Source organism: Lutjanus erythropterus, chromosome 11, assembly GCF_056507025.1.
Source record: "Lutjanus erythropterus isolate fLutEry1 chromosome 11, fLutEry1.hap2, whole genome shotgun sequence".
Classification (NCBI taxonomy): Eukaryota; Metazoa; Chordata; class Actinopteri; order Lutjaniformes; family Lutjanidae; genus Lutjanus; species Lutjanus erythropterus.
In genome coordinates, this window is record NC_139327.1 from 23,883,240 (window position 1) to 23,940,546 (window position 57,307).

The 57,307-nt window shown below is 39.5% G+C and overlaps 2 protein-coding genes across 5 annotated transcripts; one reads left to right on the plus strand and one right to left on the minus strand.

Moving 5' to 3' along the window:
* Nucleotides 1-1,357: 1,357 nt before the first annotated feature.
* Nucleotides 1,358-18,680, plus strand: afap1l1b (actin filament associated protein 1-like 1b). Of its 2 annotated transcripts, XM_084729733.1 has the most exons (19): nt 1,358-1,412; nt 1,850-1,978; nt 4,983-5,063; nt 5,846-5,931; nt 6,010-6,127; nt 6,241-6,330; nt 6,452-6,663; nt 7,694-7,873; nt 8,007-8,099; nt 8,711-8,822; nt 10,680-10,835; nt 12,606-12,820; nt 13,008-13,153; nt 13,281-13,362; nt 15,813-15,921; nt 16,102-16,269; nt 16,366-16,532; nt 17,531-17,656; nt 17,755-18,680. In XM_084729733.1, exons 1-19 carry the CDS (start codon nt 1,373-1,375, stop codon nt 17,779-17,781), a joined length of 2,337 nt encoding a protein of 778 aa, XP_084585859.1. In that variant the 5' UTR covers nt 1,358-1,372; the 3' UTR covers nt 17,782-18,680. The 2 variants fall into 2 exon arrangements, with proteins under 2 accessions (XP_084585859.1, XP_084585858.1); XM_084729732.1 differs by having other exon boundaries at nt 5,846-6,127.
* Nucleotides 18,681-20,016: 1,336 nt separating this feature from the next.
* LOC146319133 (fibroblast growth factor 13-like) lies at nt 20,017-51,430 on the minus strand. Of its 3 annotated transcripts, none has more exons than XM_084729735.1 (5): nt 51,123-51,430; nt 33,006-33,116; nt 27,763-27,866; nt 26,243-26,441; nt 20,017-21,337 (listed from the first exon to the last, which is right to left on the minus strand). In XM_084729735.1, the coding sequence occupies exons 1-5, from the start codon at nt 51,169-51,171 to the stop codon at nt 21,198-21,200; spliced, it is 603 nt and encodes a 200-aa protein (XP_084585861.1). In that variant the 5' UTR covers nt 51,172-51,430; the 3' UTR covers nt 20,017-21,197. The 3 variants fall into 3 exon arrangements, with proteins under 3 accessions (XP_084585861.1, XP_084585862.1, XP_084585860.1); XM_084729736.1 differs by lacking the exon at nt 51,123-51,430 and adding an exon at nt 40,658-40,800; XM_084729734.1 differs by lacking the exon at nt 51,123-51,430 and adding an exon at nt 33,675-34,559.
* Nucleotides 51,431-57,307: the final 5,877 nt, after the last annotated feature.

Below are 57,307 nucleotides of genomic sequence, written 5' to 3' on the forward strand. Positions count from 1 at the left end.
GTTCTTTCTTCTCCTTTTTAATTTAATAAATAAACAAAACAAACTTACAACATGTCAGCAAAGAAAATATTCTTACACCGTTTGTTCTTAATAAACTGTACACTGCATCTTAGTCTCTTTTACCAAACAAAGATGAGCTTGTTCCTAAATAGAGCTGGGATGTGGATATTTTTCTGTCCGTCATGATAAAGTAGCATACTCCCGCAGGATGACTGCCTTAATAATTACGTTTTATTGGACTGTCATAAGCCTAGCACAGCTCCTTTAAGGAATGGGGCTGTGCATAATGTGTGTACAGCAGACTGAGAGGGACGGTGATGTCTGTAGCTGAGCAGGAAGTTGTCAAACTGGCAGTGAATGTACAGTGTGTCAGTTGATAAACACTGCAGCTTCTCAAACACCAAGGACAGTCTGGCATGTCCCCCTTTGGAGCCTAATCTATATCAATCATTAGCTAATTAACTGGATAGACTTAAGATGCAACCCTGTAGGTTGCTTCAACAGAAAAAAGAGAAAGTTGACGTACCATGTTGGCTCAACTGTTCTTGCAGCAGTTAGCGGTTACTCTGGTGATTTGTTTGAAGTGGTCATATTTTACACATCAGCCCTTAAATTTGACAAGTCAAGTCAGGTAAAGTTTTTCTACTTTTGTCACATTAAAATAATTATTCCTAATGAAAATGATATGGTATAGTATGCTCAGTTTTTAGAGAAAGGCAAGGGGTCAAAATGGTCTTTTTGTTATTTTTTTTTCCTAGGAAAGGTTCATGAATGAGGCAGATTACCTCCTCAGCGTGCAGCACTGTGGCTCTGTTTTGTGTTTTGTGCAAAAAGACATTGTAAATTTGGCAATTCTGATGCCAAAAAATGACAGAGATTAAATGTGTCCCCAAACTATTTTTCTTGGCAGAGAGGAAAAAGAACATTTGTGGGCCATCATGGAGCAATAAAACTTTCCACTTAAACCCAAACTGAAATTAAAATTATTTTAAGGTCAGCAGTTTAAAGTCACAGTGATCCACTCCATCTGTTTAATGGCAGGAATAATACTTCATCATATCAATAGTGCCCTATATCCAGTATTTAATTAAAGGTCAGTCGATTACACTACAGAAGAGGAGATTTTCCTGTCAAATCTCTCAGACACCTCTTATGAATGAATGATCAACTGAATGAATTAACTCAGCGCTGCAGGCAGTTTGGTTACCGTATCCTATTACATCTCTAGTGGAACTACACATTTTCTTCTTTACTTTGGCTCCATTTCCTTTAGGGAAGGAAGCTTCCTGTCCCCTCCTCCTCACCTCCTTTTCTCTCTGACTCTCTCCCCCCTCCTCCTCCTCCCCGTTGTCGTCCTCTGTTTGACGGCAGGATGTGTGAGAGTGTGGCAGAGCTTTTGGAACAATGTCAAGGTCAACAAAGCACACACACACACACACACACACACATAGACACACAGGATGTCAGTGAACACAATTATTTTTTAAAGAAAGCTTGAAATGTCCAAACTGAAAGTAGGGAACAGACAAAAAAGATGGACAAAATGAACAGAGTGATATGTTGGATGGATGTTAAATATCTCCTCTCTGTCAGCTGTTGCAACAGGCGGTGAGCTGAGTTCCAAACTGACTTCATGCCCCTCGTGTACTTGCCAGTTTAGCTCACACTTGCCTGTATGGCCTTGCATGCGTGTGACATTTGATGCACTTGGTGTAATAGCATAAGCATTTTAGCCATGTTAAGAGTCTGCAGCGCGGGATTTCCCATAATGACATGATGCCATCAAATATTTTACTGTCATTCTGCAAACCCAAATAACATGTTCTTGTGTATTATTTGTGGTTTTCAGTGGTGATGGAGCGACTTGTGAACGAGCTAGGCTCTCTGTTGAAGATGCTGGACCATGAGACGGTTAGTCCTGCCACCGCTGACAAGATGGCCTCCATACGCAACATCCTGGACTCGCTGCAGCTGTCAGGTACAGAATTAAGTTGCAGATGCATGAGGCTGTTTATATAACACCTCTCTGCTCTATATTTCTCATCTTAATGGTGTCATTAGCTGCCGTGATGTGACTAAGCCCTTTAAACTTTTATTTACTTTTTTACTTTTTATTAATTGCACATTGCTAATATTTATTTTTGGTGCGTAATAGTGATATTCTTGTACAAGGTAGGTAAGAACAAAACAAACTAATGTTAGAAGTCTATCACAGACCTCAATGCAAAATTTTAAAATTGGTTCCCAAGCTGGCAACCAGGCATCAATTTTAGGTTGCCGAAAACAAAAATGTGGTTGCCATTTTTGGTCATCTTAAATTTTGAGTAAATAAAATAATATACATCGGCTTAATAATGAAAATGTGACCTAAAAGAATAAAAAAAAAAAAAAAAGTTTATTACAATAAACAAATAAAAATGTGAAGTGTCATAACCGTGTCATGACACCTGTTATGAATGTGAGGGTGTCTTTATGAAGTGTGATTTGGTTAATTGTCTAATTTTTATGCAATTTTGACATAGTTTGAGACGTCTTTGTTATGACAACTTGACATTAACCAAGACAACACAACCCACCAAAGTCTTTACTATGGCAACTTCACATTGTCTAATTTAAAGAAACTGTTTAGTTTTATGTTTTAACATTTAATGTCATCTTTATGACAAGTCCAAATGGTAAAGTTCAGGAAATTATTCAAGACACTGTTACAAAAGTATTTGATAATGTAATAAAATTTAATGACAGTTTAAGACAAGTCCAAAATGTACCAATTTACTTGTGGTCAAGGAAAATATTCATGACACACTTGAACCACATATGACAGTATACGCTATGTTAAAACTTAATGCTAAACAGTTTCATGACAAAGACATCGACTTAATTAAAGTCAAGGTATAATAATGAAGACGTTTCAAACGATGTCAACGTTTGAACTAAAAATGACATAAATGACTAACTGGCACTTAATGACAACAATCAAACATTCATAGAAACTCCTCATGTTCATGACACGTCACGTCGTTATGGTAGTGTAATGACAGTCTTATGCACACCCCTTCAAATAAATAAAGCGTTAACCGAAATTATCAGTTAACCATCTATTCTTGGAAAACAAAATACCAGTCGGGCAGCTGGTGTCACGTTCTTCACAGATCCCCCAAAAATAAATCCAGTAAGTCACTGGTTGCTTGTTCATCTGTTCTCTCCCTTTCAAATGTGATCAATTTGCACATTTGTGCAAGTTAGTTGAACATTTCGCCTCCTAGTCAAACAGCTTGATTTACTTTGTCAGTCTTTCCTCACCAGATGCTTGTGAGTACAGGAGTAAACACACCAATGCACACACAGCGTTGTCTGGTTCTGACTATAACAGGAATATTTAAATACCACTGATGCAACAAATATTTAAAAAAATATTTATTTTGGGGGTTATGTGTTGTTGTTTGCCCCATTGCCCAAAAGCCAAGGATTAGTTGCCAGTATCTCAAAATGATTGTCACTGGCCCAAATATGTTCCATACAAAATTTTACAAATAAAAGTGGTGCATAGAGTTTATATCATGCCATGCAGATTACAGAAAATTGATCAGTCAGTGATTTCCTCTTAGTGTCCATTAGTCTGCCTCTTAGGTGCAAGGATAGAAAATACCCAGTCAAAGCATACACACCACATTATTGCTATAGCTTTTATATCAGTTAATTATTACAATGAATTGGAAATAACACAAACCAGACTGTTTTGATATAGATAAAAGATTTAATGGATTTATTATCAGTGGAATGAGCAGCTTCATGACCACAGAGATGATGGACCCTGGATCTCTGCGAAAAATGGTTCATGACTGAACTTTACTTCCCCTTTTATCTGTTATGTCCTGTTTGATTTTGTATTTCTGTGATGTGTCAATGCTGTGTCACTGTCTAACAGTATGTGCTCTATATGTAGTTAGTCAGCGTCTTGTCCTCTGTCATATGTCAGTTCAAAAAAAGATTGGCAACCTGGCAACTGTTACTGTTGAGGCCTGTAACAGAGAAATGTAAGTTATAGTGTCAACTGTGGTACCAGTATAACTGAGACTGGGGACTTTGATTTGTCTAATGGAATTTGACTGAGCGTGTTTGCGGTTGTTCAGCTGCAGCCTGCTCCACATTAATTCAGTTTGACGCTTGAAGCAGTTCAACCGAAGCATTTCCGAGTTGAGCAATTTGGTCAAGGTCACTACAACAGTGTTTATAGAGGACAGAGCGTTTCTTTCGTACTCGTCTTTATGCAGCGGGGCAGCCTTCCTGTCATGAGCCGGCCACACTGCAACTGCACAGCGCTGCACAGGATGCGGTGCAGTGATTGTAGTTAGAAACATGCAACACAATGCTGAGGTGTTTACAGTAGATCCCTGTTTGTCTGGCAGAATACAGGATGTCGGAGAGGTTAAAAGGATTGAGCTAAGAGGATCATGAAATCTGAAGTTTAAAGAGGATGATGAGAGGAGGTCAAAGAAAGGAGAAAAGCAAAACATCCTGATACTAACACATCCTCACATTTGTTTGAATGGACTCAGGCTGCCCTGCCTCACTCTTCAGGGTTTTACACTTATTCCAGGGTTTTAGCATATTCCACATCAATTTGGCTTTTTTACAGCCAAATATTTGGAGATTTATTTCTCACACTGATTCTAAAACACTTCCAGAAAGTCTGGGAGGTTTGGCAAACTTTAACACGCTTTTTATGACTTCACTTATCTTTGTTCTTCTGGTACAAAGATTTACAAGCTTCAAACTGCATTCCCTTTCTGTCTCCCGTGCAATTTATTTGTCTAAAAAGACAGATTGTTTTAGTATTAATACTCACTGAGCCCTCACTTGCCTCTTTGCTGTGTCTCAGTACAGTCTGGTAATCCTGACTCTCCTGACCTTAGCAGAGACCACAGTCCTAACCCCCGACTTTGATCCTGTTTCTAACCTTTAATTTATCTTTTCCACAGTCAATGGATCAGACGTCTACATGAACAGCTGTCTCTATGGCAACGGCACAAGTTTTGTAGAGTCTCTATTTGAGGATTTTGGTCAGTATATCTTCAAAGCACCTTCAAACCAGATCATTTTTATAAAGTCTTATGTAGAAATGATCATTATTGTTTTTTTCCAATCACCGTATCATGTGTACCATCATGTACAGAACAATAACACTGTGTTGCACCAACAAAGAAATTTAATCTAAGGTTATAGCTCGTAAAAGTTTAGCAAAACAAAGTTTAAAATGGCTACATCCAGATTTAAGATTAAGCAGCGCTCTGTTTAAAAAAGAAAAAAACTTTAAAAACTAATCTCAGTTTAGTAAATCCAAGTGTGATAATGTAAAGAAGTTAAGTAGTTTAATCAGTGTGGAGAGACTTGTTTACCCAAATTAAAATGAATTTGAGTGCTGTCGGGTCTAGCAAGTATAAAAGAGGGAAAACTATTACAGCTACCTAAAAAGTTAGAAAGTTATGTTGTTTGTTAGCTGGATAAAAAGTTAACTAAATGTTTCCTTGTTTTTGAGCTATTTAGAAAGTTAACAAAACATGGCATTGCTTGTTAGCTAGCTAAAAAGTTAAAGCAAACAGCATTGTTTGCTAGATAGCTAAAAAGACAGTTAGTATTTTTCTTGTTAGAAAAACTTGCTGGCCAAATTATCAAGATTGAGTGAAAGATTGAAGACCTGCTTAAACTACAAAAAAACAAACTGAGGTTTAAATCTAATCTTCCTTAATTTTAATTTAAATTAATCCTTGTTGGTGCATCCCGTCCTAAAATTCAATTATAGCTATATATTATCTTTCATATTAATCCTTTGTTGTTCCATCAGACTGTGATTTGCACATGCTCAGTGCATCTCCAGTGGAGCAGAAAGAGCACAAAGAGGAAGAGGAGAAGACTCATCCTAATAAATCTGTAAGTCGTCTATGGTATCTACACATCAGTCCATTTCTCGTCCTTGTAGCTAAAACTTTGGTTCAACTTTCACCTCAGACGCCGACCGACACGCCCCCTCCCCTGCCCACCACCCCCCTGCCTGATGACTACTACGAAGAGGCTGTTCCTCTGGATCCTGGATCCACCCCGCAGTACTTCACCACCAATATGAACAGTTCAGTACACACACAAACTCAGAAACGACATGCGTGAATAGTTATAAGCAACTGATTTTTCTCTCTCGTGTGTGTTTTATCTCATCTCAACTCTTCTGCTCCTCCTCTGTAGCGTCCAGGAACTCTGTGGAGGATGCCTACTACGAAGATGCAGACAATAACTACCCCACCACCAGGATGAACGGACCTCCCAAAAACTCCTGTGAGTTTGCCCTCTCTTCTTAGCGGTTAAATTCTACAAATATAAAAAGAGGCATTTTCTGATTCTAAAATATTGTAATTCATGACAAAAAAAAAATCACTATGTTATTTTTGATGCTCAGACAACGACTCCGATGCTCTGAGCAGCTCCTACGAGTCTTACGAAGAAGAGGAAGAGGAAGCCAAAGGGCGGGACCAGCCACAGAGGTGGACAGCTGAGGAGAGCCCAGACGGACCTGTTAGAGACTGTCGCATCTGTGCATTCCTGCTGCGAAAGAAACGTTTCGGCCAGTGGGCAAAACAGCTCGTCGTCGTTCGAGACAATAAACTGCAGGTAAATAGAGTTGGAGAAAAAAGTATGCACATCCAAAAAAAAAAAAAACTTCAACAGGTGCTGGAAAAACAAGAGACATCATGGCAAAGAATTCTCAAATTGTATTTTTTTTAAATATATTGTTGTTGTTTAACATTTCATTAAATCTTAGACATCACATTATCTGTATACATGATGCAAAGTGATGACAATCTACAACAGGTGACTGAACTGGAAAGAGAATCACCTGCAACATCAGTGTTATGAGCCGCCTCAAAGTTCAGTTCACAGAGATTAAAATCAACTAGTTCATTTGCATAGTTCACAATTTTGCATTCTAAGTAAGTTCACAGTCCTAAAAATGAACTACTACTGAAATCTCACACCTAATGAGGGAGAGCTTTTTGAGAGTTTTCCTTTCTAAATTTGAGTGATCACTGACTTAATCTACTAATCTACTAATCTACTACTAATCTACTACTACTACAACGTACACAATGAGAGTCTTCTGCTGGAGACGCAGCAGACATTCCTGGACGCTATGGACTCTGTCTCAGCTTAGTAGAATAACTGACTTGTTGAAATGAATTTTATTTGTTCATCATATGAAGAATTGTAAAATATTTCTTCTATAAGGCTGTTCAGTCAGACAGTAACAGATCAAAGGAAGTCAACTTGACATTTCATCCTCATAGCTGTAGCAAAGGTGAAGCTGCATGCGACATACGCACTTTATATTATGTTCATTATAATGCTGACATACATCGGGTATTGCCTTCTGTTCTTAGGATAGAAAATGACTCGTTTTTCTGGAAAAATATTAATCTGTACTCCTCACCACATCGTATCATCTAACATTACTCAGGCTCACATTTTGTGTTCCCCAAATGTTCAACCCAAGTCTGCGCCCATGGCTATAACGCTACAGCTTTAATTTAATAAGACAAATGGTTTTCTTCTGGGATGGTAACCTTACAACATTCCTAGAAAATTTTCAAATGGAACATTTTTATATCAAAGTGAAATAACTTCAAATGTCTCTCTTTTGCAGTGCTTTAAGAGCATCAAAGAGAGCACTCCGCACACAGAGCTCCCTCTGAATCTGTGCAATGTCATCTACGTCCCGAAGGAAGGTCGGAAAAAGAGACACGAGCTGCGCTTCTCGTTGCCTGGAGGCGAAGCTCTTGTCCTCGCCGTTCAGAGTAAAGAGCAGGCCCAGCGATGGCTCAAGGTACCTTTCTGCATTGTATCAGAGGGCTGGTGCTGAGAGAGTCAAAACTGAGGGAAGACACTGTGGGGGGGGCATGGCTGAGGGGAGAACATAAGGGATTTTTGAAGTGAAAGTGTTGTGTTTCTGGATCCAGGTGGTGCAAGATGTTGGCAGTCAATGTAGCAACACTGAAGGACTAGACGGATCCACTTCACCTATTATACAGAGGAAGCTGGAGCTCGACAAGGTGTGTGTCAGCCTATTTATCTACAGTATTTTCTTTATGTTTTCGCATGTGCATGTCATAAAATTTGCTCAGAAATCAGCCACAAGTTTCTTGATTTTTGTGTCCAAATGAGGGCTCTCTGTGCCTTTCACTGTCTCTGAGCTTTACTTTAATTTGGTGCATTTCGTTCTGAATCTATACTCTAGTTTTTACATTTAAGTGTCTGTTGCTGACATCACCTCTCTCAGCCCACGCATGACACAACTGTTCCTTTGGCTTCTAGCTACAAGCAGTGAGTGAGGTGACATTATTGTGGTTGCTGAGCTGGCCAGTTTTTCAAAGAGCTTCATACCCTCAGAGGAGTTTTGGCACACAGCTGCAGAGGCCGACTAGCTGAATGCATGGTGACATGGCAGTTGCAGCCCATGTTGCCAGAATAGTTTTAAAAATACATAAAGTCAATAAACTATATTTAAAGAAACATCTGTGTCACTTTTGTGGACATGATTTTCTTCAGTTACAAGATGGAAAGGTTTGTTAAAACAGGACAGATATATGTGTTAATATGTAAAATGTTCTTTCCTTTAATGAGGAAATAGAAGTAATAAAGGTTTTTATTTTTTCACTGCCAGGTGCTGCAGTGTGACCGACAGGCGTCAGACTCGGACAGCGGGCCAACAGCGGACAGAGCAGACAGTCAGTCCGTTTCACAGGGACCAGGACGAGACACCACTGACACGCTGAGTAGGTTTACCTACATGAGCTGGCAATTGTTGGTTAAGTTGAAATTACTGAGTGTTTTTTTGTTTTTTTGTTTCAACAAAACAAGGTGGAGGATACAGCAGACGATTATTACATACGGTATCAGTGATTATAGCACACAACATTAGGTCTCAGATTAAATTGTACAAAAGTAACCTCCTACATTATCTTCATACATGACAACATTAGCTTTTCAGTTGCTTCACTCTTTTATTTATCAAGTAGTGTGGTTGCGTTCACACAAGCTACATTTTCCCAAGCATTTCTGAAGCAGCCTTAAATAAAACTGCTAAGGATCAGTAAGTGACACCTCCGTCTGTCACTGGAGCTGTCTCGTACTACTTAAATTACTTTTGCCATGTTGCTGTAGCTTAGCTTGCTACATTTCTCTGAGGGGTATCTTCAGTGTAGTGAAGCTTCATTTAATGTATAGTAATTGGTGGCTTAGCTCACTAAACTTTCCAAGTAGCTTATCCAACACTGGTCTCTTGTGCACTTGCTTTAATGGGCCGTACTTTGCTGACTGTCGGGCACAGAAGTTGACTACATGCACCATTTAGCAGTTAATCTGTTGGTTTGTGAGGAAGTGTTTTGAAGGGATGCTGTAAATTCTTTGACAATCTTTGAAACTGTTGAAAAGTTTATCATTGTCATTTTACATATCCATGACAGTTATTGCTTTAAGCGTAATACAGATGTTGAAGTCTGTCCACAATGTTTCTATAGATGGCATAGAGACATTGTGGAGCGCTGTGGGATTTTTCCCCTCCACCTCCACCTCTCTCATCCACATTGTTAGATCAGGAGGAGGAGGATAAAATGAATAAATTAAATTAAATCTGAGCTGCGTTCATTGGAAATGCAAACATTTTCCAGCTGGAACCTAAACACACACCACCCACTATGACACTAGCTACCCACCAGCTAACAGTCAAGTCCAGGAAATGATGGGCGGGGTTACCTAGCACTCAAAATCACATGTGATTGGATATATTTATGTATCCTCACCAAGTTCAAAATGATAAGAATTTAATGTTTTTGATGTTTTACACAAAGTGACAGAGAGTGAGCGCTGATTAAATTTCATGGTCATTTTTGAAGTTTATATCAATGAGGAAAGACTAAATAATGCAAACATTTTGTGTTTTTAATAAAATCTTACAATGTTAAAGATACATTTTTTTCACTCACACACAAACACGCACACGCACACGCACACGCACACGCACACACACACGCGCCCTTTCAAGAGTCTGATCAAAAGGACGTACGCTATTTTTGTTTATCTATCCACAAAATCAGGAAGGATAAAGCAGGGGATCCATGATGTCGGGTCAGAATGTGGGTCAAACGCAGTCGTGTTGTTTCAGTGCTGTTACAGCCTGTTTACTGACCGAGCGGCTCTGAACCTAAAGAGACATGAGAGAGAGGGAAAGACAGGAAGTGAGGCGCGGACAGATATGACATCCTTCCTGTCCTCTTCCTGCGATTGTCTCCCACTGACATCATAGGAAGTAGGCTGGACGGAGCGCTGCAGCACCTGGTACAGGCAGTATGAACACATGAACACGCCCCAGGGATATGCTGAATAAATAAATGAAATACAACATACTATTATATTATTCTAACAGTACAATCAGTCCAGGTGGTTTTTTCACAAAAAAGTGTTTGTTTTTTTCACAAGAATGTTCGTCACGTAAAACCTTTATTCTCTTCCACTTTTCAAAACATTTTTCTGTTTTAAAATAAGCGATTAAAAATGTATTTTTTGAATTAGACAGTTCTATTGACACTGTTATGTAACATGGCCCAGTCTGAGCAGGGTATGTTTGATTTCAGACAGGGGGAAACGGGGAGCGTTCTCTGAGCTGACGGGGTCGATGAGCCGAGCAGCAGGGAAGAAGATCAATCGGATCATCACTTTCTCCAAACGGAAACCTCCTTTACCTGGAGAGCCTCCCTCGTCTTCCGGTCACCATGACAACCCACGCTGTGGTGAGGACACACATTGATCAAAGGAGCTACTGTATTTGGTTGATCGACTGGCTGGTTGGCTACTGTAGTTTGTGGACTGGTTATTTAAGTGATTGATTTATGATTATTTGCCAAAGTATTTGGAGTTTTGCATTTATGTGAGAAAGTGAAGGAGAAGTTTGGTTAGAAATAAGATGATGCCTGTGATATATATAACTCAAAATCATAAGAAAAGAGGCAGTAAGGGTGCTGTAAAATTATTGTACATATTTCATAATTCAAAATTGAATTCTGCTGAATTGCCTTAGTATTTATAATTTTTATTTACACTTGGAAAAAACAGCCTCTTTGACGTGCGCCAAGTTTGTATCATGTAAAAGAAAACTAAACATCATCTATTGCATGTAGGTAGTGTTGAAATATGAAAAGTAGTGCAGTTTTTGTAACGCCATCAACTGTTAGTATTTTGAAAGTCGCTATGCTGTGATTGACTGTCTGTTCCTATTGGACAGAAAACACGGGCCAAGGTTTTGGAAGAATGATTCAATACTGTGTCGTGTTTTAAGCATTTAGAAATTCAGAGCAGGTATTTAATGAACGAAATGTGGTTTTGAGCAGACTTTAGAAAAATTATCATAAGTATAGATAAATATTGTTAGCAATCATTAAAAAAAACTATAAAACAACAAAAAAATATATATAAACAACACTTAAGTAACAACTAATCACTTGATTAAAGCAGATACATTTGTACTGTTGCTGTAATTAACCAAAGAAAATCTCGGTCAACTGAAATTCTACCTAGTCCTCAACAAATCAATTCAATATGCATGTTATCTTTAAATCAGCCACATTGCACTGAGTGAACTCAGCCTAAATAGGTGCTAATCCAAGTTGCACATTTTTGCCGAGCAGATGAATTCCTGCAGTTTGACCATTTCTTTGTCACACGTAGCTGCTACATCTTTACCTTCAGGACATGTTTATTGAGTAAATTTATATACGCAGCAAATCACACACACACAGGATCACAGAGCAGAAATCCTGCCTCCTTTGAACAACAAAGCTAAGGCTAGCTGAGCTAATGTAGCCCTGCAGGATAAACAATATACAACTCTTGTCATTTAGTTTGTTTCAAATGAGGCTAAATGTTCACACAGTTTCTCTTGACCGTCCCTCAGTATTACAACATTTGTGCAAAATTGTCACCGTCTGTGAGAACAGCCACATTAGCAGCATGCTAACACCAAAATCAACAGGATAACCTACAACATAAACAGTAAAACAACATTAAACATGGCAAAAGTTACAACTTTTAAGTTGCTTATAACGCTACAGATCCATCACTGAGCTTGAACCGTTACAGGCCTTCATTGAAAAAGCAGTCCGGCAGAGTAAAATCGACACGCATGCTGTTGTCAAAAATAGACATTTTATCCACTCAGCTCTTCTGTCTTCTGAGGCTGGGGGCCGATGAAGCAATTTGTGCTGCTAATTTGATGTGGAATCAATTAGTCAAGAGCTGAGTAAATGTTCAGTAAATAGACTGTAACTCAAAGATAAAATACATCAGGTATGTGTATGTCCCACTGTGCAAAAATATTTTTTTATTAAAGTAAAACCAGTGACCGTCCAGCCAATGACAGTTTGGTTGGAAAAGAGCAAAACAACCAACCAAAATCTTTTCCTATAACTTAACTTACTTTAAAGTAAAAACACAGGGTTCATTTTTGACTGAGTGACTTGACTCCAGTCACGTCGCCATCACATTCCTCTTCTTTATCTTCACAGGGTACCTCAGTGTGTGTCTGAGCGGCTCGTGGAAGGAGCGCTGGTGCGTCGTGCGAGGTGGAAGTTTGTACCTACAGAAGGAACCCGGCGACCAGCGGCCGCCGGTCATCGTGGTGCCGCTCAAAGGTGCAGAGGTGGTGACGGGTGGCCTCGGCCCCAAACATCCCTTCTCCTTCTGCATCCTGCAGGCAGGCACCGAACTAGCGTCTTTAGAGGTACTATAACTATACTTTGGTATAAAAACATTTCTAACTGTCAGAGGAGATTTATTGCAGGCAGACTGGTTTGTTCTCATGACTGTTTTCATATGCGTGGACACAGATGAGACAGCTAACATGTGCACAGAGATGACACACCTACATTTTTCTGGTTTCTGTGTGTTTGTGTGTCTGCGTGCATCAGGCCAGCTGCTCAGAGGACCTGGGCCGCTGGCTGGGTGTGTTGTTTGCAGAGACCGGCAGCGCCACTCTCCCCGAGGAGCTGCACTACGACTACATCGACGTGGATACGCTCACTGACATACGGCACGCGGCCAGGCACTCCTTCCTGTGAGTCACTTCCTACAGTATATGTTTGTGTGTTTCTGCTTGTATTCATCTGGAGTTTTTCTGTCTCATATTATGGCTTTTATCCTGAAATACATCTGTCTGTGTCTCTCTGTTTTTTCCCTCTCAGATGGGCCACTACCACTGCTGCTTCCTCCAGCAGTGCCTCGACAGACTCCAGAACATATGACGAGGTCTATGAGAGTGTTTCGGTGAGCAAACGTCATGTGAACCAGTGATACAATACAATGTCATTAAACTTGAAGACTCTTTAAACTTTCTGAGCTTTAAAGGGATAGTTCAGATTATTTTAAGTAGGGTGGTATGAGGTACTTATCGAGTCAGTAGTCAGTGTATTACCTACGGTAGATGGAGGTCGACACGCCCCGTAGTTTGGAGAAGCAGCAGGAGAACCAGCATGGAAGCCACGCAATGCACTGCTTTGGAAAAAAAGATTCATCCAAAATTAGACCAGTTTAAGTGTACACTATATTTAGAATATTTTCACTGCTTCACCTTGCTGTCAGACGGCCTTTTCTGATGGGAAACTGTTGTTATATAAGCCATATGTTGCTCTCTTCAAAGCAACCAGACTCCTTAAACAAAAAATAGTAGTTTTACCTCACAGAACAGGGAGTTGCTGGATTATGGTCACCTCAGACAGTAAATTTGTCTTATAATTTTGGTAAATCCAGACTAAACCTTTGAAACACTAAAGTCACACAATAACACAAACAAACTAACAGATCAAGGCGGTGTTCAGCACAGTCGACCACATCATATTACTAGACCGACTGGAAAACTGGGTGGGACTTTCTGGCACAGAACTAAACTGTTTGAATCCTACTTAAATGACAGGGACTACGTTGTATCTATAGATAAATTACACATTACACATCAGGCCATGGGAAGAGTTAAACCGTGTACTGAGGCACTGATCATGTTGACGGTGATGATGCTGATGATGATGTTTAGAACGATGTTGGTAATGTTAATGATCATGATGTATTTCGAGGTCTACGTTGTTTGATGTTGGAGATTGTGTCTTGATGGTGAGAGGCTGATCATGTAATGAACTTGTTGGGTCACAATGCACATTTTGTGTATTTTATATTGCCGCTACTCATTCAGTTTACAGTCTTTTTTTTTTTAAGATGTGGCTTTGTTTACATTGCAAAAGCTCCGCTCCCTAAATGATTTTTCTGCATCTATAAATGCTCTTTTATGTCTTTATCTTTTTCCAGTTGCCCTTAATAACCTAATAAAAACAACCTGAGAGTTCCCCAAGGGTCCACTCTGGGACCTCTTCTGTTCAATATTGACATGGTTCCACAAGCAAAACAACATAAAATGTTACCATAATTATGCACATTACACACACAAATTTATATAACCATATCGCCAGGAGACTATAATCCAAAACAAGCACTCAGCAGTTGCGGTGAGCAAATCAACAATCATATGTGCCAGAATTTTCTTCAATAAACAAAGAGAAAATTGAAGTGTTTTTGGATCCGAGGAAGAATGATGTTGGTAATGTGAAAAACCACAAACCAAACCAGAAATCTTGGTATGGTCAAGGACTCACAACTGAATTACTGAATATGAAGAACTAAAGAACTTAATGTCTCAGCATGATTTGAAAAAACTTGTCCATCCATTTGTCTTCAGTCGACTTGGCTACTGTAACACTGTCTTTGAATGTTTGTCTGAAAAACAATCAGACAGCTGCAGCCGATTCAGAAGGCTGCCGCTCGTGTCCTCACTAGACCGAAAAACACATCACTCCAGTTCTGAGGTCTTTACTCCGGCTTCCTGTCTGCCAAAGAACTGATTTGAAAATATTGCTGTTGGTGTTTAAAGCACTGATTTCTGCTACATTACGAACCATCCAGACCTCTCAGGTCATCTGGGTTTGCTCTCTGTCCCCAAAGTCAAAACTAAATTTAATGCACCACGTATCTGGAACAAAGACAGAAAACTGCAGGAGTGCTGCAGCTCCCAGTTCAAAAGTCCCATCAGAAAAGTCCGTCTGACAGCAGGATAAAGCTGTGAAAATATTCTAAATATAGTGTACACTTACTTACTCATATTGATTTTTTTGGTTGGATGCTGAAAGTACATTTTGCTGTTGACCCTGTCCTCAGCAGTACCTTGCTCAGCTTCCTACACCAGCACTCCCTCCTGCTACATCTCCAGACTGGGAGCATGCCGACCTCCATCTACTGTAGTTAATACACTGACTATCGATAAGTACCTCATATAACCCCGCTTCAAATCACCCAAACTATCCCTTTAATCTGCCTCTACTTCCTGTTATGTTCAGTTGCAATTTATATAAAATGACCTAAAATTATTATGAGAGTCTGCCTCTATTCTTCTGCTGTAGCACATGTTTGAATTTGTGGATGGATGTTAAACATCAGCTAAGTGATGAAATTACATATAATTCCCAACTCATTTAGATTTGTCTTGATTCTATATAGAACAGAGACATTTGTGCTCTGAGGATGATTTTGGTTTATTTATTCTCAATCATTTTGTATTTTATTTCACTTTAGTCACCATTACTATTATTTTATCTTACCGTTATTTTCTCTGCACTCTGCTTTTTGATTATGTTAGTTAAATGATGAAAATAAAAAAAATGTACTTCCTACAGGAGGTGGATGTGGAGAGCAGGGCTGGACAGGTGAGACGTCATGCCTCCTTCTCCAGCAGGGACTCTGAAAAAACGGAGCAACAGGCCGCCGTTAAGAGACACGCCTCCAGTAAGTGTCCTTTCATACATAAAAATGAGATGATTCATATGAAGATTTTTCTGTTGCTCCCTTCTTGACATGAAAAAGCTGTTACATCAGGCTTCTTCTGGTCACCACTGTGGCGAAAACTAGAAGTTTCTCACCATAAATCTGCACCGTCTACTTATATTGCTCCCCGTGTTCTGTTAGATGTAAATCAGTATGGACGGTATGGGAAGACGCGTGCAGAAGAGGACGCCAGGCGGTACCTGACCCAGAAAGAAGAGCTGGAGAAGCAAAAGGAAGAGCTCAGAAATGAGCTGATTTCCCTCCGCAGGGAGAAGAGGGAGGTGAAGGAGGAGATGAAGAGCGTCACAGGTCAGAGACAAATCACACATGCAGCACTGTTTAGACTTCAGCTTAGTAGCAGCGCTGACTATGAGTGTGTGTCTGTGTGTGTCTGTGTGTGTGCAGGTCATGGTGTGGAACAGCGGTTAGCCAAGCTGGAGACGCTGTGTAAACAGAAAGAGGAGGAGAGGGTGGAGCTGGAGCTCAGACTGACAGAGGTCAAAGAAAACCTGAAGAAATCACTGGCTAGAGGAGCACTGGGTCCGCCCACTGACACCAAGATCAGCGTCAAGGTAGAGACGCTCTCCTGCATAATTCCTCTTCATTAAGAAATGTATCCTGTCATTTGTAGCCGGCCATATAGCATAGACATACAATGGCTTTGCATCTTAATGAATTCATGAATTGAACTTAAGACCCTAAATTGGCCCTGTTCTCTGGTAGAACCAGCAGTGTTGTTATGTGTCAGATCTGTGTCCCATCACTGGAGTTTTTGCTTATTATTGTATTATTTCAGAGTTTCCTTGCTTTGAAATAGTTTGACATTCTGGGATATATGCTTATTCACCTTCTAGCTGACAGTTAGATGAGAAGATTTGTGTCTGTGTGCTAAATACGAAGCTACAGCCTGCAACCAATTAGCATAGCATAATGATTGGAAACCGCTAGTTTGGCTCTGTCCAAAGATAAAACAAAATCTGCCTACCAGCATTTCCAAAGCCTCCCTAATTAACTCGTTTCATCTTGTCTGTTTAAAACCAAAGCCTGAAAACATCAAGTTGCTGATTTACAGGGAGTTATGTGCTGGACTGTTTCTTACCTGTGGGCAGTGACCTCTCCTCTGGTTGCCAGGCAACCTTACAATAATGACAAGGCTCCAAGGAAACGAAAAAAAAAAGGAAGGACCATTACATCCCAGTGCTCTGCTTGGTGCCAGACTTTGGTGCCAGCTCTACTGAAGCCTATGGGAGCAGCACTGAGAAGAACACTAAAACACAACATATCTGTGTTGTTTAACCTTTGATGAGGAAATGCCTCTAAAAACTGAAACACAAAGAATTCTGACTGATTTTTCCAAATATGTGCATTCATTTATTTCCTTTTGGTATCCAAAACTGATTACAGGCATCCTTTGCAGGACTCATATCGAGTACAATTAAAATGTTGACCGTGGCAAATTTTAAAACAATGCAACTGAAGTGCTCCTCGATATTTCCCAAAATGTTAAACTTTAGCTTTAAATGAACAAAATCTGACCTTTGTGTTTTTGTCTGTGTATGTGTGCATGCAGGCACAGGGCAGTAAGGTTGAAAAAGTTTACAATGAGACCGTGCCGGTGAACTCTGCATCTGAGCTTCGTAAACGCCCTCCGTCTCTTTATGCCTCCTCCAAGGGGAACGTCATGCAGAAAGCAAAGGTAAGGTTGTGTGTGTGTGTGTGTGTGTGTGTGTTTGTGTGTGTGACAAGGACAGACAGAAATATTTTCCTCACCTTGTGCTGTGTCCTGGTTTTCAGGAGTGGGAGTCAAAGAAGGCGACCTAGACTGAACGCTGACAAATCGACCGATGGATTCACGGAGAGAAAAACCTGAGCTGTGACAGAAAAGAGGTGTAAAAGAAGAAACAGATGAAGAGCAAGATATCTGGCACTGAGAAGAAGATGAAGAGGAAGAAGAGGAGGAGAGGGAGGGGGAAGAGGACAGACTGTGACATAATCTTCCCTCCTCTTATCTGTAAAGAAAAAGAGGAAAGTTTGCAAGTACAGGCAGCGTGTCGCTGTCTCAGCCGCTGTAAATATGTCAGACTTGACTGATGTACCAGCACAGTATTAATGTGGATCACTATGAACATGAAATATATATTGTTTGTGTGGGTTTGCATGTGTGTTTACATTTGCACAGGGCTGCAGAAAGTGAAAATGTGATTTTTTTTTTTTCATAGAGATGCATAGCAAAGGGAGAGTGTGGTTCATCGACACTGTGAGTTCAGAGTTACATGCAAGACGTCCTACCTACAGAACACCCACTGATTTTATTCCTTTTATACAGGATACTTGTCAATGTAAAATGAAAAACTAAAGTAAAGAAAGTATTATTATTACATTAAGTTATCTTTATTAGTTAGAGAAGTATCCCACATCTTGCGAGGTTATTAGGAAAACATATTGAGTATGACACTGTTCCTGAAACCAATGAGTAAATGTTTATTATTGCAATGTGAAACTATTGGTTTTTAATCATTATATGTGTATTTTTCATATTTGTCTTATGCACTTTATCTTGTTGTATTTTGTGATACACAAATGTCTCGGATATTAGCTTTAGCGCCCCATTTATTAGCAGAATTATTTGAGGATAAATGCCTGTGTCTGCTTTCCCTGTTCATCACAGAGATATGAACAAACACACACATGTTGGAGTAAAAGATGACTTTATCAAGAAACTTTGTCTACTGGACTGTTTAATTTTGCTTCTCTTTTAAAGACTTTATGTTTCATACATTCTCCATGCTTCATTAAATTTCCTGGAGCATTTTTCAAAGTCATTTCAAGTTTGCTGTAAGAAACCGACGTCAGAATCATAACTCTGAACTACAAGCGCCATCTAGTGGTTGATGGGGTGTGGCCTGAGTCAGTGTTTCTCAACCCTGGTCCTCAAGTACCCTGGAGCAGGGAAACATCTAAAACATGCAGGGCAGGGGTACTTGAGGGTACTTAATTTTTTTAATTATTATTATTATTTTATTTTATTTTTTTTTTCAGGTACGAGCAGCTCACCCACCTCTTTTTTTATGTGCAGCACTGTGGGAGAGAATACATGAAAAAATCAAGTGTTTTTCAGCATGTATACTGACTACTTTTTAGTAAACTTTAATATGGTCTGCCAGTGTGGACACATTATATTTTCCAAACCTGCTCAGAAGCTCTAAAATAACATGAGGGAGAAAAGTTCTGCTCCATTGCCGGTATGAATTTAAATACAAGCATACTTGAGAAATTAAAGGGTCAATTCACCCAGAGAGAAAAAAAATTAAAAACAATTAAAATTTGAAACAGATAAAAAGCCATTTTTTAAAATAACTAAACAAACAGTTACATTGATACTCCTTTTACTGCACAATAATAATTATTGAAACAGCCCAGCACCAGTTTGATATTCCCTGGTGTGCAAAATTAAAAAAAACACCAAAAAAAACACCAATAAAGAAACATATCAAATTTCAGTTTTTCTGTTTTTGCAAATTAACCACTCATTTATTCCTAGTGGAACATACTTTTGAAATACATGCAAACAGTGTGTATTGGTCAATGGGTCAAATCAACTTACCTTTACAAAAACAGCAAGAGAAAATGTTTATCTCCTATTTTCAATGTAAGTCATCAATAAAAATCAAAAAATGTATCAGTTAAACCACGATTATCTAAACTGGCAACCTGGTGAGAAGAGTAACTTAGTTTGGTACACAGTAGAACAGTTTCGTCATGTTATGGCTGCTATTGGGTTCCAGTGGTATAAAGTCTCGCTATTTATAATAAAAAAAATATCTATCAAAATATTCAGTATATATTTAATAATTCTAATTAAGAATGTCATTTTTTCAAATGTAATCTGGGTCCATTATAGTTACTTGTTTTTGTAATCTGATTACATAATCCTGATTACATGTAATCTGTTATTACCCAGTGATGTCTCTAATATTGTACGCTAAACTTAAAACATTTCAACATTACATCAACCGAGGTGAAAAACTCAACAAAATAAGACGAGAGTCTAGTAACTTCTTTAGAAAGAGTTTATTTAGTGCATTTCTAGTTTGTCCACAGCAGGAACCAAAATAGTAAGTTAATCTGTGCTCCCATTGGTTAAACTGGTTCTGGTCCAACACCATTGGTCCACTCATGTTCTGGTGCAATACTATTGGTCCAGTAGTGTTCCGACACCCTCACATTGGTTCACTAGTGTTCTGGTAATGACACTATTGGCTCACTAGTGTTCTCTTTTTGGTCAGGAACACGTAAGACCAGAAAAAAAGGACCTTCAGCATGCTGCTACTGAGCAGAGGTCCACAAGCTTCCATGCAACAACAAACAAACAAACAAACAAACAGCAAGGGACGACAACAACGAACGGAAAGATAAACAACAGCATTGCTTGTAAGAAGTAAGCATGGAAGCATATACAGTAAACCTTATTTTAACCTGCTAAAGCCCTCAGGAGGTTTGTCTGATATACAACAGATCTTAAAAAGGTAAAATCCCCCCCCAGACACATGCGTGCGCACACACACTCGCTCTCACTTGCCCACACACGCAACACTCCTACTGCAAGCACAGCGTGTACTTGACCACTCACACACGCACACACACACAGGCGCACCTGCATGCAAACAAGTGATCAGTCCAAGTGTACAAGGAATACGTTCATCGGTTTAAAAATATGACTTAACCCCATGAGCTCTGTGTAAACATAGCGTACGGTAGGATAGATAAGGACTTTCTTCCTTCCTTTGTCACTCTTTAACTTTCTTGTCTTTTCACTGCAGTAACTTAGTTAATACTTGGACTCTTTGGTTCTCTGTAACAGTCTGTTTATCTGACTATGTGACTGACTGACTCTTTTCTTCCTCTCCCTCCCTCCCTGGTTCTCTCTGGTTATGATACAGCGGGAAGAGTGGTCACGGGAAGAGATTCACAGGTCCTGTCTCTCTGCAGACCAGAGCCAGACGGGTTGATTGTCCTTGATTTATTTACATCACAGTCAGTCACAGTGGGCTCCGTTAAGTGGAAGAACACATTCCTGTCCTCCTTCATCTTCTCCTCCTCCTCCTCCTCCCCCTCACCAGCCTGATGTGTGGGCATGTCGGCCTGAGATCTGTGTATGTGTGTGTGTGTATGTGTTTGTGCGGGTGTGTGTCTGTGAGTGTATGTGTGTGTGTGTGTGAGGTGTGAGGGGTGGTGGGCTAGGATAAGTCATTGTTGCTGGGCGACTTCCCTCCACCGTTAAGTAGAGCCGAAGCGCTGCGACTCTTGGTCGGTGTGCCGCTGCCTGACCGGGAGAGTTCTGTCAGGTCGTGGAGGGACGGCTCCCTATACATGGCCACTGCAAACACACGCGCGCACACACATACACACATACACACACAAACAAGACAAGGTAGGAATTATTTATTAGTCCACATGAAACAGAAAGCAGAGTGCTATTTGCCTCCACATATTGATGTGCTTCCTGTAGAAATGTGCAGCGAGGGAGGGACTTGTTGCGGAGGGCTGAATGAGCTTCAACACAACATCTCCCAAGACACACAGCTACAGGGCTCTCTGTGAACACGGGGAGACTGCAATCTAACACTGCTTCAAAGAACAAATACACTACAAAGATGATTTCTCTGCTGGGTTTGGCTTGCCTCGAGACTGAGTTTGCCAACTGAGCTGTGCAGCTAACCAAGCTAACAGCAATTAGCTGCTAGCCACTTTTGCAGCAAGTAAAGCACTCAGGATGCTGAGCACAGCTCTGCTGCCCGCCAGCGGCGGCTAAGTTAGCAGAAACTCTGAGCCAGAGTTGAAGCTAAGCAGCTGGAGGACATAAGAGGGACAACCAAAAAGAATTTTTTCCATAAAATACGATCCAGCTTCACCCAAGTCAGTGAACTGAGTCATTAAGTTGTGTTATTGCACAAGTTATAACATTGTGTTTTTTGTGCAGTAACGTTAATCAGTGAGGCCCGGCTCCCAGCCCATTGTACGCTGCATGTAGCAAATGTTGGTTGTTAAAGCCATCCACTGTAAAATGACCTGGCTTTTGTGCTCTGGGCCCCTAAAAGTTGAAGAAAAATGGACAGATGATATCACGATATTATGAGCTGAAATTGGTTGGTTCTAGCTCATGTAAGCATGTGTCATATTTTATTTTACAGCGGAAAAACAATGAACCAATTTTCCATGATTCTGATATAAAAATACAAAGAATTTTTTTTCCTGGCATATACTGTGAGTTATCTGCACAATATGACTGAGGATGTGATCTAAAAGGGTTAAAAGGGCATTTTTCATTTAATCTAGACTTTAAGTGAGATAACTCAAATATTTTTTGTCACATTAGTTGAAATTATATCACTATATCCTGACAGTAGTATATGAGACAGATACTATGTGAAAAACTCAGGTTCCTAATAGCATTTGCAAGTATCCACAATGCCTGAACGAAAAACAACCAATCAGAGCCAGGAGTATCTAACATAGGACCGAGTCGACCTGCAAATGAGACTCAACAGCTATCTTTCTCCAGAATCTCCACCCGAGCTTTAAGGTTCCCCTCCAGACGTTCTACTCTGCTATGATTAATATTTTGTTTGATATGGTCTTCCTACATGAAAAGTAGAGATTCTGGACCAGAAGAGGAGTTTGTTGTTCACCAAAATCAGCGACTAACAGACGTATCAGTGGCTGATACATCTAATGCTAACTCTGCTCTGCGCTGGATGTTTCAGGTGTCACTGCCTGCAATTGATCTACATTGATTCGATCGATTTGTTACGTACCAAATCTAGCTTGCTCAGGTACATCTGAATCTCAGATTTTCAGGACGTGTACAGCTATGTCTTCCTTCAGAACATGAATGTGAAAATACCTATCTAGTGACAAATGTGCACAGACACAAGTCAGTATAGTCAAGGTCAGACATTTTGGGCAACATAAACATAAGAAAAAAATATTTGTGAGTGGATTAAACTATTAAGTTGGTGGTCTTACTGATATCGTGTTAGGGAATTCCTGCAATGCTAAGCTAAGTTTTAGGCTGTACTGTAATGATTTATAAAAACATGAGTGCCCTTATGGAAAAGATACAGATGCATTTGACCAATTATTTGTGTTTTATCTGGAATTTATGTCAGTTAAATCAGATATAAGATCTTCAGTAAAAATGTGTACATTTGTACATTAATGACAGTCAGTCCACATGCAGTATCCTAACTTATGTGAGTTGGGCAACTATTAGTGAAACTAAAATCTTGCAAGTATTGTTTAAAAACTTTAAAAGATTTAGCCTACAAGATGTCCCACACATGAGACATACAAATTAAAAAAAATATATGTTTATATAACTGAGACATGCTTGAATATTGAATGAAAACCACAGACATGGAGAGTCCCAGTGGCTCACCTATTAAAGTGGGAAAAATCATTCATCATTGCCATTGAATTTACTTATAAATGAGACATGAAATATTCACTTAATTCTTAGATTTATGTATGTGAGAAAAATGCAAAAGTGGCTATTATCATGGGTAAATCATAGTCTCATAAGATATCAAATGCATGTAAAACATAAATATTTACTAAATTTAAATTCTTTTTTTTCTATTTGTTTCCCATATGGGTAATGATGGTCTCTAAAAATAAACAATGATAAACAAACAAATTATGCTTTCAGTAAAGTATTGATTTGTTTTTCTTTAAACCTGCAATAGCTGGGTTTTTTTGTTGGTTTTTTGAGGCAGCGGGAACAAGGTGTAATGCAACATTAACATAAATCACCTTTAAACTTGCAAGTCTGTAAGCAAATAGCCTATTTACACACACAGCAGGTGTGAAACAACATTAGCATTCATTTGGAGTCGTGTCGGTGTCCATCTGATGAATGTAAGTCCGATATTCGCTCTGCTTTCAGCTTCTTTCTTTTCTCTTTCTAACTTCTTACGGAAACATCTGATGTTCTACCTTGTTCACCAGCTCGTCACTAACTGTGTGTGTCTGCTGGGCAGGTGGTGTACAGTGGGGCTGTTAGAGCCCGTTCACTGAAAACAGCTGCTACTTGACAGGGTCCTACATGAACAGACTAAGTTAGAATTTTAGTTATTTGACATTAGAGACAGCAGCATTTGATTTTTGTCTGGCTGGTTTGTCTGGTTTGAAATGGGGTTGTATGAGCTTCTAATGCATAGTCAGTGTATTAGCTACAGTAGATACCAGTCAGTATGCCGCGTGAGTACTGGTGTTGAAAGCTAAACAATGCGCTGCTGTGGACAGGGTCAGGCAGCAATAAAAGGTATTTAAGCCTCTTAAAATGTCCACTTAAAAAAAAAAAATCAATATCAGTTTAAGTTGGAGTTGCTGGTCTACCGCTGCCTCGATCTGTCAGTTTGTTTCTATTATTGTGTGACTTTGGCGAATCCAAACTAACCTTTTATAACTCCAGAGCCACGCAACAACACAAACAAACTAACAGATTGAGGCAGTGCTAGACCAACAACTCATATGTTCTGTGAGGTAAAATTACTGTTTTTGGCAGTGAAGTGTGGTTGGTTTGAGGAGAGCAATATATGGCTTATATAACGGCAGTTTCCCATTAGAAAAATTACGTTTAAAAGTTTAAAATAGTCTTAATATAGCAGACCTTTTGTGTACATTGCTTAACTTCCTACACCGAGACCCCTTCTTCAACCCGTGTGCCTGCTGACTGCCATTTACTGTAGATACAACACCGACTATAGACCTCACACAACCCCGCTTCCAATAATCTGAACCGTCCCTTAGAGGAAATTAACACTCTGAGTCAATGTCTGATGACAGTGGTTGATTGTTTGCTGCTGTTGCCAAGGCGATGCCAGTGTCAGTCAAATCTGATCAAAGCACGCCCGCAGAGTCCTGATGAAGCAGATTAGTTTTTGAATGTTGAACTTATTAAACAATAATTAAGGATGTTTTTTCCAAACATTAACTTCGACTGTTGCTTATTTAATCATGAATATTTAAGGAACCCCTCCAGTCACATTATAAAAGGCTGGAAAACCTATTTTCTTCATCAGCCTCCTGCTATGAAAGGTGGGTTCCTTCATTAACCCACTATTTTCTGCCAAAGTTGGCGAAACGGGACATCACGGATTTCCTTTAACCAATCAGTCTCGAAATACCTGAATCAAAATGTGCTGACAGTTTTGGTGGCATTTGTTTATGCTGTCAATCAAAGATGATCAAATCTCACCTACTGCACACAGTCCTGATGAGTCATATTAGCTGTGTTTATGGATGTTAAAGGGGGACTCCACTGAATTTGCACGTCAAAGTCTACAGGTCTTGGCTGAGCACTACTACTCGGACGATTTCGATACAATCACAATAACTGCGATTCAGTATTATGATTTATTGAAATTTTTGCTTGCCACAGGAAAAAGTTGAATCAGACACTTCTAGAGATTATACATCATAAGTCATAGCATCATTGCTATACTGCATATAAAAGTGGTAATTAAAATACTTTTTAAAACAAATCTAGCTAGTGCCAACAAGAACATTATAAATAAAATAAGATGTTAGGCAAAATTAATCAAGCCCCTGAAAACCACACAGAGTCTATACATTAACAGTCTTCACATATGAAGTAGACTTTGAAACCTGTCCTTTCAAAAACCAGTCTCAAGCAGGACTCGACTGTCAATCATGACACAAACACAGTTTTTATGGCATCAAATAACTGATTAAAACCAAACTCACGAGAAAAATAAACACTTGAACGATAAGAACTACCCAAAATGACAGAAATCTTTGAAAAACAATTATTTGACATGTACTTTGATGTTTTAATTTGGCCCATGTCCTGTTGATTGACAATGGGGAGGCAGGATTTGTGACCTGTACTGCAGCCAGCCACTAGGAGGCGATCAAGATGCTTTGGCTTCACTTTTTTGAGGAGCCCTCATATTGTCTGTTGCTATCAAACTAATGGACACATCACTAATTATTTAGCATTATATTAATTTTAATCTGGAAAAAATAATTGTAATACCTGGGAGAATCAATTTTTTCCCACCGCTACTATTAACTGTCTTGTGAAATACTGTCAGGATATTGTGCCACTTTCAGCAAATATGACAAAAAGCTGTTTTTTGTATAAAGTTACCAGCTACTTTAAAGTTGTTTAAGTTAAGAAATATCTATACATTTGCAGAACAAAAGTCCACTTCAGTTTGATTTAAACTTTAGTCTGTTGCTGTACTGCTGGTCTTACCTTTCAGTGGTTTCGGTATGAAGTGTGCGGCGGCCTTGTTCTTCTTGACGTGGTTCCCCTTCATGATTCCACCCTCCTTGTTGAGTCCCAGGTACCAGGCCCGACCTGAGGCCTGCTGCCGGTACAGCATGGAGGAATAGGTGACGTAGTAGTTCTCAAACACAGACTCCTTGAACTTACACTCCGGGGTAAAATGTTCCTGGGGGGGGGGAGTGTGACAGATATTAGAACAAATCATGACAGAGAGAAAACAAGACGGTGATTAAGTAGACATGGAGAGGTGGCGCGGGCGTCAGCTGCACAGAAGGAGCCGAGTCACACAGAAGGCATGAGTTTGTAATGGCAACTCCATTAAAAAGTGTTCAATCATTTCTCCATACTGCCATCAGTGTTTTCATCCATCAGTTAGTCGGCCCTTTGAATCATTATCTCGGCCGGGCTGTAGTCTCCGAGAACAAACTGCACCAACTTAGGACAGCTGACATTTGCATTTCCTTATTCCTGCATCTCCATAGCAACCGGCTACTCCCTTGAATACCAACCAGCCCGCTGAGAGAAAGATGGTGCCCAGGTTGCCGGGGGAAACGGAAAGATACAGAAAGAGTGCTTCTTCTCTCTGTCACCCATTAATCTTGTATGAATTTTGATTAAGTCTTGAGCATGTGTAATCTCCAAACAGATTCAGTAGGAACAGACAAATGTGATATGCGAGTGTGTATTTATATAGATTTTGTGTGTTTGTGTTTGTATTCTGCATTTAATATCAGGGGAGAAGATGAAATGAGCGATATCAGTGTTATGACTGAAACCCGGACAGGACCGGACATGATGGGTCAGATACTGTGGTGGCATACGTGCCTGCACAGGCGTAGCACTCGCAGCAAGAAGGCTGTTATTACACCGAGGTGTTAGTTTTCATCTTTTGGTCTCGTTGCAGCCTTGTTTAGATTGCCGGTGTTATTTTTGTTGATTCTTTTTTGTTATTGCATCCACACCACCCACCATCTCCGCTCAAGAGCTAAAGTGAGGCACTTAATGCACTGCACTGCAGCCAGCATTGCCTTCTGACCCGTCTCAGAGAAATATATGCACAGCGGTGGATGTATGTGTAAATCTATCTGGGCAAAGCATAAAAACAAATTTCAGGAGCCGTGTGTAAATGGACACAAAGTAATCATCCTATCAAAGCATGACTGAAGGCGGATAAACAAAAGCAGGCTGGAGGATGATCTGAAATCAATCCTGAGAAGCCACAATATCAGTAGACAGATAAGGGAGGCTCAGACACTGGATTATAGCACCGAGTGGCAGCTGACTCACGAGGCAACACTGTAGTTAAAGTATTGATGTGATGATAGGATGATAATGAGACTGGTCACACTGAAAGCTGCTGCTTCATTACTCAACCTGACCCAAAGAGGAGATTTTAGCCTCTAATGGTGTGTAATAATGATGATGATGATGATGACGATGATGATGGTGGTGGTGGTGGTGTGTGTCTGTGAGTGTGAGCAACCTACAGAGGTGTAGAGAAAGCCTTCGTTGTTCATTGCCAGATAGAGTTTGGTCTGGACGCCCTGGATGGCCACCACACGAAGCCCCACTGGGATCAGGTTGAACACAGCTACATACGCACAAACACACACACACACACACACACACACACACACACACACACAATAAACAGACAAGCACACACACAGCAAACAAACAGGCGCTCACACAGGGAACACAGAGGGAAACAGAGAGAAAAATCCTCATCAATATCAATGTAGCATCTGGTATGATGACACCTCCATTTTGCCACAGAGAAGCTATTTTACAAGGTCAGTCAGGCGCTAAGGCTACTGAATTACACTAATGATTTAGCTTCTGATACTAAGCGTGGGATGAAAAGGCTGAGAATTATGAAAAGACATAACAAAGCAAGGTTTGGTTTACATGTGACAGTGCAAAGACCGCTTTCAACAGAAAAGCCACAGAGTCAGAGCTATTTCTACTACCATAAATGAAAATATTCCTATCAGGGCTACAAGTGTGGACTATGAACCACTTTCTCTATTTATCATTTAGTCTATAAAATGTCTGACGGTAGCAAAAGCTGCACATCACAATATCAAAAAAATTGACATTCTGCTCAAAAAGTGATGGATGCAATAAACAAAATTGTTTCTACCAAGTAACTAATTGATCAGTCAACTAATCTCTTCAGGACTAACTCCTGCTTTTGAACATGGGAGGTGCCATCAATGTTTACATCCTGTCACGCTGTGATGAGCACAAGCCTCTCGTCCATGAGCAGGTGCAAGTGAGCTAATAGCATATTCACAGTTCACATAATCTGTTTTTTATGCTCTTGAAGATTGAATTATCACTAAAATGTAAGGCTCTGATCAAACAGGGAGCAGATTTTCCAGTGACAGGCATCTTTATTAGGTGTTTTCTATAGATAGTAAGCATTTTGGGCACTGCAAATGTGACCTGGACCATTCATGTTTTAGACCAGAGACAACAGAACCAATAAAAACAAATGGAATTGTCAAAACTGTCATATTGACAATTAATTGATGACAGAAGTTTTATGCAGACTCAGCAGCGCAGCAGAGATAGATAGAGAGCGCTCATTTAGACTGACTCATACTATTCTCCTCATAATGAAACTATTCATAAAGTCAGTTTAACATTTGATCATGTGGTCAGTTATACTTGACTACTGTAATATGAACTTGCTACCATAGAAACGGTTGTTAAATGACCTGACAATTAAAGCATGCACTGGCATGGATGCGGGTGTAGGGCAGGTCTGCGTTTTTCCTGTGTTGCTGCGGGATGATTGTTTTTGTCCACAGATTGGGTGGACCAATTTTGCATTCAAATTACGTTAATATTATCTTTATCCATATTTTAAATGAAATAATTTATTTAGACCTTAATCCTACCTAGCTGACTCCAAAGCACGTACACAGGCGGACCTGGCACACATCACACACTGTGAGACCGGGCTGGTTTTGGGCAAGTTTTGATCTGCCGTTGGGCTGGTTTTGTCACACAGACCTGGCAACCCTGACGCTCCGGTACTTAAACAAATAGCACTACACCTCTGGATGCATGCCTCATTCTGCTGACTACGCGGTTGTTGGGTGTAGTTTGGCAGAAAGAAAATACTTTCTTCAAGAAAACGCTCACAACAAGGTCTGTGGATTTTCTTGAGTAACTGGGTCTGAGAAGAGAAATTGCTGTTGAGGTTTTTTGAGTATTTTTTGAGCACCACGGGCCAAGTGCCATCTAGTTCCATTATATTTGAGAGAGGGCGGACATCTCTACAGCCAATATCTCCAAAACTTGGCAACTCACACCAAACCTATCTAGATGGATAAACAGCACTACAGAGACTACAGTTAAGAGGAAAAAACATATGTGTTTTTAATTTCGGGGTGAAATGTTCCTTTAAAAAACTTAAATCAGAGAAAGTTTGACATTTTGCCCAGTAAATTACCAATCAACTTCTTGATCAATTAACCAATTATTTGAGGTCTAATCGCTGCTTTTCAGCACGTAGAGTCGGTGCTTTGACAATGGCTGTTTGTGAGTTTTACAGCACAATTAATTTGGGTTCAACATCCTTAATACATGACAGTAAATGTGACATGAAGCACCAGCAGCAGACAGTCTGATCTATTTTAAATGGATTTCCAGGCATGCTGGATGAACAGATAAATGATCTACAGTAGATTTAAAGCTTCATCATATCCATATTTTTGGGTATATCAAGAAATCGCACCACAACACTGATACTATCTACCATATTCTTCGTCGGTGTTGTTTTCCCCGGTGGTTTGCCTTCAGTGGGCACCAGCAGAAAAGTTATTTATATGTTTCTACAGTAAAAGCTCTATAGCAGCAACCATAATTATTCCGGACAGTTTGATGAGTCAGGCTCTTGTTTAATTATACTCATTTAGCCAACCATGTTCTTTTATAATGACTGTGGTTATATTGAGATGTGGATTACATGGATTATCCGTTCAAATCCAGTCACGGTCGACTGGTTTTCGTGTGGGTAGGCGTTTACATGATGTATACACCATGTAATCATCTAATTAAAGAACACGCTTCCTTTGTAGCCACGTCTCTCTCTTTGTACACAAACAGTTGGTGGCCCGAGGAGTGGCGGAGATTAATACGTGACACTGGCAACACGAGGAGAGTGATTGCCGTCTGAATCACAACAACAGAATTGAATTAGCCGTATCAATCACACGTTGCAGCCTGCGCGTGTTTGTGTGAAAGAGGAGACGGAGCCAGCGAGAGAAAATTTGCTCACTGGTCCAGTTCGACCTTTCATCATGTCACCCCTCATTTGAACGTTGCACCGTGCATCCCGTGGATATCTAATCGATTTCTTTAACTGGGAAACATTTAACGTGGATAGATTGCCATGTTGCCACCTGACCTTTGAAGGAAAAGCCTGCGTCAGTTCTCTAATTAAATGAACACTTGACATGTTGCTGAGTGACTGTCTGAGTTTAAATTCCCACCTCAGACTGATTTCCACAGGGTGACGTTTATCACTAAATTGGATTTAAACTGGTTCTGGATGATACCTCTACAGTGGGTATGTGGGAATTAAACTAGATCACACCTTGCTGGATATTGAACCTTCAATATGTTGTAATGGTCGATTGTAGTGTGAAGTAATATCGAAATCAAAAGAAAGCTCGGCTTTGGTCTCTACTGTGCTGTAATCTGTTTATCTTCTTTTATCTCCCTTTAGTTAATAAACTCTTAAGATCCCAAACTGAGCTGTTAAGACTGAGTCAACCTGCACTGCTGCTCAGATATGGTCTTTCATTTGGAATTTTTTATTTTTTTTTATACCAGAACAGAAAAACAGTTTACAAGCATTTAAAAGACTGCATTTGTAATTGTCACCAGAAAGTAACACACGTCTTTCCATAAACGTACTACAAGGAGTCTTTAACTGGTGGTGAAACTCAGTTTAACACTGATGCCTCTATATGACCAAACAACCATCAGTGAGAATATGGGCTATTTCAGTGGTTCTCAAGCTGCAGGTCGGAACCCCCAAGGAGATCGCTAAAATATTGTACTTTCACTGACATCAGCCCCTTAAAGACATCAAACATACAAGACAAGCACTCAAAAATACAAAAACACAGCTGTCCTTAATATGTATATAATAATATGACAGCAACCTCACTAATGTTTAAAACTGTAAACCAAGAAAAAATATTACAATTACCAACATAAACCACCTGGTTCTGATCAGATGTAAACACTAAAAAAGTAATGTTTGAATGGGGGGGGGGTCACCAACATAATAATTTGTCGGGGGTTCGACCTGAAACGGTTGAGAACCACTACTGAAATACAGCTATATAGCCAGATGAGCAAATGTTTACAATTTCCTAGGCACAGTTACAGTTCATTATCCTGTTAAAAAGAAGGAGGAGATTTTGCTCAAGATAATTTTATTTTCAACGTTAGATTTTGCGTTTATGACGGTGAAAACACTGCTGCTTTTGTCCACAAGGGCCTCCAATATCAACAAAATATGAACGTTCCTTATAGCGGCTTTAACTTCTCTTTAAAGCAGAAATAATCAGCTGATTAATTGATTTGTCGATCAAGAGAAAATTAATCAGCAGAAATTTTTGTAATAATTGATTGTTTTAGTCATTTCTCAAAATTAAAAAAAACATATTTGTTCCATTTTCCCAAATGCAATGATTTTCAGTTTTTCTTTGTCATATATGATCGGGAATTGCATATCTTTGCCTGCTGATTAGATAAAACAATGTGAAAATGTCAAATTGGCCTTTGGGAAATTATGATTGATATTTTATGGAAAACAACGAATTAGAACAGAAAGCCATCTAGAGATTAAAGGTAAAATATGTAACATCCAAGCATTTAAAAATGGATAATGGAGTCCAAATCAAAGTACTGGGCTCTTTTGCCGCACTAAGACGAGCTTAATTGGCTTGTTAACTCCTTGTAAAACTCACTAAAACCATCTTTGTTAGTCTGACCACTGTCCCAACATCGCCAACTCTGGTTTGGTTGAATTAAATCCCAAATTCACCTCATGAAAACAGTGCAAAGTCTCTGGCTCTGCAGGTTGTTTACTTATCACTCCTCACCTCAGCTCAGCACACTCATAGTCCAGCTGAGTGGAGGTGTACTGTGCCGCTGGAGCGGAGCAGAACCTGCACTCTGCAGACCATTACATTAGAAAAATAAAATGACAAACATCGCCCCAAAAATCAGCCAAAAAAATAAAATAAATAACACTGAACCTACGCAAGTACAAGATGAGCAACACTGACAAGCGATAACGAGTCCTACACTGTAAACTGATCAGATGTTTATAACTCTCAGTTGTTGGTCAGTATAAAGCTAAGCCTGTTATATTAAAAACAAAAGCACACTTCTCTGAAAATATACACTCTGGCCTTTGAGTTCAGTGACTGCCTGCCTCACTGCCTGCCAGACTCCATTGACATATTGCTCAGTTTAACCGTTATAAATATCTACAGGATTATTGATGATTTCTTATCACTCATAAACAGGAATTCATTTGATGGACAGTAAATATATTACATACATTTCTTTTAGTCAATAATAAAAAATAACCAGTAATGGGCTTCTTGAACTAGAAGGCAAATGAAATCATTGGTTATGGGAAGACATGGCTGGACATTATTCTTTTCTGTGTCCAAAGGATCAGAATTGGACTTACCATACGTGCTGTCTTCATCCTTGGTTCCATCGATGGTGCCATCAGGCTGCATCTGCAGCTGGAAGCCCTGGCGACTGGAAAGCCTGGTCACAATGCCCTTTAACTGGGGCTCTGAGAGGAGCAGAGGAGAGGAGACACATTAACAGCATTCATTCCTCATTACTGTACTGTCATGTGATCAAATCCAGCAGCAGCCTCAAAGAAGCCGGAAGTGTCAGAGGAGGAGAAGCTGTTTATGTTTCCAATCACTGGGCCTTGAGGGCCCGATATCAATCCCTGACCCCTGAACACTGTGGCGCACACTGAAATCACAGAATAACTGACAGATGTCACATGATGCTGAGAGAAGGTGAAGTACTACTGAAATCAGACACACACACACACACACACACACACACACACACACACACACACACACACAGAGACTGCTACAACACTTTGCTGCGGGACAATACAAAGTTATATACACGAGATGTTTGTGGTGTCATGCAACAGGATTAATTCCTGTCCACAGGGTGATGGATGATGGAGTGATGAAGGAGCAGCTTGAGTGATGAAAGAAACATGGTGTTGGTTGTAGGTGATGGTGGTAATGATGCCAGAGGTGGTGGTGATGATGGTGAGAATGGTTGCAGCTCGTTTCTCTCCGACTTTTCTCTCCTCTCAGACCTGGTGGTCGCCTTCTCTTCCGTTTCTTCCTCGATCCAAACAGTTTGACGCGTGAGAACACATTCAGCTTGCTCGGCTTCTCGTTGGTGCCTTTGCTGTTGCTCGGGCTGCCGCTGCCGCGGCACGCGTTCGCCTTCTCCCGCTCCCGCGCCTGCCGCTTCTGGCGGATCAGGGAGCTGGCGATGGCCGCTGCCCGGGACATGTTCCCCCGGTGGAGTGAAGCGAGGCTGTGCGTCCCGGTTGGAGGGAGGGGAGGAGGGGGGCTCGCGGGTGTGTGGGGGTGCGGGGAGGGGGTCTACACCACCCACGGCTCAGTTCGCATCACACACCGGCCGCTGCAGTCTCGCAGATATCCGTGATTTTAAAAGGCGTCCAGAATCCTCCATCGGTGCGTCCGGGCGCGTCATGGAAGAAAGTGGTGAAAGAAATCCAGAAATGTGCCAGAGAGTGACGCCGCCTCACGTCCCCCCAAAGGGCTCTGAGTGGCAGAGGCTGTCTGCCTGCTGCCCCCCCTCCCTCCCTCCTCAGGTAATGCTTCTGGCCGTCCCGAGAGAGCGTGGAAGAGGAAGAAGAGCAGGTCCAGTCCGGGTCCAAGTGGCGAATCAACAGCTGAGGAGCTGGGGTGAACGACACCGGGGCTCGTTGTTGATGCTGACTGCAGCTGCTGCTGCTGCTGCTGCTCCTCTGCACCGCTCCCCCGGTGATGCTGCTCCGCTCCTCGACGCTGTCCGTGACAGAAATGCAGCAGGCGGAATGTTTGTCAATGAAACAGCTCGGGGCTGCTCCAGTGGGAAAGGGATCATGATGCAGCCGTGCCGCCGTTCATAAAACTGCTGCAGCCCTCCCTGCTCGCCCCGAGGAGGAAGAACAACGAAGAGGAGGAGGAGGAGGAGGAGGAGGAGGTGGTGGAGGAGGGGGTGTATGTGTGAACGTGTCATGCGTGTGTGTGTCTGTGTTGGGAGGAGGAGGAGGGGGTCGGTTTGGGGTGTTGGGGTGTGTGGAGGGGAGGGCAGCTCTTCCTCACAGGGCACCTGTAACCCCGAACCCCACGTGGCATGATATTTACATGTTAGACAGAATACTGATGTGCCACACACTCTTACAAATAAAGGTGCTAACGAGAACCACAGAGGGTCCTTCAGCTTGTCCCTGTAGGAGAACCCTTTTTGGTTCATCTTAGAGCCTTAACATTCCACTTGGATCCATTTCAGAGAGTTCAAGCTAGAACCCACAATAAGGGTTTCACCCAGAGCCCTTCTATGGTGTTATGATTCCACCCAGAACCTTCACTTATATCAGAAACTTTCCACCTTCTAATGTTGCTAAGAAGAACCCACCCTGTGAGGTTGACATAGAACCTTTTTATATTATAATGGTTTTAACTAGGACCCACCCAGTGGGTTTCCAGCAATTTTAACTAGAACCCACTCAGGGGCCTCTACTGATAACACCTTTATGTTCCAATAGATTTGTCTAGAACCCACCCAGGGTATTCTACCAAGAACCCCTTTGTAGTCCAATGGTTTCATGTAGAACCCACCCAGGATTGAACTGTGAACCCTCAATAAACTCTTTTCTTTAAGGATTTAAACAATCCTTGAAGATCTCTTTCTTCCAATATGGGTTCTTTGGGTGAATACTGTTTTAATGGAACCTTAAGTCTTACGAGGACCCCTTGAGGAAAAACACAAGCAAATGGTTCTGGGTAGAATCTCAAGAAGAACTCTTTTGGAACCCTCATCTCTAAGAGTGCAGGGAGATTGAGAGGGGGAATGTAATATAGGAGGAGGAAAATAAGAGGGGAGACAGGTGAATGAATGAGAGGAGGAATAATGGAAAAGGAGGGGGGCGGAAGAGAGAAAATGAGATATTGAGTGCTTGTGTGTGTGTTAGAGAGAGAAAGAGGGTGACGCGTGTAGAAAACACAACCTACAAATGTATTGGGAAAAGAGAACGATGACTTAAGAAAGAAGGAAAAATGAGTGGGAGGAAGAAGACAGAAAGAAAAGAGCAGAAAATATTGCATATATGAGGAAATAAAGTCTGAGGAATAAAGATAAGAGTGTGTGTGTGAGAGAGAGATAGAGAGTGTGAGGGAGGAAGGAGGGGCTCCCATCTTCTTTTGGTGCAGAGGTTCACGTCTGCTGAAAGGCTGCAGCGTGCAGGAAGGAGACATGAGCACTTCAGCCTGGATGATCTGCGTCGATGTTTCCTTTGCATTCGCACCAGAACAGAGGCAACAGCAGCAATCAGCCAATTCATGCATGTCAGGCTGGCCGGCCACAGGCAACCCCCACGGGGAGATGGATGCACAGCTTTCAGCGCCAGATACAGCTGCAACACAGGCGCATGGCAACTGCAGCTCCAACGGGTGTTCTTGAGGATGAAGATGAGGCGGTGGACAAAGAGCTCACAGCGGAGGTGGACCTGTGGCACCTGGCGCCGAGCGGCAGGCATGCTGTTCTCCGGTGGAAAAGGTAGTGGAAATCGATGGCTAGAGGGTGAGAGGATGTGGTGAACAGTAAATTACATGACTGGAGAGGAGGTGAACTCAGTATGAGCTGTAGCCCACTGAGGGGATCAACCAATGGGTGGAGGAGAAAGTGATGGACTGTGGACAGACGCTGGGGTCAAGACCTGCTAGTCACTCAAGTGGAGCCTTTAGCCTCTGACTGAAGGAGTTGAAGTTACACCTTCTGGTCTTCGGGTTAGGTAAGACCCTTGTAAATGTGCAGATAAATATAAACTAAACCAAAATATTAATGCAACACTTTTGATTTTGCTCACATTTTTCACAAGTTTAAGTACTGTGAAGGATCTAATGCTTCTTCTGTCGACACAAACGGTTAATTCTCTCAAATTTTGTTCACAAATCTTTTAATATCTGTGTTACTGAGCTTTTCTCCTTTGCCAAGATTAGCTCTGGTTCTTGGAACTTTGATACTATCTAGCAAACCAGTCCATGTTTCTATGGAGGCTGTTGAAGAACGCACAACGACATGTAATATATGATCCTCCCACTTTGGTTCCTTAGGAAAACCTGCTGGCTGAGAACCAACTTTTAGAGTTTAGAACCAATTATTTTTGGTGGAAATGCTCCAAACAGTTCAAAATTAGGTGTGTAAACCGGGTTGGTTCCATGTTGGTGGAAAAGGGCAATCTGATAGTTCTATCCGGAACATTTTCACCTGCTAAGAGAACAAACAAGAACCCATCCAGGAGGGTCTACTGAGAACCTTTTTTATATCCCTAGAACATATCCAAGGAGTTCTACTGAGAACTTTATTATATTTCGAGGGTTTTACCAAGAACGCACCCAAAGGATTCTAATGAGAACCCTTTTATATTAAGGTACGAAGAACCCTTGAAAGACCCTTGATGAAAGAGTTAATCAAGGATTGAAGGAAGAGTTCTTTGGATTAAAGGGGTTCTTGGTTGTGGAACACTTAGTCTTACAAAGAATTCATGACAAAGTCTTTCTTCATTAGAAAGTTCTTCAGAAGCAAATAGTTCTGAATAAAAGCTCGGCTCTTGAGGAAAACACCTTTGGAAACACTTACTTTACCCTTACTTACTTCTTAGAGTGCTGAAGAACTCATTGGTCAAGGGTTCTTTGTACCATAATATAAAAGGGCTCTTGTTAGAACCCCCTAGGTGGGCTCTAGATGAAATCCTTAGAGTAGGAATGTATAAAAAGTTCTAAGTAGAACCCCCATACGAGCCAAAGTCTGTATATTGGGAATACAACCTGAGGACCTTGTTGTAACTCTGCAGCAGTCACTGCTTATTGAATTTTGACTTTTATAAGTCAGAGGGGTAATTTCATCTTTATGGAGGAACATGGATACACCTTCCATTGGAATGTGGACAAAGGAATTAACAGCCTTTGTAGGTTTGGAGAGACTGATGTATATTTGAAAAAAGAAGGACAGGAACTTTGCTCGTTTGTGGAGTCCTTACATGGACTTCTTGGAAACTTGTGATTTTGAATGATTTGAAGCTTTTTGCAAATTATGCACTGTTTTGATTATGATTTGACTTTATTCTTTCTTTCTTTCTTTCTTTCTTTTATTTATTTATTTATTTATTTATTTATTTATGTACTTTATTTAATTCATTTGTTTTTCATTTTGTCAAGGTTGGGGGTAATATACTTTTTTTTCTTTGTAAAAATGTTGATGTTTACATTTAATCAATAAAAAAAGTAGAACCCCCCCCTGGGTTCTTGAGCACTCTTAGAAAGTAGGAACACAGAGGGTTCTAGGTGAAACCTGTCACATATGGTTCTAGGTATAACATTGTATGCTGGGTTCTAGGTAGAACTCTCTGAAAGTGTTCTAAATGGAACCTTAATGAAAGGTTCAACCAGAAATCAAGGAGGATTCTCCTTTGGGGACAAGATGAAGACTCATGTATGGTTGCTGTTAGCGCCTTGATTTCTAAGAGTGTTTGTTCTCCAGGAGGGCAAAGTCATGACCCGTCCTCCTTTGCCTCTGATTGGCTAGTATTCATTGCTGTTGTTGGTTGGGTTGGTTAGGTTTTGGCATGAGGAGTGACTGATTAGAGTTAGGCTAATATTGGCTTAATGTCTGGTCATGACTCTAAAATGTCTTTTTTTCACCACTCCAATGCTCATCTGTGCAGTAATCAAGCTGTTTTTAATTTGTGAACAAAATCTGAGAGAAATGAACCTTTTGTGTTTACAGAGGAAGTCTGATATTTCTTACTTCAGCTCATGAAAAATGGGAGCCAAAAGAAAAGTTTTGCTTGTATATATTTGTTGAGTGTGTTACTGTACAACCCACATGTGGTGCGTTCCCAGGGAGAGACGACAGCACTTCACAAGATTTCATAACCAATCTGTGATCTAAAACATCAAAATATGAAAGCAAACACCGGCAAACACTGTAATGAAATGACTGAAAGCTAGGTCCAGTCCTTCATCTTTCATTCATGAGATCCTTGCTTTTAAAGCACCACGTGCCCCTAAAAGCAAAAGCCACACACACATGAGCTAACACAATGTAATGTACCAAATACAAGCTGCAGGAAAAGCAAACCAAATACAAACACCAATTCTCACCCTTAGCCTTGAATCAGCTCAGTAACTAATTGAAATGTCACAGAAAACAAGTCAGTCAATAAGAGAATCAATATAAAGAACATTAAACAAATAAGCACAGAGGGAAGAATTTGTTTCTGGGATTAAAACAATATTCCAGGACAGCCTTGATTAATTACTGAGTAATAAATGAAAGTCTATAAGTGGAAACAGAATCATAAAAGTGGCCTCAGCGGGATAGATTCTTGCTGAGTAAATAAGGGATTCAAATACATTTGAGCTGTTTGTCTATTCTGTAGATAAAAGCATGTAAGCTTCTATGAGATTTGGTTGGAGCTCTATAGCGCCCCCTACAGACAGCAGGGATTTGACAAGTAAGGCTGGAGAAGAAGAAACTACAGTATATTTACAGCAGAGATCCAGAGAGAGCCCTAATGAGTGTGATTCAGTCTAAACATGAATGCCAGTTAGAGTACAGCCAGCCTCGCACCACAGGAACCCAGCAGCATGCAGCAGTATTCATTACTTACTGCCAGTAAGTCATTACAATGAATAACCTTCACAAAACAATGACACACTAATAACTTAGTATCTCAAAATATGGAGAAAAATAAAGAGAAACTTTCTCAAAGTAGGGATTCAGATACTAAGTCATTATTTTTAGATACTAAGTAGTTATTTAGAAATACTAAGTCATTGCTTTGACATGCTGGCTCATTATAAATCATTATTTTGAGAAAGTTTCTCATTGTTTTAAAATACTAACTCATTATTATTGAGGTACCAAGTCATTATTTTGAGATTGTAACTCATTAGTTTGAGAGATTAAGTCATTATTTTAGATACTAACTCGTTATTTTGTTATAGTTTCTCATTATAATGGCTTAAATTACCTTTTTTCATCACATTGGCTGAAATGGGCTTCCATACATGACTGAGTTAAGCACTTGCTGAGGGCTTTAGAAGGTAAACCATCAAAGGCAGCAGTGAACAGCGTGATACATCCGTTAAAGAACCGTAAAATTGGCGTACTTTTTGGTGCCATTTCTGTCAAGGTAAAAGTTATTTTGGTTCATCTTCTTTTGGTAGATTAGACGATGTGAGAAACCGCCCTGCAGGCCGACACGGATCTGGACAGTAAAGGGATTACAGCAGTCCGAGTGCAGAGCGCTGCATGAGACTTTTGATTCAGGCTCTCAGAGGGCGGTGGTGTGAACTCATGTTGAGCCAATTAAACAATTTATTTAGCGCTTCCAAAATGAGAAGAAGAAAAAAAAAAAAGTTCTGTTAAGTTCCAGACTGTTTTAAAAGTTTGGGGTTGTGAAATCGAGTGTGGAGGACACAGACACAAGTTTAGAAGCTCTTCAAACTAAGATAAATTCATCCTCCAGGCCGCAGTGGATACAGCAGAATAACATCCACAGCCTAAATTACAAGGTCATTCATTATGAATGTATGTATATGAGTGCATAATAAAAGTGTTTTGTTGGGAGTCGAGCAGTCTGAACCAGAAGAAGGGCGCGTCCGGTTTTGTTTTCAGCACCACGGACAGCGCTTCAAGTTTTAACTGAGTTAAAAAAACACAAGTTTTACTCAGTTTATGCCATAATTATCGAATTATTTCAAACAGAACTTTGAAAAGCCGAAAGTTTGATATTTTGAGAACAGAGTCAAGGTCGAAAACTAACTCTGTCTGTTACATCAATAAAAAACACCAAGTAAATATAATGAAGGTCTTAAAAGTCCGTTTAGAGACTTTAAGAGCGTCTGTTGACCGTATCTACACGTTTATCCCTTCTCCCTTACTCCCAAAACACAGTGTGCGCATAGTTGTACTAATATTGGTTAAAAAAAAAAAAAAAGAAAAAAAAAAAAAAAAAGTAACAAGACTACTACAGGCCGGGTCAAATCCCGGTCCTACCTGAGGTCGATCGGCGGAGAGGGAAAGTCATGCTGCGCCCGTGGAGGAGCTCCGGAGCCGTGTGCTCATGGCTTCATTTCGCACTTCCTGTTGTGAGCTGCTCGTCGACGAAAAGAGGACGAATTACCGAAGTTCAACCCGGAGAAGTCTCCACGGCATTGGATCCATTAGGGCAGCGCGCGCATGGCGTTGACGGGAGATCATTAGAGAACATTAGAGGCCATTAAGCCTGTTGGAACCGGTCATTAATGATTCATCTCAAGGCCCCGCTGATCTGGCACAATGAGAGAGGGAGGGAGCCAGGAGGCCGGACCCAAATCCAAGGATCTATCGAGGAAGAAGCGCGTGTGTTTGTGTGTGTCTGTGTGTGTGTGTCTGTGTGTGTGTTTGTGTGAGTGAGAGCAGAGTGAAACAGAACTGTAACTGCCTCCCAAAGCAGATTAACTTTCAGGGGACACAAGTGGCCAATGCAGTTATTTTAATTTATATTACTTTAGGACCAGGTAATAGAGTGATATTATATCGATATTGTGACTGTGACTAGATATCATCTTAAATTTTGGTATGCGATACATCGATCTGGACTGATATATTGATTCGATATTCAACGATCCAATATTACCGATGCAAAGTGAAAATATCGATCTATCTCATCATCTTTAAGACTCACCTTTATTTTGAAATTCCTGCCATAAACATAACTGATTGTGTTAAATGGACGTATGATATTGTCTGACATTGACTGCAGACTCCTAAATTGAATCAAATCAAAATTGTGTTTGTTATATCGGCAAATATTGTGTAATTGTCCAAAGAATCCATATATTGTGTCATGATGACACCTGTGATTTACACCCCTAAATTATATCATAATACAGGTGTTGTTTTTTCCTGGTTTTACAGGCTGCATTACAGTGTGTGATGTAATTTTCTGAACTTATCACACTTTTCTAGCTGTTCTATTATTTGCCTTTACTCACATTGTCATCATATCCACATTAATTAATTTACATTAATCTCATTGTGTTGTATTTTGTGAAATCAGTCATGCCAAAAATACTGTTGCACTATCAATAAATATTGATATGTAGGTATTAGTGTTGGAGTAATTGATGAAACCATTGTCCATGATGGCTGACAGTCACATGTGGGAGAGAGAGAGAGAGAGAGAGAGAAAAAAAGAAGCGGTTGCTGCTGCTAATTGCACTAAAGTTATGTCTCCGAAAAAGTGTCTGGTTATTATTTTGGTATTAAACAGGCCCAGTTAGGCAAACCTAAGATGCTACATTGGTGGCAGTGGTGTTTCTTTTCTGCTGCTAGTGTGACTCCATCAGCAACAATATCATCGTCCATCATAATATTTCACTGTGCCAAGTAGGTAGAAATAACCCACCCTACTTATATACGCTTTATTTATGAAAAATATTGAGTGTGACCCTTATGATATGTTAGGCCTATTTTAGAGAAAACGTGAAAATTGCTATACAAATATATTAAATAATGGTGAAACAGCCTAAAATATCAGTATATTATTTATAAGACATATCACCCGGTCCTACTGTACATCAGTCACTGCTGATGTTATTAGCCTGCCACTGGCCTATCGCATCTATGTCAGCCTTTATTGGTATCAGCATATATGTTGTTGATATGCACCAATATATTTGTCGATATATCAATATTGGAATATTGGAATAAAATATATTTTACTCTTCTTGTACTGTACTTCTACTGATCTCTCAGTAACCCCTTATCCTAACCATGTACACTCCATAAACTTTGCCCAAACATCTTCACACAAAAGCCACATATTTCTTCTTGCCAGGTTGAATTTTTTAATGTTTTGTTTATATTCAGATTCTGTTGAAGTGTCAGGATCACGGTACTCTATATGTTGCCTTATGTATTATTTTCATCATCAGTTAATCTGATGATGACAATTATTTCTGATGATTTCTGATGCTCTGTGATTTGATTAGCTGATAAATTGCTTTGTGTATAATATGTCAAAAAAAAAATAGTGAACATGCCTCACAGTCTCCTGAATCCAAAGGTGAGATATCAGCAATTTGCATGTTTTCCACTGCAGACACTTCAACTCCATGTAATATTTAATAAACCAAAGAAAAGCAGCAATTTTTCACAGCTGAGAAGCTGGAACGAGGGGATGTCTGGCTTTTCTACTTGAAAAATAACTCAAACGATTAATCTTTCAAAAAAAAAAAAAAGGTCTCTAGAAAAGATTTCTAAAAAGGTGGTGATTATGTTCCTGTCAAGTGAGTAATTGTTTAATCAACTAATAGTTTGAGTACTAGTCACATAGTCAGACCTCTGTAAAAGCTGTGACATGCTGTGAATTGTCAGGACTATTAAACTTAATGTGACTTCTATTACTGTAGTCGCTGCCTTGAATGGAGCATCAGCTGAAAAGGAAGCAGACTAAAGGGCCATCCACACCGAGAGCGATAACTATAACTGTGAAACATATTGTCCTAAAATTGTTGTAACTCAAGTGAATGGTGGAGTCCACACCACAGCTATAAAGCTGCAGTCCGGACACCAACATCCACTTGAGTTAGAACAATTTATAGCTATATAATTTAGAACTCTATTTTCTACAGTTATAATTATAGTTATAGTTGTAGTCCTTGGTGCAGATGGCCCTTAAGAGAACATTATGACATTCTCTGTGTCAAACACAGGTAAAGTGAATGAACACAGAGGAAAAAGTACAACTGTAACAATTACTTTAAGTGTTGTTACTTATCTCACAAAATTACCCTAATCCTAACTACTTAAAAAATGACATTTTTTTCACACGTCACAACACAGCAGTTTAGACCATCCAACCTAAACTTGCAAAACAATATTTTAAATTCCAGAGGAGGTCCTTAAACTTTCCAAAGATGGCAAATACATGAGGGTGAATATTGGAATAAAACAATGCACTTGCTGCTGAGAATACTTCCATTTAATGGAATGAGTAATTGGTTCATTACAAAACAATAAAATAAGATGATTTTTATGACCTTAAAGCTACTTAATTGAACACAAAGGCTGAACATTGACTCTAATTGTGAAAAAAATGACACTCATCTAACCTTTGAAAAAAGTGGGAAACTACAAAACTACTAATTTTCCTTGATTCAAATGATTTTTAAAATAACACTAATTCACATTGCATGCACACAAAATATGCATAAACATACAAACCTAATGGCTTTGCACTACATTATCTCTCAGTGGGCCTGTGGGCTGTCTTGAACGCACACACCATCATGGCACATTATATAGTAACCTCACTCAGAGTGATACTGCCAGTCCAGGACACTCACAGACTCTACATGGCCACACACAGCTCTCTATCATCAGCCCATTACACTGTTGTGCTGCTGCAGAGCTTCCTGTGAAGCAGCCTGCTAAAACACAGCGGCATCCATATCACTGAGACGATAGAGAAATTATTACAGATAGCAAAGTGTCTCTACACTGCAGGGCAGGAGCCTATAAAAGCCGTTGAATGCAGTGAAGCAGGATGTTGCTGGAGAACATGCACACTCAGCAACTTGAAGAGTAAAGCTAATAGAAGAAGAAGCATCAAAGTTATCTTGGAAATAAATGAGCTTCTTGTTCTGATTTTCCAGATCTCTGTGAGGCAACAAAAAGCAATCTTTTCAGGGAAACAATGTTACTGTTGTTTTTGCCCACATAATTGTATCATTAGACTACTAAAGCTTCCTGTGATGAGGAAATAACTCTATTAGATCAAGTTGATGGATCGACTGGGTCACTGTGTGCCTGTGTCTCACTGCGTTCCTTTCTTTCTTTCCTCCTTTTGTTTCAACTGAAATGAAATACCATTTTATCTTTGAACAAACACGTAACACTGCCCAGAATAGCTTTGTAGCCTTGGCTTGAAATAGCAAACCACAAAGATGCCAGCAGGTACGTTTCGGAAAAGGCTCCCAGGCCAGCAGCCTGGGCAGATAGCCAGCAGCCAATCTCTTGTGTTTCCCTTCATATTTTGGGGAGTATCAGCTGTCATTCACAGTAAGCAGTAATTAAAAGAATCGGCCGCTAGATGGCGCCATTTTGTCATCACATAGAAAAAGAGAGGTTGTGAGAAAGGTGAATGTGTCTGCGTGCATAAAAGAGTTAATGGGTAATATCTAAACCCAGAATAAGATCTGTTTCTGTTGTTGCCAGGTCGCCAGATGTTCAGCCTCTGCACATGGGAGAAGTTTGACTTACAGAGGGCGTCTTACCCTCCACTGATAGTAAAGCCCCCAAATTGTGGTATGTAATATTGGGCTGTATGAATAAAATCTGGCTTGACTTGACCTTCAGGAGTTCCTGCCACAAAGCAGAAATCCTTCTGTCAGAAAATCCCCAGAAGTGGAAAAAGTAGACATTCTTTGCTCAAGCAGAAGTAAAGATTGTGTTTAAAAAAAGACTCTGGTAAAAGTAGAAGTATTGATTCAAATTTTTTACTCAAGTAAAAGTGAAAGCGTGCAGACCTTAAATGTGCTCAAAGTATAAAAGTAAAAAGTCGCCCTCTGAAGGACATTTCTACTGTCTGTTTCTGTGCAGCACTTTTGTCTGTTGTTGAGTCTTGTTATGTCTTTTAAGTCATTTTTGTCTTGTTCTATCTGTTCTGCATGATACACACTGATGGATATACCAAGGAATCATCTTTTCTTCATGTTACTGTCCCATTCATTTAGGTTGAAATCAGTTTTGATGTTGGGAAGGTGGCATGTGATGCAAAATAAAAATAATCCATAATTCCTCTCAAGGGCACTGAAACTGAAGTAACAAGCCTGTTTTCAAAAAGTAAAAAGTAAAAAGTACTTTGTGTTCAAATGTAGGGAGTAAAATTAAAAAGTTGTAAGAAAAATAAATACTTGACTATACTCCATTACAGTAACAAAGTATTTGTACTTAGTTATTTCCCATCTCTGGAAAGAAATGCTTTCTGACAGAAAGGGCTTTTGGGCAGAAAGTCTCTACAAAGTCAGACGTAGTACAAACAGAGAAAGTCCACACCTGGAGCAGGTTGTGGTGGATGAGTGGGTTAAGCACAGGACTTCCACTGGTGTTTGACTCCCATGTAAAGCTACAGCTGATAACATCTAAAACTGGCACTGGCACTATATCCTGACAGAAGTACATGAGACAGATAACGTGAAAAAAAAAAAAAACAGGTTCCTCTGGCTCCTCTTAGTGCTCCTGCTGGCATCTGCAAGAGCCCACCACATCTGGATGAAAGCAGCCAATCAGAGCCAGCTTCCAACCCAAAACAACAGCATCTGACAACCATTTCCAGGTGACCAAGAAGGGTGAAGTGATGTAAACCCATACACTGGGTGAGTAAGTGACACCTGTCACCCTGTCTATCCTCTGCTCTGTGTGTGTGGAGCCCATGGATGTACAGCAGAGGAGACAAAGTGCAGCAAAGTTCAGTTAAGGCTCTCACATGGAGCTAACATGGAACGAGTGCACATAAATTAGGTAAATAACAAAAATGAAATATTTAGTTTTAATTCAGAGGAGGTCCGTTTGGTGATGTTTTGTGTTGGAAGCTGGCTCTTACTGGTTGTTTTTGCTCAGGTGCAGTGGATTCTTGCAAATGCCATTAGAAGCACTAGGAGGAGCCAGAGCAACATGATTTCTTTCACATATTATCTGTCTCATGTATTACTGTCTGGATGTAGTGACAGTTTCAGCAAATATTACTTTTTTTTTTTCTTTTTTTTTTTTACAAAAGTTACCAACTGTAGCTTTAATTTTTATTTATTTTATAGACTCAATTGACTTATTACCTTCAGTTTTTTATTAATTTTCAGTTTTCTGTTGCAGTTTTGTTTGGTTTAGGTATGAAAAGTACTTGGATAGGTGTAGTAAAGATCACGGTTTGAGTTAAAATAGGCCATGAACCACATGCAAAATAGGCAGACAGATTTCTGCAAAGGCTAACAACTTCTCCCATGTGCAACACCTCTCACATCATTAACACCAATATCCACAGAGACAAACGAGACGAACATAAACACAGCCGTGTTTACAAACCATACATTACATTACAACCAACATCACTGCTGCCTGTTAAACTTCAGTCTGAGAGTGTGTAACCTGTTTCCCTTTCTGGAAGACTTGTAAAACCAGTATATGGAGCCTGTTTGCTCTCCTGGTGACCATTAAGAACCAACAAATGAAACCACTTTCAAGCTGCATAATAATGTTAATTGTGAGCAGGATGAATCTGTTGGTGCAAATATTCAATAAAGTTCTCTGTCAGTGTGCGGTCTGTCTGTCAGTGCATTTTCAGGAGATAAATTGATTTATTAAACAAAAGTGCACCTGTTTAATGATTTATGAAAGCATTTCTCATTGTGAAAAAAAAAAAATTACGACTGGCAAAAACATGGCTAAACAGCGACAACTGGGCAAAGGGCAGTCTGTGCATTGATGGCAGTTTCTGGAATGTCTGCTTCCAGCTTTAGATTTTCCTCTTGCTATTTTATTTAATTGTTATCATTATTTTCTGATGTATTGTTTGCCTTTTTATAAGTGCCTTGGTATACCAGTATGTTATGTAATTGACAGAGTTGATTTGCTGATGTATATCTGCACACCTTGTGGAAAATACAGTGAAAACTTCTTGTTGACACAGCAACATTATGAGGTATGCCTTATAATTATCTGTCTTTTATCTAAATTTTATACAGCATATTACAACAGCTGTGCATTATGTAGCTTTGCATTGTATTTGTTACAGTGAGAGTTGTTGACTCTATTTGTGTCAGTGAGAGGAGACGTAAATGTTAGAAATTATATTAGTATAGTATAGTATATTTGGTCTGTACGGTTAATCTGGAGACACCAGGATTAAATAAAATTATGTTGCTGAAATCTTGTAAACCATTGTTTTACTGTTTTATTTTTTGCTGAACATAAGAAAGTAGCCAACCAGAGTAAAATAACCTGACGCTGTGAGTTGGTTTTCCTCCTGTCCACGCAGAGTGGTGGACCCACTGACATCTATTGCCAGGCTGCCAGCACTGCTAAAGAAAGTTGGATGCATTATTACTGGATATGTGCTGATATCACGACATCAGTGAAGCATCAGATGTGGTTCAGTGATTGGGTGGGTCTTAATTGCTGTACAACGGTGACCTCTGGTGCCACACTGCTGTGTCATAATCAAGGTTAATTAACAATAGTGTCTCTATGCCTCTCCTGCTGCTTATTTGTGACTCCACACACACACACACACACACACACACAGAAACACACACGCCACATTTATATAAGCCTAATCTCTTTAAGAACAAAATGTTAATGAGTTCATGTTCTTCCCTAACTTAATCCTTTCGCCACTATTATTATATACAGAAAGTACAAGGTGACATATAACCCTGCATGTCTGAGGGAGTGAGTCTTTGCTGAAGATACTTTAGTCAAAAAGTACAACAAACTTGGCATATTTCTGTGATTGTGAGAGCAAACGTTGCTGGTGTGTTTGTCTCTGTCTTTATTTAAGTTACGAAGTTGCTGTCAGCTGTTTGTCTGTCGATGTAAAGTTAGGCCAGTTATCCTGAGAACTGCTCTGAAAATACACACGCTGCCTTACTGCCTGCCAGACTCCATTAACATAATGCGCAATTTAACCGTTATAAACAGCTACTTCTTCTAAAAGATTATTAATGATTTTCTTAGAACTAATAAACAGACACAGACTCATTCTGCAAACATTCAGCATTAATTTCAACTCTAATGAATGTGAAGCAAACAAACAAAAGCAGTTACTGCAGCCTGGACAAAAAGTATTAAAGGAGAGATGCTGGCTGTTGTGATGTTGTCAGAGAAGCCTGTATTTCAACTTAGCATGTTTCCTTAATCTCTGATGACATATAATTGTCATTTCATAATTATTTTTAAATAATTATATAATTTTATAATTATATTTTACATATTCTCCTTCTTTATTTTGGAAACTGACAACGTTACTTTCATTTTTATGTCTAAACAAGTCACTTGGAAGTGATGCTCAAACTCACTATACACTGAGCAAAATATAGAAACAGCTGTGTAAAACAATGCGATACATTAGTGTGTCAACAAATGCTGTTTTAGTTATTAAAAACAGCTTTTATGAGACTACTAGAGGTTATGAAGCTTTATTTTCTGGTAAAGTTGAAATAGGTTGCATTATACAGAAATATCTAATATTGGCCCGTGTTATTTATGTGGCAGTTACACTATAAACACCACAAATTATGTCCTCAAAAATGTGTTAAATCACCTTTTCCACAGTGACAGTTGAATTGAAATCCATGACAGTGTACAAGGGTTATTGTCCTGACCTCTCAGTGGGTTTATCATCGGATAAATCACGCCCTCTTGTTTATTGGCTTGCGTTTATTGTCTTTTTTTCTGATTATTGATGCGTTTGCTTTTCTCGCCTCTCAATGTGTTTTATGTGTAAAGGTTACCATAAATAAGGTTTACTAGCCTACTAGTCACCAGCAGTTAGCTTCAGTCTAACTTCTTGTTGCTACATCCAGCCTTTTGTCAGGCCTGTGACCGGTTCAAGCATTTATCCACTCAGATACCTTTGTTTAAGTATTATCTATAGGTACACCACTTATAATGTATGTTTTGTGATACTTTTTTTGTCATAGTTCATGTTTTTTTCTGTGATAAGTGTAGCCCTTGACTGTCGTATCCACTGCATGAGAGACTTTCACATAGAAATCTAGACACCGTTTGTTAAACCAACCAAGTTAGTCTTCAACCTAGAAGTCTTATTTCTTGTAAAATCAAGAAGTACTTCCAATATAGCACAAATCTCACGATTGTGTGCTTGTTGAAGTGTGTTTTCACATGTGGAATAGGCTCATTGTTGCCTCTTGTGGCTGTTGGGGCTCACAACAATAAACACCGCAGCTCTCACTAACTGTCAAGAAGACGTTGCACACAAAAACTTACTTGAACAAGATTTCTGCAATCAGAAGTTTTGTCAAACTGTATTATTTTTTTTATGCATCAGCTTTTTCATTGAGAAACATTAAAATGATAAAGGTGTGAGTTTTATAGGAATGTGTTTTCATAAGTCTGTAGAATAGAATCTCTGCAGCCTGACAATATTTATTTTAAAATGGTATTCTGATACACATTTCACCTTTAACATATATCGAACCTCCTGTGATCTGGAAATTGAAGTAGGCCATAATGTAATTTTGATCAAATTTCCAATAATTGTGTGTTGCTAGTGAAACATTCTGGCAACGATTAATTTATGGTTGGGCTAATTATTGATGTCATGTATTGGACACTTTGTGTAGTTTACAAGATTAGTTACTGCGTTTCTTATGGGAACTTGTTTATACTTTCTCCACTACATATCTTGGTCACAAGCATTAACCACTTTCTCGATTCATTGCAAAAGATGTGTTAATGTATATATTCCATATTCTCTATATTATATTCTGTATTAAGAATATTGGCTTATATGTTAATATCATATATTTTTTACACCCTAATATCAGTATCAGTCCTCTAAAAATCTAGTATCGGTCAGGCTACGTCAGACTTTATTGGAAATGTTTTAATTGTCACAGCTGAGCACCTGCAATGAAGACAGCAGATTTACAATGAATTAAATTGCTATAATGATAAATTGTTTACTATGAAAATTAAAAAAATCCATTTGATATCATTAGAAACATAGCCAATGTAAAGAAACATCAACTGTAAGATTTTTAGGGGAAAATATAAATATCGTTTGTGGAATGAGCAAGAACATTTTAATACCCACATTCTTGTCCAGCCTTAATGCGCTGTAATTGAAATCCCTCCTTGCATCTTTAGGCTTTTTGTGAATGGGTCTCATGCATACATTATGATGCATGGTCGCGCTCAGCATGCGGGCAACACCCTTTTTTGTCTCCATGGCAATGATAGTTTCCCAGTTTCCTTTGCGGTGTATCGCGCGTCAATTTTATTGCTGTCCAGAGGGCAGAAGATGAATTTGTGTGTGCGCGCCGCTGAAATGAGATCCGAGGGCAGTAACCCCCTCTGTGGGGGGGACAATAGCCTATGTCAGTGATTTTACTAGATCGACATATATTGGATGTTTCATCTTGAGCACCATGTAATAAACAACATGCAAGGTTTGTGGGTCCCGTCCTGTCATTTGTAATAAAGCTGTGAGCTGCAGAGAAAACGTGTAGATAACATCAACATCATCTATAAATACATTTTCTGGAGGTTTATTTACAACCTACAAATTGAAACACGCGTCCAACGATTATTAAAGTAGTCCAGTTCACATGCCCTGTATTGACTGTGGGGAGTGAGTGCTGATCTAAGCAGAAATTCCCTCTTTTTGCTGACAATAGAGAAATAAAAAAACACTTAGATTTCATACTTTCTCGCATCTGACTGGTTGATCATCACTCACGTTTGGCGGCATGGTCTTTATCCTCTTTGCCTTTCGTTTTTCCGCTCATGGAGCACCGCTGCTGCCGCTGCCGCTGGCTGTTGAATCAAACTTCAGGTGAGAGATGAAGGATCGCGGATTCACTTTTTCATCCTCTTCCTCAGATCTTCCTCCCTCCTCACACTCGGCGGCGGCAGTCCAACAACTCTCTGGCACTCTTTCCTCCTCGCCGTCCCTCCCTCTGTCCCTCCCTGTGTCCCTCTCCACGGCCCGGCTGTGAGTGCGTGAGATCCCGCTGTGTTCCTGTGTGTCACCGACATGAACCAGGAGGAGAGCGCTCAACCGTGCGCGCGCACAAGAGGCTCACGCACGCGCACAGGGAGAGACAAAGAAAGATGACAGAAATGTGTGCGCACGCACTTTTAAATCTGTTTTTTCAATCAGACCTTCTAGGCTAGGCATCATTTGAAGAATTAAAGGTTCAATTTTATAATACGTAGGTTTTGGGGGCTGATGCCAATTATGGAATTAAAAAAAAAAAAAAATCCAATATATCGGCAAATATTCTTTACTTAAATATATTAGATCCAAAATTACATCAGAGCACAAAAACAGTAAATTTCACTGGTATTTTTATATTCAGATTCAGTTTTTCTTACTCCAGACCAGTCAATCTCAACTGGGTCAGGTGGGTCACAGGAGATCTTACTTGGATCCCCAAATAAATTAAAAGACCATGGAGGAAATTCTGCAAATTAAAGATTTAAAATGTGCATATTGTTTTAAAGAAAAGAAAAAATGAGAGCTTGTTAATTCTGCCTAAATGTGCTTACTTTGTCTCCAAATCTATGACGTAGGCTAAAAGGTCCTATATTGATTAAAAATGAGTGGAAATATAATAAATAGATGACCTGTTAACTTGACCATTTATTTCTCATTCATAAGGTATATGTTTTTGATAATGTGTCAAGATAATAGTGATGAAGAAATGGCAGTAAAAATGGTCAAGAACATTCATTTATACACAAATGAACTCTTCCCAAGACGTATTGACAAGGCCTACTGTGAACTGGGCTGAAATGGTCCCCTGAAAATAAGTCTGGGAAACACTGCTTTAAAGTACAAACATAAAACAAAGCAACAACAAACAAAGAAAAGCCTCACCCAGTCCCAGGAAAACATGGCCCTTTCCTTTAAAGCTGGTGATAACACTTATAATTAACAAATTATGTGAGAGAGTTAATGTCTAACACTACATAAAAGTGCTGAGAGACACTTTACACTGGTTAGTGTTAAGGAGTGCTGGTTTAACTCCAAAAAGAGACAATAATTACACTAAATTAGTGTTAAGATTAGGGTTATGGTAACTCTCTATAAAGAGTTAAATTACCGATACTGACTCTTCAAAAGTGTTGAAAAAAAATTCTGACTGTGTTAATAACTATAAATTAAAAACACAAATATAACAACATTGATTAAGAGGAAGGATCAAATATACATAGAATGCTGTCTATAAAAATAAAGGATAAATAAAAACAATCTGCATTATGCTCTGTAAAAAAAAAAAAAAACTGATATAGACAGATGTGCCAGTCCAGTATCAGGCTGATAATATTGCATGACTGTTATATCACTCTGGCCCTACTAATAAGGCTTCCTTTATTAAGAGTAACTAATGGCTTCATTAATGGCTGATAAATAATTCAGCAATGCTCTATAGATCAGTTAGCCACTAATAAGACAGGTTGTAGAAAATCCTCCTGCTGCATTACACATTTTGTCTTATTCAGCTCTCTGGACCTCCAGAAGCCTTTTATTAATAATGTATTAACATTCACAACTGCAGACTTAATGGATCATTGTTATAACATTTATTGTTTTATTAACATTTATGATTGCAGGGAAGTAACAAATGTTCTCTAATGTCTTATTAGAAAGTGTGAAACAAATTATCAGTGGTTTTAGAGCTTTAACAATTAATCTATTACCTGTCAGCTATCAAATCAATAGTCAAATATTTTGATAATAATCCATTTGTTTTTGAGTCACTGAGTCTTTTTTTTTTTTTTTTAAAAGTTCACTTCCACTAAAAAATATGGTTTCTTCTTGTTTCTTCAGTTGAATGTTTGAGCTTCACTGTACAGAATGATGTATGTGCAGAGTCTGACATATACATTCTTAAAAATAAAGGTTCCTAAAGGGTTCCTCCTGAGGGCCTGAGGTTCTACGCAGATCACAGTGCTTCTGAAGAACTGTTTTTTGAAGAAAAGGTGCTTTCCATATTTTCATTAAGGTCCCTTTTCATCCACAGACTCTTTCTGAAAAAAACAAACAAAAGAATTCTACAACGATTGTTGAAATCCTTGAACAACGCTCTCATCAAGGGTTTGTCCGGGGTTCTTTGTACAATCTTATAAAAGGGTTCTCAGTAGAACCCTTTTGGTGGGTACTTGATAAAACCCTTGAAATACAATAAGATCCTCAGTAGAACTCCCTGGGTACGTTTTAGATCAGGGTGGGCAATTATTTTTCATGGGGGGTCACATGAGAAATGGCCGAAATTGATAAAGCCTTGCAGGATTGTCATTTTAAGTCATCTGTAGTTATAAATGTTAATAAACCCTTATTAAGGGTTCTTACACTGATTCATCCAATCTTCAGTTGTAAATGTTAAGAAGTTGTTCATTACAGAAACTGTATAAGTCCCTATCTAAAGGTAAAGTGATCTTCCTGATGGTGTGGTAGGATGCACATTTTAGCACTTACCTACTTAAAGAAGGTCACCATATTCACAAGGTTGTCTTCTATCCAATAAATGTAGATCCACCTGCAAACTCAGCGGTCTAACACTATGCAAATGAGTCAGTTTATCGATCATTTAATCAATTTGTGCTGGAAAATGGCTTTTTTACTGAGGCAGCATCCTGTGTCAGTATGTTTTAGATTATCTGATGTCTCCTTTAATGTTTATATAAGACAACATCATGCTTGTGTTTGGACATAGTGCCCTTTTCTTCATGTAAAAATGTGATTGTCTACTGTCAGTTTCTTCTCACACCAATAACACCAGTAAAAATCTATTCCTTTGTTGACTCAGTCAATGTCATTCACTTATGAAATAACTGTGATGATATCTATGAAACTGACTATACAACTTAAACTTCTAAGGAACAACAGTCACATCATACATCTCTGTATCAACTTAAAATGTTAATATTCTTCCGTTCTTTTAAATTTCTGCTTTGTGTCAAATTCTTTCTACTAAATTCTGACTTACATTTTGTTTTTCTCTTCTCCGCCAGCAGCTTCATTTGGTTTGGGTCGATTCGATGAGACCATCCTACAGGCTTCTGTTTGTTCACACTCACTGTGAAGAAGTTGGGTCAGAGATAATTTTAGTTTTGTCCCTTAACCTACATCGGGCGGCTATATGGCACAACAGGAGCGGCCTGATGGAAGTAGCCCCAGTTTTGTTTGTCTCTGTCTCAGACGATCAAGAATTCATTAAAGAAGACCTAGTTGATGCAGACTTTTAAAAAAACAGACATTAAAGCTTAAAAAATGACTTTAAATCACTCTGAGTCTACTCTTACAGTTAAGAGCTGCCACACACAAAGGGAACGTGTCCTGATTTTTACTCTACTTACTTTACTTAAGTCTCTCTTGTAAAAGAGATCTTGCTTGCAATGACGCTTCTTTAATACATAAAGCTTACTAAAACTACTACTACTCCTAATGATAATAATAACAATTCTATTTATAGAGCACTTTTCAAAATCCACATTACAAACTTTACAAAAACCCTGACAAGGTATAAAATCATCCAGCTTTAAAAGAAGACAAATAAAAACAACTTGGAGAGCAAGAAAAAATAATAGGAAAAAAAAAAGATTTTTAAGAAACATGGTAACATTGTTTATATGACATGCAAACCAATAAAGCCTACTGAACTGAATTATAATAAACTGAATGGAAACAGTTAGAACTCAGGTAAAACTGTAAAGAGGCTCTCCAATAAAAGTATGTTTCAAGAAGGGTCTCAAAGAAGATCGCTGACTCAGCTGACTTGATGTCCATGGCAGATTGTTCCCTCGGGGGCCCTGCGCTCTGTCCCCCTAATTTTCAGCCAGACCTGTAGAACGGATAAAAGAACTGTGCCCAAGGATATCAAGGTACCTATTGGTGTGTATAAGGTACTAAGAGATAAAGATAAAAAATAACCACAACCATCAAGATAAAAAGTTAAACATTACTTAAAGGTCATGTGCATCAGATTTATAAGAAGTACTAGCAGAATATGGAATATAATATTCATAAGTATGTTATCATTAGTGTATAATTACCTGAAAACAAGAATTGTGTTTTTGTTACCTTAGAGTGAGCTGTTTATATCCACAGACGGTGCACCAGCAGCCCAGAGCAGACAAACAAACACTGGCTCTGTACAGTTTTCTGTTCGTTTCATAACCACCATAGGTTCTCCTACATGCTTGGAAGAGAGAGAGGCAAGGTGTTTACAATCTGCAAGCCAACTGTCAAAAAAATTGTACTCACTGATCCTTCAGGAATAAATGAATAAACTTACCATATAGACAATATAGCCATAATATTATAACTTAATATTATATAACTTACCTCCCCTGTGGGCTGCAGTGATTTAATGTCCGTTCCCATACACAGAAGAAAATGATTTGCATCAGTGCAGCATCTTGCAATAATGTCACTATGTTTTATTGAATATTTATGTTCCCTAACTGTAGCATAGATGCTTATGCTGCTCATAAATCATCGCTTACATTGTCTCACACGACAAGTTTATCTGACCCTTGTGTAACAGCTGTGTGACGTCAAGATGTAGTGGCTTTTTGACTCCAGCTACTAAATGAGCCAAGAGACCAAAGCACAGCTGGCGCTCTGCCAGAGCCTCCCCTGGAGGATTACTCCTCTGTGACCAGCTGCTCTACGAGAACAAAAAGTGCCACATATGACGGGCTGCTCCTGTTCCCATCAGAATTCATGCAAACAGACAGGACCTACACTGCCAAATTATTTGTAAAATTATATTTACCTTCAAATGCACTTTCAAATACTCAGAGTGGCAAAAGTACACAACAACGGAAAATTTTAAAAAATCAATAATTCTCCTCATATACATTAAAACTAAAGTAACAAGCCTGCTTTGAAAATGTAAGGAGTAGGAAGTAAAGGTATCTGTGCTAAAATGTGGAGAGTAAAAGTAAAAAGTAAATACTCAAGTAAAGATACCTGAAAAATCTAATTAAATACAGTAATTGAATTTAGTTACTTCCCAACTTTTTTTTTTTATCCTCCTTGGTGTAACAGATGCACAGGGTTAATTAAATCACACCAAGTCAGATAATGACAGATGAAGTGTTAAGCACAGGAGAGGTGTTTCATTAAACTGCCTCTGAAATATGTTCTTGTCACTGGTAAAATATTGCTCATTGTATTTTCTTATGTGGCAGACCTGATGCCTGAAAGAAGTCAACTCCAAATTACTTCTCAACACAGTGAAAACAGTGGACCTGCAGCGAATTTAGAAAAAACAGACAAATCCTCAGTAAGTCACATGTCAGTTATAATAATTCCACTGCGCTGTGAACTGGTCTCATGTCATGTGCACAGCAGTGTTGGTGAGGGAACAGGGATGGTGGAGACATTGACCTCATGAGTCATACACTGATGGTATAACAGCTGCATGATTTTACTGGGAAAGAGAGAAGACAGTTCTGTATTGATTGATGACAGGGTGACATGAAAAAAGAGGTTATTGACTCGATCCCAGGCCTGCGTCCAGAGCTCAGAGTCTTCATCACTGCACCTTCTCAAAATCTGTCCAAATCAGACAGTGATGGTCCTCCTGACTCACTCAGCTCACTGAAGACATCCAAACCTCCAGTGTGATACTCAATGATACTTCAAGAGTCAAACTCAAGATAAAGAACTTTATCCAACAAGGATGTCTATTGTGGCAGATTACATGATAAACATGCCTTCTGTCACGATAGAAACAAGACAGCACAATAATATGGACTGAATAAGATTCAACTCAGTAGCCATGTTGCAAATGTAACTGTCTGTAAAATTGTCTCTAAATGTTTATGTCATATCTTTCTGTGACAAATTGTGATTATTTGAGTTCATACCGCCCTTAAAAAATATTTTCATTAATTTCACATTTGTTG

Coding starts and splice junctions, on each gene's coding strand:
- afap1l1b (XM_084729732.1), top strand. CDS start 1,373: ATGTGTGAGAGTGTGGCAGAGCTTTTGGAACAATGTCAAG. Junction 8,100..8,710: donor GGAAGCTGGAGCTCGACAAG/GTGTGTGTCAGC, acceptor TTTCACTGCCAG/GTGCTGCAGTGTGACCGACA. Junction 12,821..13,007: donor CCGAACTAGCGTCTTTAGAG/GTACTATAACTA, acceptor TGCGTGCATCAG/GCCAGCTGCTCAGAGGACCT.
- LOC146319133 (XM_084729734.1), bottom strand. CDS start 33,876: ATGTCCCGGGCAGCGGCCATCGCCAGCTCCCTGATCCGCCAGAAGCGG. Junction 27,867..33,005: donor GGATGAAGACAGCACGTATG/GTAAGTCCAATT, acceptor GTGCGTATGTAG/CTGTGTTCAACCTGATCCCA. Junction 21,338..26,242: donor CATACCGAAACCACTGAAAG/GTAAGACCAGCA, acceptor GTGTGTTTGCAG/TGGCCATGTATAGGGAGCCG.